The sequence below is a fragment of the Cervus elaphus genome, chromosome 18 (assembly GCF_910594005.1).
Source record: "Cervus elaphus chromosome 18, mCerEla1.1, whole genome shotgun sequence".
Lineage (NCBI taxonomy): Eukaryota > Metazoa > Chordata > Mammalia > Artiodactyla > Cervidae > Cervus > Cervus elaphus.
Window position 1 is genome coordinate 106239806 of NC_057832.1, and position 72089 is coordinate 106311894.

The window sequence follows — 72089 nt, forward strand, 5'->3', positions numbered from 1 at the left end:
AGGCTCCTCTGTCCATGGGATTCTCCAGGCAGGAATCCCGGAGTGGGTTGCCATTTCCTTCTCCAGGGGATCTTCCCGACTGGGATCGAAACTATGTCTCTTGCATCTGTCTCTTGCATTGGCAGGTGGATTCTTTACCACTGTACCACGTGGGAAGCCGTAGCAATGGGCTTTGCTGGTGATAAATTCATCATCAGTAGCGAATGTACTTTGATGATTTTTATAGAAGTGAGTACAAATTTAGGTTGATTTATACTTATTTTTTATTTATATCTACAGTTAAGTTGATGATCATGAATGAAAACAAGAGGTCTTACTTGGTTGATACAAGAATCAAGCTTTCCATGATGACCTTGCTGACATTCTTTTCAAGCTCCTTAGTCCAGCATTATCATCCTTGTCAGCACCTTCATGAAGGGTGATTGGTGACGGCTTTTCCATCTTTGCATGGGAGTAGCCTCTGGGCTCACATTTCTGATCTTTTACTCACTCTTTCATTAAGTTACTCATTATTTTCTGGTAAATAAGTCTGAACTTTTCACTCAGAATATAAAATGTCATCTTTTTTTTATACCTTTAGTTATTTTATTCACTTTTTTATATATATTTTAAAAATGAAGAAATCAAAAGGAAATAAGCAGATGAGACACTTAGGTAAATAGAAGAGGGTCAGTTTATTGTTAGAAGATTAGACAAAGAGAAGCAGTTACTTAAATGCATAATAAAACATTCTGCTCTTATCTGTCCCTGCTAAGAATGCTTGCCACTTATACTGGGTTCAGCTTAGGCATACTAGAATGAGTCTTGTGATGATAAAAATAAACACAACCAAAATATATTGCAAATAAGGGGAAATTTTGGCACTTTTTACCTTACCCACAGAGCTATAGAGAATATGCTTATTTATATGACCAAAACTTAGCAGTTTACAGTACATGATTTATTTGTTCAGCAAATACTTTCTGAGTCCCTACTATGTGTGAGGCAATGCCATTATGCTGGATACATAGCTGTGAATAAATTGTGCATACATCCCTTTTCTCATGGATCTAACACTGTGGTTGGGGGTGGACAGTCAATAAAGCATGAGTTAAATATACAGTATGCTAAATAGTGGTTGTTGGAGGAAGTCTTTGAGAGGACTTGACCCCTGGTTAACCCATGAGCTGGACTCAGGCAGTCGGAGGCTCCTGAATTCCTCTGCTGTCCTTGGAATTTATACTCTGTCCACCATTCCCACAGTCAGAGCCACTTTCAAGAACTCAGCCTTGAGAAAGTAGAGTGTGGTTGGGACCATCTGGACTGTATAAGTAACTGAATCCCCTTAAATCCTCCATAAAAACTTCTTTTAAGATTCTGGCAGTGGATGTGGAGTTTGTCGTCTTGTGATACCCAAGACAAACCTTGTAAGTAAGTTCCTTTGCTGACTAGAACTTCTACCAGTCTGGACTGCTCTGCCTTTTGCTTTGGTCTCTTTTTGCCCTCCCTGTATGGGGGCTTGTTTGAGAACCAGCAGTAATAAGAGCTCTAGAGAAAAATGAAGCAGGGAAGGGAAATAGGAAGTAGTAAGGAGAAGAAGTGTTGCAGTTTTATAAGGGGGTATCAGCAAAGGTCTCCTGGAGGAGGTGGTATTTGAATAAAGGCCAAAAGTAGGAGATGCCTATCGATACATGGTTATCTGGGGAAAGTGTAACATTGGGAATAGCTAATCCAAAAGCCTTGTTTGTCTGAAACATTGACAAAACAAAAAAAGCAAGGATATTAATATGGTTAAAGTAGAGTGAGTGAGAGATTTGGAGAGAAGGAGCTTGTGTAGGCCTGGGGATGGCAAATAAAGAGCCAATATTTTAGCTTTGTAGGATGCTTCAGTTCTCCAGAATATATTGTCCTCCTCCCATTCCTTCTGCTCTTCTTTCTCTTCCTCTTCTTACACATTTGCTCCTGCTTCCCCCGTAAAAATTTAAAAACGATTCTTGGTTTGTGTGCTATAGTGTTCTGGCTAGATTTGACCTGCTGGCAGTAGTTTGATGACCCCTGCTACAGCTTACTTTAAGGGTATGGAAATCAACCATGCTTCATGAGGGCCAGTTTCCCTATACTCATGAGAACAGAGTATAGACAAAGACAGAAGCAGAGAGACAGCAAGTCACATCAGTTACCCAGCCACAGATAATGATGGCATGGACTCGGGTGGCTGCAGTGGATGTGATGAGTTAGAGTCCAGATTTCTTTTGAAAGAATTGCTGATAAGATCTAATGATGGATTGGATGTAGAGTTTGAGGGCTGCAGAGAAGACTTGGATGACTATTTTTTTTTTGAGTAATTAGAGGAAGGAGTTACTCTGCATTGAAATGTGACATCCTGATGATAAGTGAGAGGGGCAACTGAAAAGTGAACACTGAACTTGGGAAGAAGAGGCCATTGCTATCTTTGAAAGTTTTAGTGATGTTTTGGGGAGTTAAACTTGCTTTAATCAGGCTTTTGGGGGAACAAAGAAGACATTAAACTTAAAAAAAATTTTCTACTTTTAAAAATACCATAGGAATTAGGTGATAAATGAAAGGGGAGGGGAGTTAAAAAGAAGCCTTTAAAATGGCTTTTTAGGATAGTAGAAATTATAGGAGGTTTGTGTACTTACAGGAGTGTTGCTCCAGTGAAGGGAAAGTTGATACTACAGGAGAGGAGAAATGCTGGAATGATGTCTTTGAGTAGGAGAGAGAGGATGGGACATAACCAACAGATGGAACGGGAGGACTTAGCTAAGACTTTAGACACTTCAACTGTCATAACAGGGAGGACAGGAGGAAGCAGATATGGGTGGGTGGGTAGATGTATGGTGAGAAATAGTGGAACTCATTCTTGATTTTTTCTGTTGTATTAGTGAAAGAGAAGGTAGCCCATCAGCTAAACATAAATATTGAGGAGGAGGGGCCATGGGTTTGAAGCAAATAACTTGTGAAATGGTTGTCCATGAGGAAGTGTTGAAGGGTTGCCAAGAAGGGTCCATTTGAGGTTAGTGAATATGCATTGAATGTAAAACTGGTCAGCATGCCTGTAATTTTCTCTGAACACTTTCATCTGCAAAATAGCAAAAGCACTGGATTTAACCAAGTTTGTTGAGAAAAGAAAAGGTCAAAATATTGGAGGTGAATATAAGGAGTGATTATAATTTGGACCATGATATATCATGTGATGAATGAGAGAAATAAAAGACTGAGGGAAAAGGGGCAGTGAAGGGGAGTCAGGATTGATGGATTATAGGTTTCAAGGGGGTTGAAGAATATTACAAGTTGAGACATTGGATAGAGGGAGCTAGAAAGATGGGAAATGGTGAACGGAGAGTGGGATGTTTAAAATTAGATTTGAGGGGGTTGTAGTTTTTGGTAAAGACAAAGTCTGGGATATGAAGTTATGGGTGTGGTAGGGTGGGGAATAAACTCAGTTTAGAGAACTGAAAATTTGAAATAAGCATTTACATGAAAATTTAAACCATGAAGCATTGTCTCAAGTATATTGTTACAGAAAGTGACAATCAGTCAAGAGCTAAAATCTTTGAGGAATAAGCATAAGTGATACTGGCAATGATTTATAACAAGGAGAGATGTGATAGTATAACTACAGAAGAATCAAAATTTGCTTTGCTTATTTTAATGTTTGTTTTAGGGAGAAAAGGAGCAGGACATTCTAGCAAAAGCAAGGGGACTATGATCCTGGTGTTAGGGAGGGAATGAAGACAAAATAGACATTAATTGTTAGGGCTGCTGGGTAAGTCAGGTTTCAGTAGAAGAAGTCAAAAAGGGAAATATAAAAAACAGATGGAGAATGTGGTGAACTTTGCTGACAGCTGACTATGAATTTCCAGAGTTAAGAGTGGATGAGTTTGAGGAGTTATGTAGAAATGAAAAGATAATGAATTTCTAGGGAATTAGAGTTGGAGGTTGAGAGGTTTAGGTTGGAAGTTGAGGTTGAGGAGTTAACCTGGGAGTTGTTAGCTTCCTTTGTGACAGAGGAAAACAGTTATAAAGAGCACTGTGATCTTAGTGTTGTTAATCTCAAGGCAATCAGGACTGGGCTGCTGGGAGGGGAGGAGTAGGCATCTTGTCAGGAGCATGCAGAGATTTGGGCTTTGTTTTGCTCCTGCCGGAGAGAAACGGAGGATGGAAGATGATGGGGGAGTGGTCTTGTACAGATTAATGTGTGTGGGTATTTTAAATGACAATATAATTAATAAGAATTATTGTCATAGAATTACCTTTTTTTTTTTTTAGAATTACCTTTTTTAAAAAGTTCATTATCATCATCTAGTCTGCAACAATGATATATCAAGTAGTTATCCTCTTTCAGGTATTATAATTAGAATTTACATAAACTTTATATTGCTGACTTCTCACAAAAGTGTTAGGAAGAAGATATTATGAACTCCTTTTTTTTTTGTGGTGGGTATGTTTTATTTATTTATTTATTTTTCCTTTATTTATTTATTTATTTTTTCAGTGGGTTTTGTCATACACTGACATGAATCAGCCATAGATTTACACGTATTCCCCATCCCGATCCCCCCTCCCACCTCCCTCTCCACCCGATTCCTCTGGGTCTTCCCAGTGCACCAGGCCCGAGCACTTGTCTCATGCATCCCACCTGGGCTGGTGATCTGTTTCACCATAGATAATATACATGCTGTTCTTTCGAAACATCCCACCCTCACCTTCTCCCACAGAGTTCAAAAGTCTGTTCTGTACTTCTGTGTCTCTTTTTCTGTTTTGCATATAGGGTTATCGTTACCATCTCTCTAAATTCCATATATATGTGTTAGTATGCTGTAATGTTCTTTATCTTTCTGGCTTACTTCACTCTGTATAATGGGCTCCAGTTTCATCCATCTCATTAGAACTGTATGAACTCCATTTTAAAGTTTTTAAATCTCAAACAACTGAGGTCCACAGAGATTGAGGAGCCTGTCTGGGTCTCACAGTGAGTGGTAAAGAAATTATACCTAGGCCATGTAATTCCCAAATAACTCTTTCTGATAATATCTGAATCTCCACTAAAGCACAGACCCATTGTCTCGCTTTCCAATTGTTTCACTTGGATCTTTTCTCTTTGTGACAACAGTTAGAAATCTATACATGGTACATATGTAGGCCTTTCTATTGATGGATGATTTTCTGAAGATGATATTATTTAGAGAAAACTAAATATTAGCTGAAAAACTCTTATTTTATTAGTGATGTCAAAAGTAATGATTTCCTCTAGGCTTGGTACAGCCCAACAGAAAAAATTCTGATTTGTAGACTAATTGATTTTTGCCATAATTCAAGCAGGTAGAGATTTCCATGATCTTTGCTTAAAAGAGAATGTAATTATCCTTGCTTTTATTTATATGTCCTGCTTGCTGTTATCTTCAAGCTACTCCCTTCACTTAAATGCCCTTTTCAGTCATTTATCTTTGGACTTTTTCTAGTGATTAATGTTGGGCTAATTTAATATGTTAGTTTGAATATGATTAACCATGGAACCAGTGGCCCATTACTGTAGATGTTACAGAGTGACACCATACAAAGGCATTTCTCATCACGGCTTAATAAATAATAAACCTCCACTAAACCTCTTGGGCAACACTATCTGTTTTTGAAACTGGCTTTATCATTTCTCTCTTTTCAAGCTTGAAGTGGCAGAGAACCTGCTCAAACCAAAATGCAAAAAGATTTGCTTTTGAAATTAGAAAAGATTCACATGTTTTACTCATTTCAAAATTCTCTGTATTCTATTTGGGTAGACTTACTTTGTTTATCTAGGTTTCTCCTTTCTCCCCTTTCCATATTCTTACATTTGTGAGAAGTCTTCCACCTAAAGCACTTCATATAAATTGAATGTATTTCAAAATTACAAAAGGAAAAAATTGTGTTTTGTTGATTATCTTCTCCACTTATCTTACCCAAAAATCTACATGATGGAAATAATATTCCAAAACTAATAAAATCATCACCATCAATCCAAACATGACAAACTATGAGCAAACTTTGATCAAAAGCAAAGCATTCAAATGACTCTTTTCTGTCAGAGGAATAACTATCTCATTCAAGACTATAGTATTATCTTCCAAAACTATATAATCCATGAGACTATAATACTATCTTTTTTCTTTGGAAGTGTGGCATTGAGATTTATAATAAGAAATATATATGTATATTATGACTGCATGCTTTCCCTTTCATATATATACATATATATATGTATATATATATATATATAATAGTTTTTGTCATTTCTGGCACAAAGTTCCTAAACCCTTTGGAGTGTTTTGTGTTAAGAGCTATGAAGGAGTCTTTGGCTATATTAACAAGGTGACTTTTGGAAAGCCCTTTGAGGCAATATTAGGACTAGATTGGTTGCCAGGGAACCAACCATATGATTAGAGTGTTGGTACTTTTAGAACCCCGCCTGCCATCACAGGCTCTGGGGAGGAGCGAGGGGTTGAAAGTTAAATTAATTGCTAGAGGTCAATGATTTAATCAACCATGACTATGTAACAAAGCCTTCCCCCTAAAAATACAATGAACAAAAAGACCCCAGAAGGACAGGATTCATAGAGCTTCCAGGCTGGTGAACAGGTGGAGATTTAGGGATAGTGGGGCACCTGAAGAGGACATTGAGGATCTAAGCTCTGCCCTTTTCCCTGTACCTTGCTCTATGCGTCCATGCGTCTCTTCTACCTGGCTATTCCTGAATTATACCCTTTCTTATTGGAGTGTAATTGCTTTACATGTTGTGTTAGTTCCTGCTATACAGCGAAGTGAGTCAGCTATATGTATACATATATCCCCTTCCTCTTGGACTTCCCTCCCACCCCACCCCTCTCCCCACCCTTCTAGGTCATCACAGAACACCAAGCTGAGCTCCATGTGCATATTGCAGGTTCCCACTAGCTCTTTATTTTACACATGGTAGTGAATATTTGCCAGACTTTCCTGGTAGCTCAGCTGGTAAAGAATCCTTCTGCAATGCAGGAGACTCCGGTTTGATTCTTGGGTTGGAACGATCCCCTGGAGAAGGGATAGGCTACCCACACCAGTATTCTTGGGCTTCTCTGGTGGCTCAGAAGGTAAAGAATTCCCCTGCCATGTGGGAGACCTGGGTTAGATCCCTAGGTTGGAAAGATCCCCTGGAGGAGGGCATGGCGACCCATTCCAGTATTCTTGCCTGGAGAATCCCCATGCACAGAGGTGCCTGGCAGGCTACAGTCCATGGGGTCGCAATGAGTCGGACACGACCAAGTGATTAAGCACAGCACAGTGTCAGTCCTACTGTCAATCCTAATCCTAGTTCATTCCACACTCCCCTTCCCCCCACGTCCACATCTCTGTTCTTTATGTCTGTGTTTCTATTCCTGTCCTGCAAATAGGTTCATCTGTAGTACTTTTTTTAGATTCCAGATATATTGGTGATCAAGTAAGTAAAATGTTTATCTGAGTTCTGTGAGTCACTCTAGCAAGTTAATTGAACTCAAGGAGGGGATTGTTGGAACTTCTGATCTGTAGCCTGTAGGTGAGAAGCACAGGTGACAACCTGGACTTGCCTCTGGCATCCTAAGTGAGAGGGGGGCGATCTTGTGTGATTGAACCTTTAACCTGTGGAATCTGATGCTACCTACCAAGTATATAGTGTCAGAATCAAGTTGAATTCTCAGATACTCTTCTGGTATCTAAGAATTCTTTGTTGGTGCTGTGGAAACCATCCTCCTCACCCACTCAGTTTTGAAATTGGTGACCAGAACATAAAAAGAGGAAACTTTTTCTTACTGGGTCCAATCATGGGAATGATTTGAGGGCTTCATATTAGAGAAAATATTAACATCCTATGGAGCAAGAGGGAATTGAAGACATAAAAATACTTAGGGTCTTTCTGAAAACTGTAAAGAATGCTGATAATCAAAGTTTAGCTGGTCAGCAATAGTATAATTTGCAGGACAGAACAGGACAGCTAAGATTAGTAATTATTTCTGAACATTAGGTTCATATTTACAATAGCATAATTTGTCTTTCTTACCCTTTTCCAGAGAGACAGGGAGCATATTTAGTTTAGAGACTATATTTTATTTATCTTTATAAAATGGTGGAGACCCCACCAGATCTCCCAACCATTCTTTTAATCAGTTGTTCATATATATATTCTGTCAAGAATAATTGCATGTCTACTGTATATTTCAGGCACTCTGCTATGTCTAGAAATAGAGAAATAGTTCATGGACCCTATTATCATTCTCTTATTCACTTGTTTACTCATTGATTTGGCAAGTATTGATCAAAAGCTCATTATTTGTCAGGTATTACTTTAGGCATTTAGAATACATCAGTGAATAAAATATAAATCGTTGCCCCTGTGAAGCTTATATTCTAGAAGGAGTAACAGAACATAAACAAATAATACAAGAGATATTATATGAAAAAGTGAAAATACTATGGAGAAAGTATATTAATGTGAAGAGGCCCAAGAGGGCTAGTGTTGGAGTGAGCTGCAGGCTGTAATTTTAATAATGGTAAAATCTTCTCTTCTGAGAAGATGACGCTTGGGCACAGACCACAGAATGAGTTATTCATGTGGCTCTCTGGGGAAAGGATATTTTAATAAGAGGGACACCCAGTGAAAAGGCTCTGAGATATTATGATCCAATAAAATAAGGCAGAAGTAAGCAGCAAAGCAGTAGTAGGAGCTGAGGTCAGAGAAAGTTTAGAGAACTTCGTGATGTACGCCCTTTCTGGATGTGGCTTTCTCTCCGCATGAAATGGGGAGCCATGACAGAGTTTGAGCAGAGAAATATAAGCTGACTGATACTTTAAGAGGATCACTCTGGTTGCTGTGTTGAGAGTGGAATACTTGGAATCAAGAGGGACCAGTTAGAAAGTTACCGCAGAAATCCAGACTCATGTTGGTAGCTTGGACTAGAAAAGTAGAGAAGGGGTAGTAGGAAATGACTAGATTTTGCATATATCTTGAAGGTAGAGCCAAGAGAGTTTCTCGATGAATTGTGTGTCAGTTCAGTTCAGTCGCTCAGTCATGTCCGACTCTTTGCGACCCCATGAACCACAGCACGCCAGGCCTTCCTGTCCATCACCAACTCCCAGAGTCCACCCAAACCCATGTTCATCGAGTTGGTGATGCCATCCAACCATCTCATCCTCTGTTGTCCCCTTCTCCTCCTGCCCTCAATCTTTCCCAGCATCAGGGTCTTTTCCAGTGAGTCAGCTCTTAGCATCAGGTGGCCAAAGTATTGGAGTTTCAGCTTCAACATCAGTCCTTCCAATGAACACCCAGGGCTGATCTCCTTTAGGATGGACTGGTTGGATCTCCTTGCAGTCGAAGGGACTCTCAAGGGTCTTCTCCAACACCACAGTTCAAAAGCATCAATTCTTCTGCACTCAGCTTTCTTTATAGTCCAACTCTCACGTCCATACATGACCACTGGAAAAGCCATAGCCTTGACTAGATGGACCTTTGTTGGCAAAGTAATGTCTCTGCTTTTTAATAGGTTATGATATAAAAAGAAATGTCAAGGATGACTCTGAGGTTTCACAGATTTCTTAGATTAATGAACAAGAAAATCAGTAGTTAACATGTAGTGCAAATAATACTACAGGTGTAAGTATGGCCTGGGCTTCCCTGGTAGCTCAGTGGTAAAGAATCTGTCTGCCAATGCAGGAGGCGGGGGTTTGATCCCTGCATCAGGAAGATTCCCTGAGAAGGAAATGGCAACCCACTCCAGTATTCTTGCCTGGGAAATCCCATGGACAGAGGAACCTGGCGGGCTACAGTCTATGGAGTCACAAGAGAGTCAGACATGACTTAACGACTAAACAACATGAGTGTGATCTACTAAGAGCCTTGAATTGGGGTATTGACATATTGAAATTAGACGTGGCACTAAGGAAGACTCTCTAGAAGAGTTACTATTTGTACTGACTTTTGGTAAGATAGGCAGGTGTTTATGAGCTGAAGAAAGGAAGGGCAGATAATAATGCAGATTGTAGAGAAAGAAGTGAGTAAAAAGGCAAGAAGAATCAAGGAATACAGGTGAATGGATGAGAGAGGAGAATAGAAAAATAGACAGCAGAAAATCATGCATAACTTATATCTTAAGTACAATATCTTAAGCTTTGTCAAGAATTTCGGGGATAGCCTCTGGAGTGTGTTAAGCAGAGGTATGAGATAATTGATAAGAAGTTTTGAAATACTGTGTCAGAGAAGATATGAGCGATGAGTTCAGTTACAATTCTAAGTGACAGTGTGGATAGCCAAGTTGAAATGATTAATAGGGCTGACTATATGCATCTAAGCTCTGGAGAAAGGTCCAGTTGGGGATTTAGGATGGAGAAGCATAAGCATATAAGTGATAGCTTAAGCCACATATTTGGATAATTTCACTTAAAAAAGAAAAAAGAAAAACATAGTGCTGAGAACAAAGACAAGCAAAGTACCAACATTTAGAGGCAAATAGAATGAAAGATGGCCTTCCCCAGTGGCTCAGTGGTAAAGAATCCGCCTGCAATGCTGGAGCCGCAGGAGATGCGGGTTCTATCCCTGGGTCAGGAAGATCCCCTGGAAGAGGACACAGCAACCCACTCCATTATTGCTGCTTGGAGAAGCCCATGGACAGAGGAGCCTGGAAGGCTACAGCCCATAGGGTCACAAAGAGTCTGAAGGTCACAAACACAACTGAAGCAACTTAGCAGAATGAAAGGTGTCTGTAAACAAAACATGAAATGGGAAGAGAGGAAGGTGTTTCTCAAGAGAGGAGTGTCATAGAAAGGTGAGAATTTTATGAAAGAGAAAGTGATCAACAGTGCCATGTGCTCTGGACCCTTGGGAGAGGAGGTAAACATATTCCATTGGGTTGCCATTATGACACCCCCAAAATGTTGTGCTTTATGATCCTAGAAGACAATTAGAAGCTTCTGAACAAAGAGTGTGAAAAGTCAGTAGTACTGAGAAAAGCTAAACATAGACTCCCAATTCATAAAATGGGTCAACATTTGTAACTCCAGGCAAGTTATAATAATTAGATACAGGAGTTCAATACATCTGGTTTCTTTAATCTTTTCTTCTAAGAATATCTTCTCTTTGTTTTTATATGTGTGCTGCTATTTTAACAAAAATATATGTTTTGGTAGTCAAAACCTGGGATTTATTTCTCTGTCTTCCTATGGAAGAGGTATTTTTTTTCCCTCCTGTGGCAGAAACACAATTTAAAGAGTAAAAAGCATTCATTCAGTATGAATGAATAAAAATAAAAACAGTCTTAGTTCAAAAGAGATGACTAGTCATTTTAAATCTTGTCAATTGGTGGCAGATACAGTGTATTAATAGTAGGACACAGATCCCCTTAATTTCTAACCAACCATGGCACCTATTTGTAAATAATGCCACTGTATATGAGGAACATGATAAATAAATGTGAAAAGGTAAGAACAACACATTTTTTTCATAGAAAACTAACTCAAAATAGAATCCCCTGCTAAGGGCTGGGTCAGAAGGGCCACACCGTATATAGTGTTCTAGAAATATCTTTGTTGCTGTGGCCTGCTAATCACTTTTTCCAACTAACATACCTGTTTTCTTACTTTTCAATTTACACTTCACATCTGTCTTTTAGAAATAATTGTTATAATTTTTTCTAAAGATATGAGTAGTTTTAAAAATAGACCAATTGGAATACAGAGAAAATAGCCCAACTTCTTGTCTAGCAGGAGTGGTACAAGTTAACATTCTACTTGACAAAAAAGATAACAAATGCCTGTGGTACAAAGAAGTAGAGCTTAAATTAAATCTGACTTAACTTTAAAAAGTGTGTGAGAGAAATGGCTTTGTTAGGAACATCAAAAATACAAAGTATCTCTAAGTAGATGTGACTAAGAATAGATTTTCATAAATACATGATTCAAATGATCCCTGACAGCTAGTACATGGAAATGATAAAAACAAACATCTACCATAAGCATTTATTAACAAAAAGTTTTTAAAGCTAAGAAAGTTCTTATTATAATGTGCAAAGCTACACCTTAAGCAAATAGTTGTTTTCCACCTCAGTATTTCACTGTTTGGGCTTCCCTGTTGGCTCAATGATAAAGAACCTGCCTACCAAGCAGGAGACAGGGGATGTGGGTTCAATCTCTGGGTCAGAAAGATCCCCTGGAGAAGGAAATGGCAATCCCGTCCAGTGTTCTTGCCTGGGAAATCCCACGGACAGAGGAGCCTGGAGGTCTACAGTCCATGGGGTCAAAAAGAGTCAGACGTGACTCAGGGACTAAACAGTGTTTCACTATGTTTACACTCTAAGACATGTATTTATTACTCTTCTGACTGTGAATATAAAGAACATAGACCAGAACCATTAAGATCTTACTGTTATGAACACCTTGTCCCTGTCCTCATTTTTTTCTTTCAAGTCTACAATGTGTTGTGTGCTTGAACTGTACTTTCCAGCAGCCTCTGTCACCTGTCACCTATCTCTGGTGCTCTCCCACCAGACTTTTCTGGATAGACACTGGAGGGTTCAGTTCAGTTCAGTTCAGCTCAGTTGCACAGTCGTGTCCAACTCTTTGCGACCCCATGGACTGAAGCACGCCAAGTTTCTCTCCATCACCAACACTCGGAGCTTGCTCAAACTCACATCCATTGCATTGGTGATGCCATCCAACCATCTTATCCTCTGTTGTCCCCTTCTTCTGCCTTCAATCTTTCCCAGCATCAGGGTCTTTTCAAATGGGTCAGTTCTTCCCATCAGGTGGCCAAAGGATTGGAGTTTCAGCTTCAGCATCAGTCCTTCCAATGAATATTCAGGACTGATTTCCTTTAGGATGGACTGGTATGATCTCTTTGCCATCCAACGGACTCTCAAGAGTCTTCTCCAATACCATAGTTCAAAAGCGTCAGTTCTTCTGCACTCAGCTTTCTTTGTAGTCCGACTCTCACATCCATACATGACTACTGGAAAAAGCATAGCTTTAACTAGACCGACCTTTGTTGGCAAAGTAATGTCTTTTTAATACTCTGTCTAGGTTGGTCATAGCTTTTCTTCCCAGGAGCAAGCATCTTTTAATTTCATGGCTGCAGTCACGATCTGCAGTGATTTTGGAGCCCAAAAAAATAAAGTCTGTCACTGTTTCCACTGTTTCCCCATCTATTTGCCATGAAGTGATGGGACCAGATGCCATGATCTTCGTTTTCTGAATATTGAGTTTTAAGCCAACTTTTCCACTCTCCTCTTTCACTTTCATCAAGAGGCTCCTTAGTTCTTCTTCACTTTCTGCCATAAGGGTGGTGTCATCTGCTTATCTAAGGTTATTGATATTTCTCCCGGCAATCTTGATTCCAGCTTGTGCTTCATCCTGCCCAATGTTTCTCATGATGTACTCTGCATATAAGTTAAAGAAGCAGGGTGACAACATACAGCCTTGACATACTCCTTTCCCGATTTGGAACCAGTCTGTTGTTCATATCCTGTTCTAACTGTTGCTTCCTGACCTGCATACAGATTTCTCAGGAGGCAGGTACGGTGGTGTGGTATTCCCATCTCTTGAAGAATTTTCCACAGTTTGTTGTGATCTACACAGTCAAAGGCTTTAGCACAGTGAATGAAGCAGATATTTTTCTGGGACTCTCTTGCTTTTTCAATGATCCAAGGATGTTGACAATTTAATCTCTGCTTCCTCTGCCTTTCTAAATCCAGCATAAACATCTGGAGGTTCACGGTTCACATAGTGTTGAAGCCTGGCTTGAAGAATTTTGAGCATTACTTTGTTAGCGGTGAGATGAGTGCAATTGTGCAGTAGTTTCAGCATTCTTTGGCATTGCCTTTTTTGGGGATTGGAATAAAAACTGACATTTTCCAGTCCTGTGGACACTGCTGAGTTTTCCAAATTTGCTGGCACATTGAGTACAGCACTTTAGCAACATCATCTTTTAAAGTTTTAATTAGCTCAATTGGAATTCCATCACCCACTAGCTGTTTGTGGTGATGCTTCCTAAGGCCTGCTTGACTTTGCATTCTAGGATGTCTGGGTCTAGGTGAATGATCACACCATTGTGGTTATCTGGGTCATGAAGATCTTTTTTGTATAGTTCTTCTGTGTATTTTTGCCACCTCTTCTTAATATCTTCTGCTTCTGTTAGGTCCATATCATTTCTGTCCTTTATTGTGCCCATCTTTGCATGAAATATTCCCTTGGTATCTCTAATTTTCTGGAAAATTAAGACTATGATATTGATATTGTGATATTTACGCAGCAGTCTAAAGACCAACTGTCCGTTTCTCGCTTTCTTGTCCATCCCAGTGCTGGATTTCCTTGAGGAGCACAAGCTTTCTCTGGAGATCAAATAGTACCAAATTTAAGGACTGGAGAAGAGCAAGTCTTAAATTTGGAGTAAACATAGATCCATAATTCCCTGCTCCACCTTTGTTTCCTGATTCCTGTAGCCTCTTTCACCTTTCACTTCATAGGCACAGTAACTTCATTCATCCGTCCAAAATGTATTGAATGCTAAGTCTGTACCCTGCTCTTTTTTTGTGTGCTAAGGGTGCAGTGGTGAGTAAGAGTCAACATAGTGAGAAGAACAGAGTCCTGAGTTTCAAGGAGGAGGCTTACAGTCAATGGTGTGGAAAACTGTGCAGGCAGTTTTTTTACTGAACCACCAGGGAAGCCGGATAAGGAAGAGCAGTGGGAAAATATGTGGAGAGCTGTGTGCTAACTTCTTTTGTGTCTGGGAGGTCAAGTTCTGTATTATTACTATTCTACCACTGGGTTGTTCCTAAGTCTAGAATCTGAGATATGTTTAATTTCAGCCTGATGTTATATAGTTTTCGTATTTATTTTCAAATGTCCGTAAATAATTACCTGTCAAACAAAGGGGCATCAGATTTTGAAAGCCTTTCCCTATTGTCATATCCGCATCTAAGAAAGCTTTCCCATTGTTCATAGTAATTCTTCTTTTTTGAAACTCACCTAGCATTTTGTTCCCTTTTTATGGCAAGTTTTCTTATTCTAAATGGTATACTGTTTGCATGCTATTCTTGATTTCATGAATTTGAGAGTCTGATAACAATATTTTTCAAATGAAACAGACTTATGAAGTTATTCCCTTTTGCTCTTTCATACCACATATACTCTTCCACTTGCAGAAAAAAAGGCTAAAACCAGCCCAGCCTCTGAAACTAGTCTTTGTAAATAATACAACAGAGTTCTTACATTCAACATAGTCATCAGGTATGAAGCTGGAACTTATTTTGAAGCTTAGTTGGCTATGCAAGGTAAGATATTCATCCTCACACTCCTTACATGTGGACTATTGACATTTTTCTGTCTTATATTATAAATTCAATGCAAAGTGAAAGATAAATCCTCCGGCTAAAGATTTGTGATCAACTTCATAAAGCAAGAACATGTAACTTTGTTTATATCAGCACTTAGAAAGTGATTACATCTGTGACAGAGATGTGGCAGGGGCAGGGGTGAGGTGAAGAAGGTGGTATTACATTTCAAAAAGCATTTGGAATTCTTTGTAACTTAAGGCTGTACAAATAGACCTAACCAAAAATGGAAAAGTTGTGGCTATTTGTGATGGATATTCCAGCAGTGATATATTATGTTCTTTTGCATTTTTGTTTATTCAGCTTGATGGAGGATATAAAAAGGTGCTTTTGATTAAGCACTTTAATATCTTATATTTAGAGAGTACCTTTTACTCCAGAAGTCTTAATAAACTATGTTTATAGAGCTTTGTAAATCTTAAAAAGTATTAGACTTTTCTTTACTGGGAATGGTAGGCAGTCATCTGTGTTAGACATCTGCCCCACTGAAGGAGGTGAGAAATTCAGGTCAAGCTCACCAAGGTAGATTCAGCTGGTACAGAAATCTACTAAAATTCTAGCTATTGGACAAATCCTGCCTTGGCTTGTGAGTTTGAGGAGGGGGGAGTTAGGTGAGAAGATGAATTAATCTGTTTAATTAATTGATTAATCTCCTATTTAGACAGTTGATATTGAGCTTCTTTGTTCTTGCTAGTGTGTGAGAAAGGTTTCAAAGTTTTAGTATTTCCTGTCTGAAACCATGAACTCATTTCCATCAGCTTTATTAAAAAGTAAGAAAACTGCTTCATGAATTATCTACTTAAACTTTTCTAAGATATTTTGTTTGGGACCCATTTATCCTATAGTTACAATGAAGAATAATGGTGCACATTTATGATTGTGTGTGTGTTAGGTGCTCAGTCGTATCTGACTCTTTGGACCCCGTGGTCATTGGGTTCATATTATCAATATGAGTCACTGTTCTTATAAAACTTTCAGGTGCTCATTCTTGACAACTAAAAAAGAAACAGCCAAAATATAGCTAATTAGCTATAAGAATGGAAGTAAAATTGTAATCTACAAGCAATATATTTATTATCATGTTCTTGAGACTTTAAGTGGCATTCAACGTTTAATATTCAGTGTGAATTCCTTCTCTCTCTCTCTCTTTCTCTCTGTGTCTGTCTGTCTGTTTCTCTCTCACACACACACATCCCACCCTTATCTCTAATTGAAGGAATCCTAAATCAGGATTCAAGAGACCTCTAGGTTAATCTTGATTTTTGTTGCTAATGAATTTTCTGGTCAATCTCTCTCCAACCTTAGTTTATATTACTGTCTATGGAATGCAGTAATGGAGAAAGTCAATATATTATGATGTGTGTGTATATGTGTGTGTGTGCTCAGTTGTGTCCAACTCTTTGCGACCTCATGGACTGTAGCCTGCCAGGCTCTTTTGTCCATGGAATTTTCCAGGCAAGAGTACTGGAGTGGGTTGTCATTTCCTACTCCAGAGGATCTTCCCAACCCAGGGATCAAACCTACATCTTTTGTGTTTCCTGCATTGACAGGTGATTCTTTATCACTGTTCCACCTGGGAAGCCCCATGATATGTTAAATATATTAATTATCTGAGGAATTTGTATGACTCATTCAGATCTCACTAGTCAAGTTAAAACTCTTCTCAGTCCTATAAAATCATTTCATAATCTAAACTTTACAACTGCATTAATCTTTTTAGACTACTATGTTATCTCTTACTGCATGAAGTTAGGCATGAATGGATTTATGGCATGAATGGAAATTAGGCTATAAAAGCTGCCCAATTTCCATTGGAAACTTTAAAATTCTGAATTATTTAGTACTTATCTACAATACATTCAGTTGAATTGAGGAAAACATCAAATTCTAATAATAATAAAATATTTTATAAGCATCAAAAAATACTTTATCTATATTATGGAAAGACATTAAGACCTACCTTGAAATAGATCTAGCATATAGCTGTACTCTTAGTCAATGCTTCAAGCTTCCATATATTCAAACTTATGTAAATAACATAACTGTCCTATTTGGGATATACTATAGCTGTTTAATTTATAATGGTGACTTTCCCCCCTCATTTCCAATACTTTGTTTTCCAGGAACTAGCAATTTAGCTAAGCTCTGAAATTTGAAAGTTCATATTTTGAGTCAAAAGATTAGGGCAGTATTTATAAAGAAGTAAAATATCATAGTTTGGAGGAAAACCCCATGTGTGCTATTTCATTATATTATGACAGGTATAATTTCAGATGACATGTATGTTTATCTTGTTGTTCTAGGAAGGCAAAACAATCTAATGCCTTGCACACTGTTTAAAGACAGCCAACTCCACTTTCTTCGTTCCCTATTATATTTCTCAGAAAATTGCTTGCATAAGAACTCCCCCAGATAGCATTGCTATACATTAGGAAATGGGTTTTGCCTGTACACTTGGAAACAACTGATCCTGTAGGCTGGATTTCATGAGAAAATAAAAAATGAAAAAAAAATGCATTTTGATAAAATTAACTGAGCTAATAAAATTTCTAATTTAACTGTCTGCGTAAAAAGCAGAGCTATCACTTTGCCAACAAAGTTCCACATAATTAAATGGTTTTTCTAGTAGTGGTTTTTCTAGTAGTCATGTACAGATAATGAGAGTTGGATCCTAAAGAAGGCTGAGTGCTGAAGAATTGTTGCTTTCAAATCGTGGTGCTGGAGAAGACTTTTAGTCCTTTGGACAGCAAGGAGATTAAATCAGTCAATCCTAAAGGAAAATCAACCCTAAATATTCATTGGAAGAACTGATGCTGAAGTTGAAGCTCTAATACTTTGGTCACCTGATGCGAAGAGCCAACTCGTTGGAAAAGTCTCTGATGCAGGGAAAGATTGAAGGCAAGAAGAGAAGAGGGCAGTGAAGGATGAGATGGTTAGATAACATCACCGCTTCGGTGAACATAATTTTAAGAAAACTCTGGGAGACAGTGAAGGACAAGGAAGCCTGGTGTGCTGCAGTCCATGGGGTTGCAAAGAGTTGAACACAACTTAGTGATTGAACAGTGACAACAATGCTGACTTTTATTTAGTGTAATGGATTGCAAACAGTTGGGTTACAAATAATGGAGGGATCTTACTGTAGTAATCCATTTTACTGGGAATGCCTGTACTTAGGAAAATAATTAAAGTTCAAATAGTCCAACTAAACAGTTTTTGAGCCTCTATTGAGAGACTCCTATGTTGCATATTCTGTAGAAAACAAAGTTAAAAAACAGAGACCCCGAGTGTACTCTTTTATCTAACTTATTTTATTCTGAATTTTAGTAAGCCTAGTTAATTTATATAAATAATTGTTCTCCCCAGAAGTCAATGACTATGTTTCAACATTTGTGTTTCTCTTTTAACCCAAGTATCATAAGTAGTGTTCAAAAAGGTCTTTTCACATGCAGCCCAGGTGTTTAGTTCACTCAAAGTTTCTGGGAGCTTCAGGTTTCTTAAAAGCTGTCTAAAACTAGAAGAATCATGGAGGCCTGGTTGATTTATATATTTTATATTGTAATTCTGTTGATTTCATTGGAACAGTTCAAACACTATGCTATGCTATAACACTATTTGAACAGTTCAAACAATAATTCTAGGAACACTGGTTTTAACTTGGTTGTTAATTCAGGGCTATAGTGGTCCCCGCTCAGACTGTTCTACAAGGATCCAAAAACATGGCAGAGTCATACTTGTTACTTTTTCAAAGAATACCCTATATTATTGCTGTGTGTTCAGTAGTCTGTGAATTCCTTTTTTTATTGTAGTAGTGTTTTCAGAGCAGTGCTAGTCTCTTCTGAGGGAACAAAGAATTTCAAACCAGAAAGCACTGAGGAAACAGAATATACAGTTGGAGAACTAGTAATTTTAATAAAACTTAGGCTAGTTTCTGTCCACTTACACAGATAAAATGCTGGCACCCAACAGGAACAAATCCAGTACATCTGCGTGGTCAAGTTCCTTTGATTTATATGAATGTGGATATGCACAAATTTACTGAACTGAGCTCCATAACATTGCCTTCATCCATGATTTTATGTCTGTTTACCTCCCACTCCCTGCCTTTGATTTTTAGCTTTCCAGTTGAATAGTAAACATTTATTTTCTCCTTTGGCTCAGGACCTGCAATTCCTGTCACAGTTAATATAAAGCACTTGCATCTGCTAAAACAGCAGTGCTGCTGTGAAAGCCTGTAGTTCAAACAGTTTCAAGTCTTCTTTTTCTCAGCCTTCATTTTTAGTCATGAGAATATAGGAGTGCAAAGTTCACAGTTCTTTAGGTGCTAGGGGAATCATTCATTCTGCCTTTGCCTGTAGAACTAGGAGAGCTGGAGGAGACCCTGGATGGTTTCATATGCGTCAAATGCACCTGGGGCTACCGGATGGGTCTGCATTGTGTCTCATAATATGAACGTGAAAAAGACTGTCAAAAATATTGTGAGATATATTGGCCTTATTGTAAAGTGAGAGAGAGCTTCAAGTGTAAAATCATTCAGGAAAAATCATTATTCTTATTAATTGTGACCCAAGGCATGTGTGATCACACACATGTGATGTGTATGTGTGATCATAGACTGTCCCCTATAAAAACTTCTCAGTGTATTCTTAATAAGAATAATTAAATCAAATTAGGTAAGGTATGGAAAATAATTTTGAAATTACTGACTTTTTCAAATCCATGATGTTTCTGTATCTGAAGATCTATGTGCTATTTTGTTTTCTGCTTCATAATAGAATAATAACAAAAATAGAAAATGTTCATAAAGAGGGAATATATATATATATATATATATATATATATATATACACACATACATATATACTATGAGTGACAGAAGAATCTTTAGTAAAAATCAAATGTTGGATGAGAAATAATATGCTTATTATTCATACAATTATGAAGTTTATATTTATCAAAACCCCAAATAACAAAACTAATTTGGTCTTGCTTTTACAAGTGCTGTTTGGGGGTGGAAAGTTTATTTCCAAAACTAAAGAGAGGGATAGGGAACAAATGAATGATGTTCAGCTGTCTAGAGTCTTATCAATAGTCAAAAGCTATTACTGTCCCTAAACTTAAAAGGACACAGAGAGAAAGTGATACCAGTTCAGAGATCTGAAGCTGTTGAGAGGAGAACTTCCAACAGGAGCTGGAAAACTGGACCACACTGCAAAATTAAGGAGAGGGATTTTTATTAGTTGGGGCCGCTACAAGAGGATACCATATAGCAGGTGGCTTGTAAATAACAGAAAATTTTTAACATAGTTCTGGAAACTTGACATCCAAGATTGAGGCACTTGAAAATGATATCTGGTGAGGACCTTGCTCTTGGTTCACAGGTAGCTGTCTTCTTGCTGTAAGCTTCACATGGTAGAAGTGAGGGAGCTTTTTCAGGCATCCTTAGTTGTTGTTGTGGTGGTTCAGTCACTAATCTGTGTCTGAATCTTTGCTACCCTATGGACTGCAGCATGCCAGGCTTCCCTGACCTTTAGACAGGGTTTGCTCAAACTCATGTCCATTGAGTCGGTGATGCCATCCAAGCATCTCATCCTCTGTCACCCCCTCATCCTGCCCTCAATCTTTCCCAGCATCAGGGTCTTTTCCAGTGAGTCAGCTCTTCACACTAGGTGAAGAGCCAAAATATTGGTGCTTCAGCTTCAGCAACAGTCCTTCCAATGAATATTCAGGACTGATTTCCTTTAGGATTGACTGGGTTAATCTCCTTGCAGTCCAAGGAACTTTCAGAATCTTGAAAGAATCAAATCTTCGGTGCTCAGCCTTCTTTATGGCCCAACTCTCACATCCACACAAGACTACTGGAAAAAATATAGCTTTGACTCTATGAATCTTTGTCAGCAAAGTGGTGTCTCTGTTTATTAATATGCTATCCAGGCTTGTCATAGCTTTCATTCCAAGGAGCAAGTGTCTTTTAACTTCACGGCTGCAGTCACCATCCACAGAGAGTTTGGAGCCCAAGAAAATAAAATCTCTCACCGTTTCCACTTTTCCTCTTTTATTTGCCATTAAGTAACAGGACTGAATGCCATGATCTTAGTTTTTTGAATGTTGAACTTTAAGCGAGCTTTTTCACTCTCCTCTTTTGCCCTCATCAAGAGGCTCTTTAGTTCCTCTTCGTATTCTGCCCTTATAGTGGTATCATCTGTTTATCTTTCATAAGGGCACTAATGCCATTCATGAAGGCTACACCTTTATGACCAGTCACTTCCCTCAAAACTTCACTTCCAAAAACTGTCACATTGGGCATTAGAATTTTAACATGTAAACTTTGGGAGGATACAAATATTTAGTCTATAGCAGAAGGGAAAGTATCTGCTCTATCTCTTTCCATTCTTAGATATCCTGCTATGTTTCTCCTTAACTAACTCTAGTTAAAGACAAAAGAAAAGGAATCCCATATAATTAAACCCTTGGGGAACAATTCTTTGGGGGTACAGAGCAGAACTGGGAGAATTGAAATGTTGTTCTTTGAGTGAAGGAAGGGGAAATGAGGTGGCCTATTCTCAGCATAAAGATACAGTAATATTATGACTTTGTTGTTGTTCAGTTTCTCAGTCATGTCCAACTCTCTGCAACCCCATAGACTGCAGCACGCTGGGCTTCCCTGTCCTTCCATCTCCCGGAGCTTGCTCAAACTCATGTCCATTAAATCAGTGATGTTATGACTTGGGTGTTATTATAATCCCCATTTCATAAATGCAGAACCTGAGTCTAGGATTGTTAAATAATTTTTCCGAGGTCACATAGCTAATTGAACTCAGACCACTGCCTTGAATTTATGTTTCTTACTCAATAGCCAAGATTAGACACTGTGTTACATTGCCATTGTGGTATTAATATTTTTCATTTGATTATCACTATAAAAATATTTAATGAAACTTTATATATGAAAATAAAAATTTATGGATAGATAAACTAAATCCAAAACCAAATATAAGAAAAAGCAAAGACTAGATAAAAAATGGAGGTAGCATAGGGAAAGTCAGTATGTACTGCTTTAATCTTTTTCATTCTCTGCTTCTATTGCATGTTTTATTTCTTACTTTCCCAGCAAAAGCTTAGAGTTCCTGTCACATCAATCCCAAATTAGCTTTTGCAGGCTAAGGGCCTTAGGCATGAATGTTTCTGTAAATTGGATAGAAAAAGCATTGCAGTGGTCCAAAGGCTCCCAAGTCAGCTTGAATTTCCAGCATACCTTGGACCAGAGCCTAAACTGACAGCCTGGGATGTGTGAGTGTAAGGGAAAGAAGTTGAAACTGCCTCTTATTTCATATTTTCAACATTAAACAGAAACCAAGAGGGAAATGGTTCCAATATTTTATCATGTGTATTACTTCTAATCCATTCTAAGCTGACAATGTCATACAAACGAACTATAGCAAATGAAATTTTCTCAAACAAAAGTGAAAAACAAACCTCATGATCTTGATATAAAGTGTAATGTAGTGTAACTATTATATGTATTATTTCAATGAGTAAATGTTTTTTCATAAAATGTAGTAGTCAGTTCTACCACCATTTAAAATTAAAAATTTGGATTTTTTTATCTCTTAGTATAGTGTGACATCATGATAAACCATAATCCAGAGTTCAGTTCGTTTAATTTAGATTTCCTTTTCAATATTAGAGCCCTAAAAGGATGACAGAGCCAATGGCCATCATTAAGCACTGAACAGAGAGTTCATTAGCACCTAAAGAGATGAAACAGAGGAAGGAGGGGCCATCCAAATAGATGGCTTTTCTGTAGTGTGTTATTTAAGGGCTCATAAAAGAAGAGAAGTAGAAAATGCAATATCAAACAAAGGAGCAAAGTAGAGAGTATAAACAAATAATTGATGCTTTATAACAGTAAAGTATCACGCTTGCTGGGAGAATAAAGCAGAATATTTTTTTAAAGATCAAGTATAAAAAATGTAGCAAAAAAAATGAAGTCGGTTGATATGGAAAAGACTGTGTGCTGGGCAGAAGGACTGGCAAGAGCAAATGCATTGGTTTGCGAAGTGGTGGGTAATACCGTTTGCTAATAGGGATCCTGTCAGGATATTAGGAAGAAGTAAGTACCACTGACATTTTGTTAAAGACAAACAAAAAATGGTGGGAGAGCATGAAGGTTTCCAAGCCAAATCAAGAAAATGGAAAAGGAAAGTATGTATTCTCTAGGCGTTTGGGATGTGGCAGGAGAGTGCAAGTCAATGTCATCTCCTCCTTGGTGTTACATTTCTTGGAAATTAATTCAGTCAAAAGATACATGAAATTTTGCAAATTAATTTTACAAAATTTATAAATAAGTTGCACTTAACCTCTAAGTCCTTACTATTTTTACTACTATATAGATATCTATGTGAAAAAAAATAGGTATCGAATGTTGCTTTATATGTACATTTATCTCAATGCATATTGCAAATGCTTCCTTCAGTATTTTTCTGTATCCTTTTCATCTGAAGACACATTTCTTAGGTCTTTTAATTTTATATGTGTATGAATTTATTTTATTCAGTTCATTGTTGTATAAACTTTATTACAGTTTATTTGTCCATAGATACTTATGTTTTGCCCAGTATTACCCAATTAAAAACCATGCTTCAGGAGTCAATACCCTGTAATGTGCTCAGTGTCTCCTCTTTCTGTCAAAGGAGACTCTATGGCGTACTGCTTCGAGTCCTATATAGGTATCTCATTTTTACTCAGAGAAGAAGAAAACTTGAAAGCAGTCTGCTCCTATCCTTACAACAAGAAAAAAAGCTGAACAAATAGCAATTCAAAGGATTTTCTTGACCCATCAGAGATATTAAGTCAACAGAGCAAAAAGCTAACACAAAATCTGTAAAGAGATAAGAGCCAACATGGAAAAACAGAACTTTCTGTTGTATCAGTATAACTGGTACTTTTATTGGTATCAATCTGGTCTGTGAAGGCAAATTAATTCTTAAGTCCAAGTTAATAAAGTTACGTGTAATAAATAACACCTCAAAAGAAACTGAATAAACTATCTTTATCATATACAGACAGCACTCACTTTGCATGATTTGACATACATGCATTTTTGTTACCATGGTTTAATTAAAACATACTAGCCCTCCAACAACACAGTTCAAATTTTAGTACCACAGTTTATTTTCTGTGAGTAATGTGTAAAATACAAACCTCACCACTAGCTTTTCAGTCCACATACCAACAAATCAAAACAAATGATCAGCTACCAACTATGTTATTTCTTTCACAATCAATAGGTAATTGGTCATTTCACATCTGTTTACACATAGGAAAGTTTTTACTTACATTTCCTTTTTCTCTCCCATTGATAAACCCATGTGACATTTTACAAAAATCAAAAGAGGAAATTGATCAACAAGATGAAAGAGTAGCCTAGAAATACAAAGTAATAATGGCAGGAGAAAATTGAGAAGTAGTTGTAATGAAAAAAAGGGTGTGACATTGGCAAGTGACATTGGCCCATCTTACACATTGAAGGGACTCTAAGATATTACATGACATTGAAAATGTGAAGAATAAAATTTTGGAAGTTAATCCAAACTAAAAAAGGAGAATGACTATTCACCCAAGTCCTGAAAAGATACTCACTCTGAATCAAATGTTACACAAGAAAGCAAACACTATTCAAGCACTATTCCTTGATAGGGAATTATCTGGTGATCAAAGCGCTGCACTCAATATGTCAGAAAATTCAAAAGACCTAGCAGTGGTCACAGGACTGGAAAAGGTCAATTCTTATCCCAATTTCCAAGAAGGGTAGTACTAAAGAATGTTCAAACCATGGAACAATTGCACTCATTTCCCACGCTAGTAAGGTCATGCTTAAAGTCTTGCATGCTAGGCTTCAGTATTATATGATCCAAGAACTTCCAGACATCCAAGCTGGGTTTAGAAAAGACAGAGGAACCAGAGATCAAATTGCCAACATTCGCTCAATCACAGAGAAAACAAGGGAATTCCAGAAAAACATCTACCTCTGTTTCATCGACTATGCTAACGCTTTTGACTAAGTGGACCATAACAAACTGTGGAAAGATCTTAAAGAGATGGGAATACTGGACCATCTTACCTGTCTCCTGAGAAACCTGTATGCGGGTCAAGAAGCAACAGATTCCTGTGTGGAACAACTTATGGGTTCAGGATTGAGAAAGGAGTATGACAGGGCTATATCTACTGTCATCCTGTTTGTTTAACCTATATGCTGAGCACATCATGAGAAATGCTGGGTTTGGTGAATTACAAGCTGGAATCAAGATAGGTGGGAGAAACATGAACAACCCCAGATACATGGATGATACCACTCTAATGTCAGAAAGAGCCTCTTGAGGGTGAAGGAGGAGAGTAAAAGTGCCAACTTAAAACTAAATATTAAAAAACCTAAGATCATGGCATCTGACCCCATTACTTCATGGCAAATAGAAGGGGGAAAGGTGGAAGCAATGACAGATTTCTTCTTCTTGGGCTCTAAAGTCTCTGCAGATGGTGACTACAGCCATCAAATCAGAAGATAATTACTTCTTGGCAGGAAAGCTGTGACAAACTTAGACAGTGTGTTGAAAACCAGAGATATTAATCTGCCTGAAAAGGTCTGACGGGTCAAGGATATGGTGTTCCCACTGGTCACGTACAGTTGTGAGAGCTGGACCATAAAGAAGGCAGAGTGCCAAAGAATGGATGCCTTTGAACTGTGGTGCTGGAGAAGACTCCTGAGAGTCCCTTGGATTGCAAGGAGATCACACCAGTCAATCTTAAGGGAAATCAACCCTGAATACTCACTGGAAGAACTGATGCTGCAGCTGAAGCTTCAGTACTTTGATCATGTGATGCAAATGACTCATTGGAAAAGTCCCAGATGCTGGGAAAGATTGAGCACAAAAGTACAAGAGGGTGTCAGAGAATGAGATGGCTGGATGGCATCACCGATGCAATGGAGATGAACTTGGAGAAACTTTGGGAGATGGTGAGGGACAGGGAGGCCTGGTGTGCTACAGTCCATGGGTTGCAAAGAGTCAGACATGACTGAGCAACTGAACAACAGCCAGTGTCTAGAACTCCACACTTCCATTTCAGAGGCCTGGCTTCCATCCCTGGTAAGGAATGAAGATCCCCCATGCTTCATGCTGCAGCCCCCCAAAAATCTATTCTTGATGATGTTTGTTATTTTTTTAATTTATTTTTTACTGAAAGATAATTGCCTTACAGAATTTTGCTGTTTCCTGTCAAACCTCAACATGAATTAGCCATAGGTATACATAGATAATGTTTATTATTAACAAAGGAATAAAGCATTTCAATATTCATTCATAATTCTTCTAATATTTTAAATCACAGTATAATAAGGAAATACTAATTTTGTTATTTTTTTCATTTTTTCTATACATTTATAACCAAGAATAAAGCAGTTTTTTTTTTTTTGATGGTTAAGAGCAAAATTTTTTTTTTAATTAATTTTTTTTTTTATTAGTTGGAGGCTAATTACTTCACAACATTTCAGTGGGTTTTGTCATACATTGATATGAATCAGCCATAGATTTACACGTATTCCCCATCCCGATCCCCCCTCCCACCTCCCTCTCCACCCGATTCCTCTGGGTCTTCCCAGTGCACCAGGCCCGAGCACTTGTCTCATGCATCCCACCTGGGCTGGTGATCTGTTTCACCATAGATAGTATACATGCTGTTCTTTTGAAATATCCCACCCTCACATTCTCCCACAGAGTTCAAAAGTCTGTTCTGTATTTCTGTGTCTCTTTTTCTGTTTTGCATATAGGGTTATCGTTACCATCTTTCTAAATTCCATATATATGTGTTAGTATGCTGTAATGTTCTTTATCTTTCTGGCTTACTTCACTCTGTATAAGGGGCTCCAGTTTCATCCATCTCATTAGGACTGGTTCAAATGAATTCTTTTTAATGGCTGAGTAATATTCCATGGTGTATATGTACCACAGCTTCCTTATCCATTCATCTGCTGATGGGCATCTAGGTTGCTTCCATGTCCTGGCTATTATAAACAGTGCTGCAATGAACATTGGGGTGCATGTGTCTCTTTCAGATCTGGTTTCCTCGGTGTGTATGCCCAGAAGTGGGATTGCTGGGTCATATGGCAGTTCTATTTCCAGTTTTTTAAGGAATCTCCACACTGTTTTCCATAGCGGTTGTACTAGTTTGCATTCCCACCAACAGTGTAAGAGGGTTCCCTATTCTCCACACCCTCTCCAGCATTTATTGCTTGTAGACTTTTGGATAGCAGCCATCCTGACTGGCGTGTAATGGTACCTCATTGTGGTTTTGATTTGCATTTCTCTGATAATGAGTGATACTGAGCATCTTTTCATGTGTTTGTTAGCCATCTGTATGTCTTCTTTGGAGAAATGTCTGTTTAGTTCTTTGGCCCATTTTTTGATTGGGTCATTTATTTTTCTGGAATTGAGCTTCAGGAGTTGCTTGTATATTTTTGAGATTAATCCTTTGTCTGTTTCTTCATTTGCTATTATTTTCTCCCAATCTGAGGGCTGTCTTTTCACCTTACTTATAGTTTCCTTTGTAGTGCAAAAGCTTTTAAGTTTCATTAGGTCCCATTTGTTTAGTTTTGCTTTTATTTCCAATATTCTGGGAGGTGGGTCATAGAGGATCTTGCTGTGATTTATGTCGGAGAGTGTTTTGCCTATGTTCTCCTCTAGGAGTTTTATAGTTTCTGGTCTTACATTTAGATCTTTAATCCATTTTGAGTTTATTTTTTTTTTTAATTTTTTTATTAGTTGGAGGCTAATTACTTCACAACATTTCAGTGGGTTTTGTCATACATTGATATGAATCAGCCATAGATTTACACTTATTCCCCATCCCGATCCCCCCTCCCACCTCCCTCTTCACCCGACTCCTCTGGGTCTTCCCAGTGCACCAGGCCCGAGCACTTGTCTCATGCATCCCACCTGGGCTGGTGATCTGTTTCACCATAGATAGTATACATGCTGTTCTTTTGAAACATCCCACCCTCACATTCTCCCACAGAGTTCAAAAGTCTGTTCTGTATTTCTGTGTCTCTTTTTCTGTTTTGCATATAGGGTTATCATTACCATCTTTCTAAATTCCATATATATGTGTTAGTATGCTGTAATGTTCTTTATCTTTCTGGCTTACTTCACTCTGTATAATGGGCTCCAGTTTCATCCATCTCATTAGGACTGATTCAAATGAATTCTTTTTGACAGCTGAGTAATATTCCATGGTGTATATGTACCACAGCTTCCTTATCCATTCATCTGCTGATGGGCATCTAGGTTGCTTCCATGTCCTGGCTATTATAAACAGTGCTGCGATGAACATTGGGGTGCACGTGTCTCTTTCAGATCTGGTTTCCTCAGTGTGTATGCCCAAAAGTGGGATTGCTGGGTCATATGGCAGTTCTATTTCCAGTTTTTTAAGGAATCTCCACACTGTTTTCCATAGTGGCTGTACTAGTTTGCATTCCCACCAACAGTGTAAGAGGGTTCCCTTTTCTCCACACCCTCTCCAGCATTTATTGCTTGTAGTCTTTTGGATAGCAGCCATCCTGACTGGCGTGTAATGGTACCTCATTGTGGTTTTGATTTGCATTTCTCTAATAATGAGTGATGTTGAGCACCTTTTCATGTGTTTGTTAGCCATCTGTATGTCTTCTTTGGAGAAATGTCTGTTTAGTTCTTTGGCCCATTTTTTGATTGGGTCATTTATTTTTCTGGAATTGAGCTTCAGGAGTTGCTTGTATATTTTTGAGATTAATCCTTTGTCTGTTTCTTCATTTGCTATTATTTTCTCCCAATCTGACGGCTGTCTTTTCACCTTACTTATAGTTTCCTTTGTAGTGCAAAAGCTTTTAAGTTTCATTAGATCCCATTTGTTTAGTTTTGCTTTTATTTCCAATATTCTGGGAGGTGGGTCATAGAGGATCTTGCTGTGATTTATGTCAGAGAGTGTTTTGCCTATGTTCTCCTCTAGGAGTTTTATAGTTTCTGGTCTTACATTTAGATCTTTAATCCATTTTGAGTTTATTTTTGTGTATGGTGTTAGAAAGTGTTCTAGTTTCATTCTTTTACAAGTGGTTGACCAGTTTTCCCAGCACCACTTGTTAAAGAGGTTGTCTTTTTTCCATTGTATATCCTTGCCTCCGTTGTCAAAGATAAGGTGTCCATAGGTCCGTGGATTTATCTCTGGGCTTTCTATTCTGTTCCATTGATCTATATTTCTGTCTTTGTGCCAGTACCATACTGTCTTGATGACTGTGGCTTTGTAGTAGAGTCTGAAGTCAGGCAGGTTGATTCCTCCAATTCCATTCTTCTTTCTCAAGATTACTTTGGCTATTCGAGGTTTTTTGTATTTCCATACAAATTGTGAAATTCTTTGTTCTAGTTCTGTGAAAAATACCGTTGGTAGCTTGATAGGGATTGCATTGAATCTATAGATTGCTTTGGGTAGAATAGCCATTTTGACAATATTGATTCTTCCAATCCATGAACACGGTATGTTTCTCCATCAGTTTGTGTCCTCTTTCATTTCTTTCATCAGTGTTTTATAGTTTTCTATGTATAGGTCTTTTGTTTCTTTAGGTAGATATACTCCTAAGTATTTTATTCTTTTTGTTGCAATGGTGAATGGTATTGTTTCCTTAATTTCTCTTTCTGTTTTTTCATTGTTAGTATATAGGAATGCAAGGGATTTCTGTGTGTTAATTTTATATCCTTCAACTTTACTATATTCGTTGATTAGCTCTAGTAATTTTCTGGTAGAGTCTTTAGGGTTTTCTATGTAGAGGATCATGTCATCTGCAAACAGTGAGAGTTTCACTTCTTCTTTTCCTATCTGGATTCCTTTTACTTCTTTTTCTGCTCTGATTGCTGTGGCCAAAACTTCCAACACTATGTTGGATAGTAGTGGTGAGAGTGGGCACCCTTGTCTTGTTCCTGATTTCAGGGGAAATGTAAAGCAGTTTTTAATATCAACAAAACTTTTAAAGAAAATTACATTTTACCCATATATTATTAACATTTTCCCGGTTTCAGCTTGCATGGTTATTTTTATGGTTCTATAATACCATGAAAAGTTAAGACTGTGTATATATATAATATATTGAATACTATATGTTATATATATATAATGTGATTTTTAATTCATAATTTTATAGACATTTAATGTGATATTAATACTTTGCCAGAAAAACATGAAGTTTTTTTCATTTTTTACTTTTGAGGAAACACTCTTAAATTAAGAGTAAGAGACATGCCAATTCATGTTATGGATCTGAGCTATAAACCTCAACTCTAGATCTCAAAGACTTTATTAATTTTACTATATCCAGCAACCTTTATGTCTTTTGAATAAAAAGTACCATGTGCTAAAATACTGTACTTTATAGTGGTTACATTCCATCAAAACCATGGATAGTTCTAACGCCGAGACCCCCCTGTTCCTCTGATTCAGCTAAACAGTTGAACATGAACTTTACTTTTACACAGTCAGATTCACATACCAGAGAGCTCCATGCCATTGGGGGAAAAAAAAATCCCTAAAAGGAATAGAAAGGCAGAGTGAAGATTGAGAGTCATCTTCCAATGTAAAGAATACAGATGAAAGAATGTGATGGAAGGAAGAGTCTAATAGATAGTTGATTGCTATACAAACCTGCATAAAAATCTCTATTTTGCCAACACGCTGACTGAGATGACATTACCAGGGCTCCATATGAATTTTGGATGAGAAGAGAGGAAAAATATCCATGACATATAAAAGCAATTCATACTGCAAGGGTATTCTTCCCCCAGGATCATGTTTTAATACCATCCCCTGATCTCTTATTTCATACAAATCCATTAATTTCAGATTTAACAAGAGTCAGTTTGGCCAAAAATAGGAGCTGCATATCTCCTAGGTAGGAAGATGGAAGCCTACAAAATTTATGACTAATGGTTTTTTCTCTTGCAATCCATTCTATACTGTTGGGATTAGAATTAAATAGCAATAGACTTCCCTTGTTTTAAATTTTTCAAAAGTTAAAAAAAAAATCTCATTTTATGATACTATTAACAAATCCTATTTCTTTAGCCTCTTCTTTCCTCAGGAAAGCTTGCCATTGCTCTTACTGTCAGTACCCTTTACTACTTTTCAAAGTTGATTTCATGCTTTCTTTTATAGAAATTAAACAATGTCACTGAGAAATGTGTGACAAATGATGCTGGACTTACCTTTAGTAGTGAATGTTAGAGCACAAACCATGAGAGAACAAAGAACAAAGCCTACCTATTTGTAACTTGTGAGTCAGTTTGAAAGATTTTAAATTAAGGCTTGGAAAGTGCTTCATCCATGTTCATTGGCCCAGTAAACTCTGACTGAGCTTCCAGGAAATACTTTTATTTATGTATTTTTAAGTCTGTCTATAGTCTAGAATCTGTTTTGCATGTTAAATTTCAGGCAAAATTTTCTTCTCTATTCACTCTTATGTTTGATCTTAACTAAACAACATGGGTAGTAGATTTTTCTCTGCAGTCTCAATTTTCTAGAGAGACACAGTTTTCCAATTAAGAAATCCACACCACCCATGAAATACTTTTGCTAAAGCTTAAAACCACAATGTGATCAGGGCTCTAGAATTAACTACAGGAAGTTCAAAAAGTGTTGGTGAAAGAGATCTGTTGAAATACATGACTGTGATGTCCTCTTCAAAATACAGATTGGAGGAGACGCTCCATGGTCAAAGGGAGTGAGTGGTTACTTGAACAAACAGATTGCAAAATAACAGTAAACTACATATTAAGGAGAAATCTATAGATTGAGACACATTAACTAGTTACAGTATATGAACCTTATTTGGATTTTAATTCAAACTGTCAAAAACTGATTTATCAGGGAATTGTGAACACTACTTATGCATTTTAGGATATTACAGGAGTATTGTTTGACTATTGTTAGTATTGTGATTACGTTAAAAGGAGGTCTGTCTTTGTGAGATGCATAATAAATATTTATGCAAAAATTATAAGATATCAATGAATTCTGAGATTTGCATCAAGATATTTAATATTTACAGCTTAAGAGGTTTGAGTAAATGTTATAAATGAAGCAAGTTTAGGTAGAAAGTTGATGGCTGTTAAAGATGAATGATGCATAAATGAGGATTCACTAGATTGTTTTTGCTACAAAAATAACAGCTATTTGATCTATCTTTCAGTTATTTGGAGTGTTTTCGGTTTTCTGTATTAATCTACCTTTTCTATTTTTAAATGTTAAAATAATCACAAGTATCTTAGTTGGTGCTGAGAAAATAATAACTTTGTCCCTCAGTTTCCTCAGTTGTAAAATGGAGATAATAGTAGAACTTCCTCAAAGTAATATTGTAAAATATTAAATGATGGGAGAACAAATAAGTTGCTTTGAGTAGCAAATGCTGTCTATTATTTTTAATACAATATTGCATTAAATGTTATCTATTTCATACTACACATTTAAGTACAGATTTTTACCAATTTTTGTTTGTTCTATTTTGTCTTTTTAACTGACAGATAAAATGAAGTCAGGGTTATAGTAAGCAGAGGTCTGAAAGATGACAGTAAACACACTTACATATATAAAAGAATATTAAAAGAAGATAGCTGTTCTTCACTGCTCTTGAAAATGGAATGTTGCTTTGAATCATTTAAAATTGTGAGCTATCAGAGCAAATAAAAGATATAACAAAGAATTTTTATCTGTGGAAATGAGATAGGAGGTAAAAACCAGGATAAACATAAAGAAGTGGTCAAGCTAATTTCTAGAGTGACTTTCAAGGATTGTGATTTTAAGATTATAATAGTAAAGTCCATGAATAGATAATGTTCAAATTGTGACAGTTGGATATGAGATATGGTGTGAGATTAAAAGGGAGACATTATCACTCTATTAAAAGCAAGAATAGATAGACTTCTAAAGAAAATTAGAGGCTGATTTAATAACAAAAACTTTTGATTATAGGATATTATTATTCTTATTGCTAGTGATGTGAGTATAAATAAGCAAATATATTCAGAACTTGCAAAAGGATCATGAATAAAAATCATGACAAATGAAAGCAAATTTAAATCAAAGGACATACTTAGTAAGCAAAAAAGAATATTTTCTGGATTTATTGGTAACATGAAAAAATAAGAACTATGATTATAGAACAATTAAAATAATAGTTTTTTAACTAGAGTAAATTAGTGTGTTAGGTTTTTTTCTATCCACTTTGAAATGCTTTGCTCGCCAGAATTTTTATACTTACATAGGAAAATTGTTATGTCTTTTCAGAGGAACTTTTCAAGATTTTTGACTTTGTACCAGAGATTATTTCTCTCCTGTCAAAAACCATCAATAGTTTTCTGCACACCAACTTGTTCACTTTTGCCTTTTCTCTTCCATTTTCTCTTTCTCTTCCTCTTCGGACCATTGATGCAGAACTGTGTCAATTTCTTTCTCATTTCTTTTAAATGGTTTAAATGAGCTACAATTTACTTGTCACCCAATTCACCATCAGTTCAGTTCAGTTCAGTTCAGTCTCTCAGTCGTGTCCGACTCTTTGCAACCCCATGAATCACAGCACGCCAGGCCTCCCTGTCTATCACCAACTCCCGGAGTTTACTCAAATTCATGCCCATCGAGTTGGTGGTGCCATCCAGCCATCTCACCCTCTGTCATCCCCTTCTCCTCCTGCCCCCAATCCCTCCAAGCATCAGGGTCTTTTCCAGTGAGTCAACTCTTTGCATGAGGTGGCCAAAGTACTGGAGTTTCAGCTTCAGCATCAGTCCTTCCAATGAACACCCAGGACTGATCTCCTTTAGGATGGACTGGTTGGATCTCCTTGGAGTCCAAGGGTCTCTCAAGAGTCTTCTCCAACACCACAGTTCAAAAGCATCAATTTTTCAGTGCTCAGCTTTCTTCACAGCCCAACTGTCACATCCATACATGACCACTGGAAATACCATAGCCTTGACCAGACGGACCTTTGTAGACAATTCACCATATGGGTCGACAGTTCAGTGGTTTGAAGCATAGTTATCGGGTTCTGCAACCATCACCATGATCAAATCTTAGTACATTTTTATCAGTACCAAAAAAATCCCCTGTAAACTTAATAAATCGTTTCCCGTCCCATGGTCCTCACTCTCCATCCACAGCCTTTAACAAACAGTAATCTATTTACCATGTCTATAGATGTGTCTCTTCTGGAAATTTCCTATGAATGGAAGGGAAAGTGAAAGTCGTTCCATCTTGTCTGACTCTTTGCGACCCCATGGACTATGTAGTCCATGGAATTCTCCAGGTCAGAAAACTGGAGTGGGTAGCCTTTCCCTTCTCCAGGGGATCTTCCCAACCCAGGGATCGAACCCAGGTCTCCTGCATTGCAGGCAGATTCTTTACCAGCTGAGCCACAAGGGAAGCCCAAGAATATGGAACAAATATGATATTTGATCTTTTTTTCTGGCTTCTTTCATTTAGCTTAATGTTTTCAAGAGTCACCGTTTTCACTTTTTCCGCATCTATTTTCCATGAAGTGATGGGACTGGATGCCATGATCTTAGTTTTTTAAATGTTGAGTTTTAAGCCAGCTTTTTCACTGTCCTCTTTCAAAGACACTGGTGCTGGGAAAGATTGAGGGCAAGAGGAGAAGGGGGCCGCAGAAGATGAGATGGTTAGATAGCATCTAATAGCAGTGGACATGAGTTTGAGCAAAGTCTGGGAGATAATGAAGGGCAGGGAAGCCTGATGTGCTGCAGTCCATGGAGTTGCAAAGAGTCGAACACAGCTTAGCGTCTGAGAAACAACCATGTTTTTCAAAGTCCATCCGTGGTGGTCACATGTATCAGTACTTTGTTCTTTTTATTATTGTGTGACATTTCATTGTGTGGATGTACCAAATTTGGTCTATCCATTTATCAGTCAGTGGTCACTTAGGTTGTTTCTACTTTTTTGCTGTTATGATCAATGCTGTTACAAACATTCACATATGAGTTTTTATATAGGTGGAAGTTATTTTTCATGGATATATACATAGGAATGGTGGTATGAGATGGTTAGATGGCATCACTGACTCAATGGACATGAGTTTCAGCAAACTCTGGGAGATAATGGACAGGGAACACCCTCATATGGTGAAGGTCCTTCATATGGCAGAACATCCTCTGCCAATATATGATGGACCATATGTTGACTTTATTTTTAACCTACTAAAAGAATTGTCAGATAAAAGAGGCTGTGGTGATTCACATTCTCACCACCAATGTATGAAGCTTCCAATTTTTCCACAATCTTGTCAACACTTGTAATCAGTTGTCATTTTGCTTAAAGTCATCCTAGTTGTGAAACAGTATCTCATTAGAGTTACAATTTGCATTTCCCTAATGGCTAATGATCTTGAGCTTTTTTCTCATGTACTTATTGCTCATATCACTGTCTTAATAGGTTAGCTCTCTTTTGATTATGATGAGTTCATGCATTCTGGATACAAGTGTCTTTATCAGACATAAAATTTGAAAATATTTTCTCCTATTCTCTGTTATTTTTTTCAATTTCTTAATGGTGTCCTTTGTAGAACTTAAAAATCTTTTTATGTCATTTGACCTATCATTTCTTTTGTTATATGCTTTTGATAGTATATCCAAGAATGCTTTGTCTAACTCATAAATATTTATTTTTATACTATCTTTTAAGAGTTTTATAATTTAAATCTTGCATTTAGTTCCATGATCCATTTTGAGTTAAGTTTTGTGGATGGAGTAAGAAAACAGTTCAGCTTCATTCTTTTTCATGTAGATATCCAGTAAATCCAGTTGTACCAGTAACAACTGCTAAAAAGACTTTTCTTCCTCTATTTATCTTTCTTCACACCCTTGTCAAAAGGTCAAATGACCATAAATATAACTGTTTTGGGGCCCGTTCTTACACTGACTCATATGTCTCCACTTTTGCAAAAGTCACACTCTCTTGAGTCTTTCTAGAGATTTGTCCATTTCTAAGATATCTTATTTGTTGAGATATAATTATTACCTTATAATTCTTTTTATTTGTGCAAGGCCAGTAGTGATGTCTCTCTTACATTCAAAAGTTTAGTAACTGAAGCCTTATTTATTTATTTTTTTTCTTAGTTTAGCTCAGTTTGTCAATTTTCTTTCCCTTTTCCAAAAAACCAACTTTTGGTTTTACTGATTTTTCTGTTGTTTTTGTATTCCCTGTTTCATTTATATCCACTTTAATTTTTATTATTTCACTTATTGTGCATATTTTAAGTTTAGTTTTCTCTTCTTTTAATAGTTTCTTAACATGGAATGTTGTGTTAATGAATTGAGATTTCTTCTTTTTTAAATGTAGGCATTTGCCACTATAAATTTCCCTCTAAGTAATGCTTAAGCTGCACCCCATAAGTTTTCAGGTGGCAAAGCCTTAGGCATTCAGACAGTCATCCTGGGCTGACAGTGGCTTTAACTGGTTTCTTTTTTGCTGTCTATCTCCCTGATATCCTTGTTATGCTGTCTGCCTCTTCGGTATCACACCCAGCTGTTAGCCTCCATTAATTCCCAGATGATTACTCTATCCTTTGAAATAATGCTTTTAAGTCTAATCCAACTAAATTAGCAATAATCTTTGATGACTGTCTATGAGATGTGTTCTAGGTCCCAATAGGGTTTTTAGATGGGACAGCAGGAGTGGGTCATGACTCACATGCCACAGATTCTTGCTTTACTTACCAAAATTTAGTAGATTTTTTCAAATAAATGTTTCTTCATTTACCATATGCTTTTAGAGTAATTTCTAGAAATTGTTAATTGTTGTTGTAAATAATATTCACCAGTTGTATTGTTTTATTGTGGAGAGGGTCTGTGAAGTTCTTCACTTTGCCATCCAGAAGTCATGCCTCTTTATTCTCACTTTTCCTCTTTGCATTGTATGTATCATCTGCACCTATATTGATATTCCCATGGTTAATTATTCTGGTATATATATTTTTTATTCTTAGTGATTATTCTGCCTTGACTATTCATTAATACAGAGATCTGATTAGCCATTAAGACTTATGGCCTTTTTTTTAATAGTAGTTACTTAATTATAATACATAAAAAATGGGCTTCCCTGATGGTTTAGTGGTAAAGAATCTTGTCTTCCAAGGCAGGAGATGCAGTTTTGATCCCTGTATTAGGAAGGTCCCCTGGAGAAGGAAATGCAACCCACTCCAGTATTCTTGCCTGGGAAATCTCATGGATGGAGGAGCCTGTAGGGCAACAGTCCATGGGGTCACAAAGAGTCAGACACAATTGAGAGACTAAACAACAACACAACAAAAATATATAAATAAAATAAGTGCTGAGATCCATACTAAACCTTTCTAATGTGACATTTCATTTAATCCTATAAAAATTATGAAGTAGAAACTGATCCCAATCTTATACAGAAGAAACTTAGGTGTAAGAGATGAAACAGCCGATCAGACTAAAACTAGATTTATCTATCTCCAGGGTAAAAAACCACTTTGTTCTGTTCCCTAAAAAAACATGATCTGATTATAACCAAAGCAGAATGTTTCCTCTGGAACTGTTTAGCTCAACAGTTTTAGCTAAACAAGGATATTCTCAGTCATACGAAGACACACCATAGAAGATACTGAAAAATGATGTTCACTCCCTCTCCTTGTCTCTCTGCATAATCGTGCCACTTCACTCTTTCTCTCTCTCTCCTTTGCTGATGCACTGCTCTTTTTTAACTGTAATCATGAATCTTTGAGTAGCTAATATATTTCAACAAATGGCTATGCAACGGTTAAAAAAATTGCATAACCTTAAACTCTTTATATAAGCCATTCAATTTCTTGGTACCAACAATTTAAAGAACATGATTCTGTTCAAATTTGAAGAAAATATCTTTGCTATATGTTAAGACAGAGAGTCTTCTTAAGGGTTACTTACTTAAAGGTTTAGATTATTATAGTCATTTGCTCAGTTCATAAACTATAGGCACATGTGAAACATCTTTTTAATATCTACACAAGACTGATGTGTATCAAAATAAGACACACAAAAATTACATCAGATGTCAAAACCATCTTAAACAATTTAAGTGTAATTGAAAGTGTAATTAAAGCTGAGTGCCGAAGAATTTATGCTTTTGAACTGTGGTGTTGGAGAAGACTCTTGAGAGTTCCTTGGACTGCAAAGAGTTCAAACCAGTCAATCTGAAAAGAAATCAACACTGAATCTTCATTGGAAGTTGCTGAAGCTGAAACTCCAATTCTTTGGCCACCTGATGAGAAGAACTGACTCATTGGAAAAGACCCTGATGCTGGGAAGGATTAAAGGCAGGAGGAGAAAGGGACAACAGAGGATGAGATGATTGGATGGCATCACCGACTCGATGGACATGAGTTTGAGCAAGCTCCGGGAGTTGGTGATGGACAGGGAAGCCTGGCGTGCTGCAGTTCATGGAGTCACAAAGAGTCGGACACAACTGCGCTACTGAACTGAACTGACATGTAGTAATTTTGACCAAAGATTTTTAGGTTTATTTATTTATTTTTAAGACCTGAAATAAAGACAGTTCTCTGATATAAAATAGCCCCTTTCTTGAATGTCCACAGCATTACACTGGCCCCTATATTTCCTCAGAGATTAGTGAATCTTTACAAATTTATGAAGTTTGTTTTTGTTTTTAGTCGCTAAAGTCGTGTCTGATTCTTTTGCGACCCCATGAACTGTAGCCCATCTGGCTGCTCTGTCCATGGAATTTCCCAGGCAAGAATACTGGAGTAGGTTGTCATTTCCTTCTCCAGAGGATCTTTCTAACCCAAGGACTGAACCCATGTCTCCTGCATTGGCAGGTGAATTCTTTACCACTGTGCCACCAGGGAAGCCCTTTTCAGAAGCTGGAAGGAAATGAAAAATAAGAAAAGAGTGGTGCATTCATAGGCACTGTTCAAGGGCAGTTTAAGCTAGTATTTTGTAGGTATGACAACACAGAACACTGAATCTGTTTACTGGGTTGCCTTTCCCAAAATCCATTTCCTGTTTTTTTCAACATGCTCAGTGTTTCTCCACAACAGTCAAAAATAGCATGGATTATTTTTAAGAAGTATTTTATGGTGCTCACTTCAGCAGCACATATACTAAAATTGGAACGATACAGAGAAGATTAGCATGGCCCATGCACAGGGATGACACGCAAATTCGTGAAGCATTCCATATTTTTATTACTTTTCATACTTGAAATAAACATTTATTTAAAAAAAAAAAGAAGTACTTTACAAAGGTATTAAAAATATTTGGGAAGAGTGTTCCACTGTAGACCTTGGTCTAGAAGTCATAGAATGGTAGTTGAATATTGATGAAGAGTAGAGTAGGCCCTGGTATTAATACCACATTGGTTGATAAGTTACCTTTTTTCCTATTGGCAAGGAATTGTCATAGAATTTAAGACAGACTTTATTTACATAGGTCAAAAAATAAATGGTGTATTTTTTTTTTAGAAAAATCAAGAAATTAAGGATATAAAGACTGAAAGAAAATATAAAATTAATTCCTCTTGCATAACGAAGCAGGCTAATTAAGTTATCATGAAAACCAGTAAGAAGCTCTGACACTAATGACTTTCCATTAAGTGAGAAGCTGAAATAAGTGTGATAGGACTTCTCAAACACAAAGTACAAGTGACTAACTGGTCAGGCATGCATTTTCCCAAAACCTGTAATGAGAGAAAGTCAAAGTTTCAATCAAAAGAGAAGGAAAACCAAAGTTAAGAGATGATTTTTGACTGATAATAAGCGGACTTAGTATCTAAGGTATCAGTTTACAGTTGCATTTTGTGCTTCTTTCAGTCTTTCTCTAAACAACTTCTTATTTTAAGCATCCTTAAAGGTCGTGAGAAATGTCTAATAAAAGTGTTTACATTTATGCTACTTACTGAGCAAGAAGTTAAGTTTTATAGGAAAAGAGCATCAGGAATGGAATTGTTGATTGTCACTGATGCTTTCAGAGCTTCATGCCTAAGGAAAATCTCTATTGTAGGGAGATTCAGATTTAAGTTGACATCTTCCAGAACTGCAGGCATAGTACTTAGGAGGAAAATGAGCAGTATCTGTGGGGTTAGTCCTACGTTTCCAAACATGTTAAATGACGGTAAACATCAAAATCTCCTTTCAGAAACACCATCTTTTCTCACTATTCATTGGAAGAAAAGAAATAGATAACAAGAGCCTGTTCTTTTAAATACAATCTCATTTCCAGAAAGGCAGTGTATCTGAAATCAGTGCTATAGCAAGTATTAAGCTCATCTGCCTAAAAAGAACAGGCACAGCTGCTTCCCCAGGGTGTATTGTCAGACGTTTTGATTTTCAAAGAGCCAACAGAGCTAAGATACATGTAACCCTTTTCATAACAGCTCATCTTAGTGCGCCAGCCCTCTGCACAGTCTTTCTCTCCTGCTAAGCAATTAGAATGGTCCTGAGCTTTTCAAAGCAATGATACAGATCGTTTTACCTTTATGTCCTGATTGCGTGAAGCTCTATGGGAAATGCTTCTAAAGAGGTTAAAATGCAGCCATCTCCTACAAAGTCATGGTGCAGCCCAAAACTCAATCTCCTGCAGTGAAGACAAAGGAACAAAAGCAGGATAGACAATTTGAGAAAATGATAAAGTCGATTCAACAAATACTTCTGCCGTCTCCTACTTATCATAGCTGGGTCTATTTTCAGCATTGTTATCTGTACTTTCCCTGCATCATGCCATTGAATATCTATAATGAACCAGTAAGGAAGAGATTTGCTGACTTCTAAGGAAAGGCATGCAAGATTCCTCTCTGCTCCTTTCTCAATCCTCTCTTCAGTCATTCCCTAAATCTCAGTCGCTGTTAAGGTTAAGTTATGCCATCTCCACAAAGAAGGGTCCAAATCTGGACCCAATTTCAGGTTTCCTGCTGGACCTCAGTCCTAATGCGTGAGAATCTGCACACAGCCCCCAAACTAGAACAGCTTCCTCCCTGCCCACTCTAACTCAGTACCAGGCCTTTGACAGGGGTCTGAGCTGGCTCCATTCTAAGCTTTGGGATCGAAGGTCTTAACTTTCTCATTCCTTTCCCATTGTCACTAGAAGGTATAGTTTTATTATTTATATGTTTTCACCATTGAATTGTTTAATTGAAATGAAATTTACATTTTCAAGTAGATATAAATGGAAGAGGCTTGACCTGCTTTGTTTGAGCTCAAAAAGGAAAAAAAAACCCATACTTTTCCAGGTTAAGTCCCCAGGTTCTCCTCTGGAGTCTGGACTCAGCATCCCAGCTGGCTTTGTGCTAGCTTCAAGGACTTTGTAGGCAAAGGTGACTTCATTAAGAGTGGATTTGGACTTGTAGTTCTGGTCAAATACAGTGATGCCATTTTAATTCCACCACAGCTCACACAACCTCGACACTATTACTATTACAATTTTACCCATGAAGGAATTCAACAGCAGGGAGTTTAAGTGATTTGCCTAAACTCGCAGATTGCTAATATGTGGCAGAGTCAGGCTTTGAACCCAGGGTCAAGTGATTGCAAAGCCTTTACTCTTTAAGCCTTATTTATCCAGGTATAATTTACATGTAGTAAAAGTCACACATTCAAGTTTTGCAATGCTATGAGGGTTTTTTCTTTTTTTCACAAAAATTGATTATTTTCCATGAGGTGAAATTCATATCACATAAAATTAACTATCTCAAAGTAAACCATTTAGTGCCTTCACAGTACTGTGCGGTCACCTCCTCTATCTAGTCCCAAATCATTTTCAGTATCATAAAGTTTGTTAGACTCATGCAAAAAGAAAGAAAGCAATTATACAATATGCAACAACATATGGACCTTGAGGGTATCATGCTAAGTGAAATAAGTCAGTCATAGAAAGACAAGTAGTCTTACACTTACATGAAGTATCTAAAGGAGTCATATTCACAGAATCGAAGCATGGAATAGTGATAACCAGGGGCTGTGGAGGGAAGGGTAAACAAGTTAAAAATGAACAGGCATAAAGCTTTAGTTAAGCACAATAACTGAATAACTGAATATTCAAACTACTGCACAATTGCACTCATCTCACACACTAGCAAAGAAATGCTCAAAATTCTCCAAGCCAGGCTTCAACAGTATGTGAACCAAGAACTTCCAGATGTTCAAGCTGGATTTAGAAAAGGCAGAGGAACCAGAGGTCAAATTGCCAACATCCGTTGGATCCTAGAAAAAGCAAGAGAGTTCCAGAAAAATCTACTTCTTCTTTATTGACTATACCAAAGCCTTTGACTGTGTGGATCACAACAAACTGTGGAAAATTCTTCAATATATGGGAATACCAGACCACTTTACCTGCCTCCTGAGAAATCTGTATGCAGGTCAAGAAGCAGCAGTTAGAACTGGACATGGAACAACAGACTGGTTCCAAATAGGGAAAGGAGTACGTCAAGGCTATATATTGTCACCCTGCTTATTTAACTTCTATGCAGAGTATATCATGAGAAATGCTGGGCTGGGTGAAGCACAAGCTGGAATCAAGATTGCGTGGAGAAATATCAATAACCTCAGATATGCAGATGACACCACCCTTATGGCAGAAAGTGAAGAAGAACTTAAGAGCCTCTTGATGAAAGTGAAAGAGGAGAGTGAAAATGTTGGCTAAAGCTCAACATTCAGAATACTAAGATCATGGCATCTGGTCCCATCACTTCATGGAAAATAGATCGGGAAAGAATGGTAACAATGGCTGACTTTATTTTGGGGGGCTCCAAAATCACTGCAGATGGTAACTGTAGCCATGAAATGAAAAGACTCTTGCTCCTTGGAAGAAAAGCTATGACCAACCTGGACAGCACATTAAGAAGCAGAGAAATTACTTTGCCCAACAAAGGTTTGTCTAGTCAAAACTATGGTTTTTCCAATAGTCATGTATGGATGTGAGAGTTGGACCATAAAGAAAGCTGAGCACTGAAGAATTGATGCTTTTGAACTGTGGTATTGGAAAAGACTCTTGAGAGTCCTTGGACTGCAAGGAGATTCAACCAATCAATCCTAAAGGAAATCAGTCCTGAATATTCTTTGGAAGGTTGATATTGAAGCTGAAACTCCAATACTTTGGTCACCTGATGCAAAGAACTGACTCACTGAAAAAGACCCTGATGCTGGGGAAGATTGAAGGCGGGAGGAGAAGGGGACGACAGAGGATGAGATGGTTGGATGGCATCACTGACTCAATGGTCATGAGTTTGAGTAAGCTCCAGGAGTTGGTGATGGACAGGGAGGTCTGGCATGTTGCAGTCCATGGGGTTGCAAAAAGTGAGACAAAAGTGAGCGACTGAACTGAACTGAACTGAAGCACAATAAATAAGCTCTAGAGATCTACTGTACAACACTGTACCTATAGTCAAGAATAATGTATTGTACGCAAAGCCTTGACTGTTAATGATTACCCTAAACTAAAATAGTTTTTAAAACATTAGCAATATAGACCAGGTACAAATACCAAATAAATGGGACAATGGACAGTACTAGAGGAATTAAGAATAAGCAGCTGTTACAGTGGACAATGAGTCTTCATTAAAGACCACATGGCCCATAATGAAGCCCAAATACTGGAATGTAAGAAAAATGAAGCAGGGCACAGAAACAAGAAAGGAAAAAGTCAGCCCAATTTAATATAGCACACACTCAGTGGGCCATTTCAGCTAGCCACATTGATGTTGGTACCCAGGGAGGGCTCCCAACAAAATAAACTAGCAGGTGGACAGAAGGTGACCAGGAGTTGGGAGTCATGCCCCATGTCCATTATGAGTGTCTCCTTTCCCTCTTATCTCACTACTGGCACCATCTAGGCCTTAAGTTGTTTAGAGAACTTAATGTTTATTTTCACTTTTTTTCAACCCCCCAAATGAAAACACAGTGCCTGTCATGTTCAAATATATGTAAGAAAACTTGGCAACAGAATTTTAAAATTTGGAAAATTCTTGCATTTTATTTGATACATCAAATAACCATTCTGTTTTTAATGAATCATTCCAAAATCAAGATACTTTCTCCTTAGTTTGGGTAACAATGCGTGCTCTCTCTGAATATGTGAATTTTGAATTCTGGTGTTGTTAATCTAAATGAAGAAAAACTTAAATGAAGTTATAAATCTATGTATGAGTTTGAAGATACACTAATAGAAGATAATGCATTTTTTAGATTTAGATTTAAAGTTTTCTAGAACTCTGTAAATAGTATTATCTTAAGAGAGACCATGAGAACATGGCTTGTTTACTTTTAGGTAAATATGTACTATCTGAAATGGTCTCTGTAAGGCATTTGTTTGAAATTTATAAAGCTCTTCTGCTTAACAGTTCTTTGTAAGGAACTCACATAGTGTGAGTTAAATTTGTATTCCAAGCTCTAAACATCATTAGGAAATAAATTCAAAGACAGAGATTTTTATCTGAGAATGGAGAATAAAATACTTAGACTGTATTTTCAGAGCTGGAGGATTTTTCCTGTGATGAATTTATTGGCCAGTGTTTTTCACTTAAAAAAGATGGTGTCTTTAAGAGCCAATTTGCTACTTCAAGGAACTTCTCTAGTGTTTTTTTTTTTTTTCCTCTTTTTTTTTTTATTATTATTTTTTTTTCCAGTGGGTTTTGTCATACATTGATATGAATTAGCCATGGATTTACATGTATTCCCAATCCCGATCCCCCCTCCCACCTCCCTTTCCACCCGATTCCTCTGGGTCTTCCCAGTGCACCAGGCCGGAGCACTTGTCTCATGCATCCCACCTGGGCTGGTGATCTGTTTCACCATAGATAGTATACATGCTGTTCTTTTGAAATATCCCACCCTCACATTCTCCCACAGAGTTCAAAAGTCTGTTCTGTATTTCTGTGTCTCTTTTTCTGTTTTGCATATAGGGTTATCGTTATCACCTTTCTAAATTCCATATATATGTGTTAGTATGCTGTAATGTTCTTTATCTTTCTGGCTTACTTCACTCTGTATAATGGGCTCCAGCTTCATCCATCTCATTAGGACTGGTTCAAATGAATTCTTTTTAATGGCTGAGTAATAGTCCATGGTGTATATGTACCACAGCTTCCTTATCCATTCATCTGCTGATGGGCATCTAGGTTGCTTCCATGTCCTGGCTATTATAAACAGTGCTGCGATGAACATTGGGGTGCATGTGTCTCTTTCAGATCTGGTTTCCTCAGTGTGTATGCCCAAAAGTGGGATTGCTGGGTCATATGGCAGTTCTATTTCCAGGTTTTTAAGAAATCTCCACACTGTTTTCCATAGCGGCTGTACTAGTTTGCATTCCCACCAACAGTGTAAGAGGGTTCCCTTTTCTCCACACCCTCTCCAGCATTTATTGCTTGTAGACTTTTGGATAGCAGCCATCCTGACTGGCGTGTAATGGTACCTCATTGTGGTTTTGATTTGCATTTCTCTAATAATGAGTGATGTTGAGCATCTTTTCATGTGTTTGTTAGCCATCTGTATGTCTTCTTTGGAGAAATGTCTGTTTAGTTCTTTGGCCCATTTTTTGATTGGGTCATTTATTTTTCTGGAATTGAGCTGCAGGAGTTGCTTGTATATTTTTGAGATTAATCCTTTGTCCGTTTCTTCATTTGCTATTATTTTCTCCCAATCTGAGGGCTGTCTTTTCACCTTACTTATAGTTTCCTTTGTAGTGCAAAAGCTTTTAAGTTTCATTAAGTCCCATTTGTTTAGTTTTGCTCTTATTTCCAATATTCTGGGAGGTGGGTCATAGAGGATCTTGCTGTGATTTATGTCGGAGAGTGTTTTGCCTATGTTCTCCTCTAGGAGTTTTATAGTTTCTGGTCTTACATTTAGATCTTTAATCCATTTTGAGTTTATTTTTGTGTATGGTGTTAGAAAGTGTTCTAGTTTCATTCTTTTACAAGTGGTTGACCAGTTTTCCCAGCACCACTTGTTAAAGAGGTTGTCTTTTTTCCATTGTATATGCTTGCCTCCTTTGTCAAAGATAAGGTGTCCATAAGTTCGTGGATTTATCTCTGGGCTTTCTATTCTGTTCCATTGATCTATATTTCTGTCTTTGTGCCAGTACCATACTGTCTTGATGACTGTGGCTTTGTAGTAGAGTCTGAAGTCAGGCAGGTTGATTCCTCCAGTTCCATTCTTCTTTCTCAAGATTATTTTGGCTATTCGAGTTTTTTTGTATTTCCATACAAATTGTGAAATTCTTTGTTCTAGTTCTGTGAAAAATACCGTTGGTAGCTTGATAGGGATTGCATTGAATCTATAGACTGCTTTGGGTAGAATAGCCATTTTGACAATATTGATTCTTCCAATCCATGAACACGGTATGTTTCTCCATCTGTTTGTGTCCTCTTTGATTTCTTTCATCAGTGTTTTATAGTTTTCTATGTATAGGTCCTTTGTTTCTTTAGGTAGATATACTCCTAAGTATTTTATTCTTTTTGTTGCAATGGTGAATGGTATTGTTTCCTTAATTTCTCTTTCTGTTTTTTCATTGTTAGTATATAGGAATGCAAGGGATTTCTGTGTGTTAATTTTATATCCTGCAACTCTACTATATTCATTGATTAGCTCTAGTAATTTTCTGGTAGAGTCTTTAGGGTTTTCTATATAGAGGATCATGTCATCTGCAAACAGTGAGAGTTTTACTTCTTCTTTTCCTATCTGGATTCCTTTTACTTCTTTTTCTGCTCTGATTGCTGTGGCCAAAACTTCCAACACTATGTTGAATAGTAGTGGTGAGAGTGGGCACCCTTGTCTTGTTCCTGATTTCAGGGGAAATGCCTTCAATTTTTCACCATTGAGGGTGATGCTTGCTGTGGGTTTGTCATATATAGCTTTTATTATGTTGAGGTATGTTCCTTCTATTCCTGCTTTTTGGAGAGATTTAATCATAAATGAGTGTTGAATTTTGTCAAAGGCTTTCTCTGCATCTATTGAGATAATCATATGGTTTTTATCTTTCAATTTGTTAATGTGGTGTATTACATTGATTGATTTGCGGATATTAAAGAATCCTTGCATTCCTGGGATAAAGCCCACTTGGTCATGGTGTATGATTTTTTTAATATGTTGTTGGATTCTGTTTGCTAGAATTTTGTTAAGGATTTTTGCATCTATGTTCATCAGTGATATTGGCCTGTAGTTTTCTTTTTTTGTGGCATCTTTGTCTGGTTTTGGAATTAGGGTGATGGTGGCCTCATAGAATGAGTTTGGAAGCTTACCTTCATCTGCAATTTTCTGGAAGAGTTTGAGTAAGATAGGTGTTAGCTCTTCTCTAAATTTTTGGTAGAATTCAACTGTGAAGCCATCTGGTCCTGGGCTTTTGTTTGCTGGAAGATTTTTGATGACAGTTTCGATTTCCTTGCTTGTGGTGGGTCTGTTAAGATCTTCTATTTCTTCCTGGTTCAGTTTTGGAAAGTTATACTTTTCTAAGAATTTGTCAATTTCATCCAAGTTGTCCATTTTATTGGCATAGAGCTGCTGGTAGTAGTCTCTTATGATCCTTTGTATTTCAGTGTTGTCTGTTGTGATCTCTCCATTTTCATTTCTAATTTTGTTAATTTGGTTTTTCTCTCTTTGTTTCTTAATGAGTCTTGCTAATGGTTTGTCAATTTTGTTTATTTTTTCAAAAAACCAGCTTTTAGCTTTGTTGATTTTTGCTATGGTCTCTTTAGTTTCTTTTGCATTTATTTCTGCCCTGATTTTTAAGATTTCTTTCCTTCTGCTAACTCTGGGGTTCTTCATTTCTTCCTTCTCTAATTGCTTTAGGTGTAGAGTTAGGTTATTTATTTAGTTTTTTTTCTTGTTTCTTGATGTAAGCCTGTAATGCTATGAACCTTCCCCTTAGCACTGCTTTTACAGTGTCCCATAGGTTTTGGGTTGTTGTGTTTTCATTTTCATTCATTTCTATACATATTTTGATTTCTTTTTTGATTTCTTCTATGATTTGTTGGTTATTCAGAAGCGTGTTATTTAGCCTCCATATGTTTGAAGTTTTAACAATTTTTTTCCTGTAATTGAGATCTAATCTTACTGCACTGTGGTCAGAAAAGATGACTGGAATGATTTCAATTTTTTTGAATTTTCCAAGACCAGATTTATGGCCCAGGATGTGATCTATTCTGGAGAATGTTCCATGTGCACTTGAGAAAAAGGTGAAGTTGATTGTTTTGGGGTGAAATGTCCTATAGATATCAATTAGGTCTAGCTGGTCCATTGTGTCATTTAAGGTTTGTGTTTCCTTGTTAATTTTCTGTTTGGTTGATCCATCCATAGTTGTGAGTGGGGTATTAAAGTCTCCCACTATTATTGTGTTACTATTAATTTCCTCTTTCATACTCGTTAGTGTTTGCCACACATATTGCGGTGCTCCTATGTTGGGTGCATATATATTTATAATTGTTATATCTTCTTCTTTGATTGATCCTTTGATCATTATGTAGTGTCCTTCTTTGTCTCTTTTCACATCCTTTATTTGAAAGTCTATTTTATCTGATATGAGTATTGCGACTCCTGCTTTCTTTTGGTCTCCGTTTGCATGAAATATTTTTTTCCAGCCCTTCACTTTTAGTCTGTATGTGTCTCTTGTTTTGAGGTGGGTCTCTTGTAGACAGCATATATAGGGGTCTTGTTTTTGTATCCATTCAGCCAGTCTTTGTCTTTTGGTTGGGGCATTCAACCCATTTACATTTAAGGTAATTATTGATAGGTGTGGTCCCGTTGCCATTTACTTTGTTGTTTTGGGTTCACGTTTATACAACCTTTCTGCATTTCCTGTCTAGAGAAGATCCTTTAGCATTTGTTGAAGAGCTGGTTTGGTGGTGCTGAATTCTCTCAGCTTTTGCTTGTCTGTAAAGCTTTTGAATTCTCCTTCATATCTGAATGAGATCCTTGCTGGATACAGTAATCTAGGTTGTAGGTTATTCTCTTTCATTACTTTCAGTACATCCTGCCATTCCCTTCTGGCCTGGAGGGTTTCTATTGATAGATCAGCTGTTATCCTTATGGGAATCCCTTTGTGTGTTATTTGTTGTTTTTCCCTTGCTGCTTTTAATATTTGTTCTTTGTGTTTGATCTTTGTGAATTTGATTAATATGTGTCTTGGGGTGTTTCGCCTTGGGTTTATCCTGTTTGGGACTCTCTGGGTTTCTTGGATTTGGGTGGCTATTTCCTTCCCCATTTTAGGGAAGTTTTCAGCTATTATCTCCTCGAGTATTTTCTCATGGCCTTTCTTTTTGTCTTCTTCTTCTGGAACTCCTATGATTCGAATGTTGGGGCGTTTCACAGTGTCCCAGAGGTCCCTGAGATTGTCCTCATTTCTTTTGATCCTTTTTTCTTTTTTCCTCTCTGCTTCATTTATTTCCACCATTTTATCTTCTACCTCACTTATCCTGTCTTCTGCCTCCGTTATTCTACTCTTGGTTCCCTCCAAAGTCTTTTTGATCTCATTCATTGCATTGTTCATTTTTAATTGACTCTTTTTTATTTCTTCTAGGTCTTTATTAAACAGTTCTTGAATCTTTTCAATCTTTGTTTCCAGGCTATTTATCTGTAACTCCATTTTGTTTTCAAGATTTTGGATCATTTTTATTATCATTATTCTAAATTCTTTTTCAGGTAGATTCCCTATCTCCTCCTCTTTTGTTTGACTTGGTGGGCATTTTTCATGTTCCTTTACCTGTTGGGTATTTCTTTGCCTTTTCATCTTGTTTAGATTGCTGTATCTGGAGTGGGCTTTCTGTATTCTGGAGGTCTGTGGTTCCTTTTTATTGTGGAGGATTAACCCAGTGGGTGGGGTTAGACAATTGGCTTGTCAAGATTTCCTGGTTAGGGGAGCTTGCGTCAGTGTTCTGGTGCGTGGAACTTGATTTCTTTTCTTTGGAGAGCAATGGAGTGCCCAGTAATGAGTTTTGAGATGGGTCTATGTGTTAGGTGTGTCCTTGGGCAGCCTGTATGTTGATGTTCAGGGCTATGTTCCTGCGTTGCTGAAGAATTTGCGTGGTATGTCTTGCTCTAAAACTTATTGGCTCTTGGGTGGTGGTTGGTTTCAGTGTAGGTATGGAGGCTTTTGGACGGTCACTTATTACTTAAAGTTCCATGTAGTCAGGAGTTTTCTGGTGTTCTCAGGTTTTGGGCTTAAGTCTCCTGCCTCTGGATTTCAGTTTTCTTCTTCCTGTAGTCTCAGGACTTCTCCAACTATACAGCCCTGATAAGAAAACTTCTAGGTTAATGGCTAAAAGATTGTCCCCCGTTAGGGACACCCAGAGAGGTTCACAGAGTTACATGAAGAAGAGGAGAGGGAGGAGGGAGATAGAGATGAACAGGAGGAGAAAAAGGGGGACTCTCCAGCTAGAGACAGATCTACGCAGCTGTCTGTTCCCAGAGTGTTCTCCGTAGCCCAGTCACCTACAAGGATTCACAGAATTGGATTGGGAAGAGAAGGGGAAAGGAGGAAATAGAGGTGTTCTGAGGTAGAAAACAGAGAGTCAAGATTGGGAGAGAATAATCTTTGGTTTAAAAATAGGGCTTCTCTTCTTTTATTTATTTTTTTTTTGTAAGGTTATAGTGTATTGAAAATGAAAATTAAGGAGTAGTAGAGGAGTACTAGAGGACTTTAAAAGAAATAAGAGAAAAAGAAAAATAGAAAATAGAAGAGAAAAAGGAAAGAAAAAAAAGAAAAAAAAAGAAAGAAAAAGAAAAAAAAGAAAAAAAAAAAAGTTTTTTTTTTCCCCCTAATTAAAAAAATCGTAAAAGTCTGTGGAAATGAAAGTTAAGGAGTAATGGGGGAGTAATAGGGGATTTTAAAGGAAAATAAAAGAGAAGAAAGAAAAAAGAAAAAAAAGATAGAAAAAAAAATTAAAAAATAAAAAAAAAAAAAAAGAGAAAAAAGTAAAATTATATCTAGGAGTTTCTCTGGAGCTGTTGCGGTCAGTGTGGGTTCGGCTCAGTTTCAGATAGCTCCTCGTTCCAGCTTACGCTTCTCGATATCTACAGGCCCCTCCGGTGTAGTCAGTGTTTCCTAGAGGGATTTTAATCTGTTGCACCAGTCCCTTCTGAAGCGGTTCCCTTTGTTTATTTGGCTTCTGTTTGCCGGTCTCTTCAGAGCCTCATTTCCGCCCTGACACAGGCGGGCGGAGGTGGACTCTTATTCAGGTAGCTAGTTCCGTCGCTCTGCAGGGCAGGGAGGGTCTTGTGCTGCCGGGAGTGGCTGGCGCTATGGGGACGGGCTTGCGCCGCGGGGATGGGCTGGGGCTGCCGGGAGGGGCTGACGCTGCTTTCTCCGTCTGTGCTGCTCAGGCTCCCGGCTGTTCTATATGGAGCGCGCCCCGCGCTGCGCGAGGTTCCAGCCCTCGGGTGTTCCACAAAAGCGCGGAAGGAAAAGCTGCGCCTGCTCTCTGTGCCTTCCCCGTCAGAGCGGTCCAGGCAGCCAGGGGCTTGTGGGCGCACTCTACCCCGGTATGGCGCGCCCACTCCCTTCCGCGGACCCAGTCTCAGTTTCCGCTGGCGCCAGTCGGGCGCGCGCGCCTTCCGCCCTCCGCGTCCCCAGCCCCAGTCCCCGCCCGCGCAGGTCGGCTGCCTGCGCCCTGTGTCTCGCCGCGACCTTCCCCTCCCCCCTGCCTCCTGCCTCCGGCAGGGCTGGGCCGGTCCGCAGCCTGCGAGCTCCTCTCTGGACCCTCTCGGTCTCTTTGTTCTGCGAACGGCCGGCAGTGTGTTCGGGCCGGTTAATTTACTCTCTCTCTTTTGGTCTCCCACAGTTCAAGTTGGCAACTCACAGAAGTTCCCTCCGATTGTCCTCAGGGCACTCGGGCCGGACCCTACCACAAGCAATGCCGCCTAAGAGCTCCCGGGATGGATCTCCGTCCTTAGCTCTTTTGTCTCACTTTTTATCTTTTATATTTTGTCCTACCTCCTTTCGAAGACAATGGGCTGCTTTTCTGGGCGCCTGATGACCTCAGCTAGCGATCCGAAGTTGTTTTGCGAAGTTTGCTCTGCGTTCAGTTATTCTTTTGATGAATTTGTAGGAGAGAAAGTGGTCTCCCCGTCCTACTCCTCTGCCATCTTGGCTCCTCCCTCTTCTCTAGTGTTTTACACAAACATACAAAATTTTTCTTGCTCAGGATATTTTATGTGTCTTGGTGGGAAAAGAACCTGGTTATGATAATAGTAAAGTTATACTTTATAAATGAATGGGATTTACCATTTGGTATTCCATTAGGTTTAAATATATATATATGTTTATTTGTGGTAGAGAGTTCTGACTTTGAAATACAGATGACTTGTGCTATTGTGTGACTACCCTAAAGATAGGTATGGAACACTCATTCTACTTCCTCTAAGGCTGTATTTGACATGTTTATGACACTTCATAGGGAGAGAATGAGGCTAATATATTCATTTTTAAACTCGTGAATTTGAGAATTTGAATTTCTTTTTAAGGAGAAAAATGCTTCTTTTTCAGATAAAGTCTCCAAAGAACCAAATTATTTATGAAATGTATCAAAAAGAATCTATTTTGAGTAAAACAGGCTGAGATCCAGATTCGTGCCCACTCAGAGTCCCGTGATGGGACTGGAACATGAGAAGCACATGAGGCTCTAAGGATTGCCTGAAAACACTTTGGAAATCCTTACTTGTGACTACCTATAAGGCTTATGTGAAGCTGTGGGATTTAAAAAATGTCTTCTTAAGGTGGAGGAAGTGAAAAGGAATAATATTTAAGGCAGGAAATGAGCACAATATGGGTTGTCTTTTGGAAAAGTGTATTTGGAAAATCTAATTGGAATTCATTGTGTTTGATGATGAACAGTTCCTAGCCTGGTCCTCCCAATACTCAAAATGCCTATAGAAAAAGTATTATGTGCAAAATGAATCTGTTAAGACACTTAAGGCCTGGTGACTCGTATGGCAAAGAATCTGCCTTCAATGCAGGAGCCCTGGGTTCTATCCCTGGGTTGAGAAGATCACCTGGAGGAGGGTATGACAACCCACTCCAGTATTCTTGCCTGGAGAATCCCCATGGACAGAGGCATCTAGTAGGATATAGTCCATGGGGTCGCAACGAGTTGTACACAACTGAGCGAGTAAGCGCAGCACAGCACAGGAGTCCTTTGGAGACATATTACTCAACCGTTAAAAAGAATTCATTTGAACCAGTCCTAATGAGATGGATGAAACTGGAGCCCCTTATACAGAGTGAAGTAAGCCAGAAAGATAAAGAACATTACAGCATACTAACACATATATATGGAATTTAGAAAGATGGTAACGATAACCCTATATGCAAAACAGAAAAAGAGACACAGAAATACAGAACAGACTTTTGAACTCTGTGGGAGAATGTGAGGGTGGGATATTTCAAAAGAACAGCATGTATACTATCTATGGTGAAACAGATCACCAGCCCAGGTGGGATGCATGAGACAAGTGCTCGGGCCTGGTGCACTGGGAAGACCCAGAGGAATCGGGTGGAGAGGGAGGTGGGAGGGGGGATCGGGATTGGGAATACGTGTAAATCCATGGCTGATTCATATCAATGTATGACAAAACCCACTGAAATGTTGTGAAGTAATTAGCCTCCAACTAATAAAAAAAAAAAAAAAACTAAAAAAAAAAAAAAAAAGACTAAACTACTGATTCTACTTAGAGAAGTGAAAAGCAAAGGAGAAAAGGAAAGATATAAGCATCTGAATGCAGAGTTCCAAAGAATAGCAAGGAGAGATAAGAAAACCTTCCTCATTAATCAATGCAAAGAAATAAGAGGAAAACAACAGAATGGGAAAGAGATCTCTTCAAGAAAATTAGAGATATCAAGGGAACATTTCATGCAAAGATGGGCACAATAAAGCACAGAAATGGTATGGACCTAACAGAAGCAGAAGATATTAAGAAGAGGTGGCAAGAATACACAGAATGCTACGAAAAAGATCTTCACGACCCAGATAATCACAATGGTGTGATCACTCACCTAGAGCCAGACATCCTGGAATGTGAAGTCAAGTGGGCCTTAAGAAGCATCACTACAAACAAAGCTAGTGGAGGTGATGGAATTCCAGTGGAGCTATTTCAAATCCTAAAAGATGATGCCGTGAAAGTGCTGCAGTCAATATGTCAGCAAATTTGGAAAACTAAGCAGTGGCCACAGGACTGGAAAAGGTCAGTTTTCATTCCAATCCCTAGGAAAGGCAATGCCAAAGAATGCTCAAACTACCGCACAATTGCACTCATCTCACACACTAGTAAAGTAATGCTCGAAATTCTCCAAGCCAGGCTTCACCAATACATGAACCATGAACTTCCAGATGTTCAAGCTGGTTTTAGAAAAGGCAGAGGAACCAGAGATCAAATTGCCAACATCCACTAGATCATCAAAAAAGCAAGAGAGTTCCAGAAAAAAAAATCTATTTCGGCTTTATTGACTATGCCAAAGCCTTTGACTGTGTGGATCACAATAAACTGTGGAAAACTCTTCAAGAGATGGAAATACCAGACCACCTGACCTGCCTCTTGAGAAACCTGTATGCAGGTCAGGAAGCAACAGTTAGAACTAGACATGGAACAACAGACTGGTTCCAAATAGGAAAAGGAATACGTCAAGGCTTTATATTGTCACCCTGCTTATTTAACTTATATGCAGAGTACAAAATGAGAAACGCTGGACTGGAAGAAATACAGGCTGGAATCAAGATTGTGTGGAGAAATATCAATAACCTCAGATATGCAGATGACACCACCCTTATGGCAGAAAGTGAAGAAGAACTTAAGAGCCTCTTGATGAAGGTGAAAGAGGAGAGTGAAAAAGTTGGCTTAAAGCTTAACATTCAGAAAACTAAGATCATGGCGTCTGGTCCCATCACTTCATGGCAAATAGATGAGAAAACAGTGGAAACAGTGACTGACTTTATTTCTGGGGACTCCAAAATTACTGCAGATGGTGATGGCAGCCATGAAATTAAAAGACACTTACTTTTAGCGTTTATGCAGCATATTAAAAAGTAGAGACACTACTTTGTCAACAAACGTACATCTAGTCAAGATTATGGTTTTTCCAGTAGTCATTTATGGACATGAGAGTTGGACTATAAAGAAAGCTGAGCGCAGAAGAATTGATGCTTTTGAACTGTGGTGTTGAAGAAATCTCTTGGGAGTCCTGTGGACTGCAAGGAGATCCAACCAGTCCATCTAAAGGAGATCAGTCCTGGGTGTTCATTGGAAGGACTGATGTTGAAGCTGCAACTCCAATACTTTGGCCACCTGATGCGAAGAGCTGACTCATTTGAAAAGACCCTGATGCTGGGAAAGGTTGAGGGCAGGAGGAGAAGGGGACGAGGATGAGATAGTTGGATGGCATCACCATCTCAATGGACATGAGTTTGGGTAAACTCCGGGAGTTGGTGATGGACAGGGAAGCCTGGCGTGCTGTGGTTCAAGGGGTCACAAAGAGTCGGACATGACTGAGCGACTGAACTGACTAATTCTACTTTAGTTTTATATTCCTTTTGTTTCATTATGATCCTCAATCTTTCTGTCCTTGAGACAAAAAAAAACCTCTGACGTCATCTGCTAAAAGCTAATTTGGTAGATAACATATAGAGAGTTATGGTTTAGCAATGCCATATTCCTGATTTGGAGAGGCAGTGCCGATTTAAACTAGGTGGTCCTGTGGTCAGACCCCTTGTCGCAGTTTTTGGTTCAGAAAATATTTATCCATAAATAGTTAGAATTTTCACGTGAATAAGATATGTAGATAGAAAGTTATATAAATATAGATAGATGGATCTATAGTAAAAATCGATAGATATGCTAATCTTTGGGGTAACCAAAGGTTGCTGGTTGTTGTTTCAACTTACTAATAGTTTACAAGTTTGGTGTGGTATAAGGCTCTCTAAGACCATATAAATTTTAATAATAAAAAAGGGTAAAATAAGTGAACCTAAATGTATAAGAAATTATTAGCATAAACATGTTAATTATGTAAAAGTATTTTAAAATGACTATATTAACCATATATCCCTAAAAGTATGTGGTGATGGTGGTGGTGGTAGTGGTTTAGTCGCTAAGTCATGTCCGACTCTTGCGACCCCATGGTATCTCAATAAAAAAAAATATAGATATATATAGATACATGTGTTTGTGTATGGGCTCAGTCATGTCCAACTCTCTGTGACCCTTTGGACTGTAGCCCACCAGTCTCCTCTGTCCATTCACAAGAATACTGTAGTAGGTTGTCATTTCCTTCTCCAGGGGATCTTCTAGACCCAGGATCAAACCCACATCTCCTGTGTCTCCTGCTCTGCAGGCAGCTTCTTTACCCACTGAGCCATCAGGGAAGCCTATATATATAATCACAAATAAATCTTTGGCTGACCTCAATTTTTTTTTGTTAATAATACTTATCTTTGGATAGATCAAATAAAGAAGTAATTATGTAATATCTGGGAAACCATTTTTTGTTAATAAAGACATAAAGTCAAAGAGATTAAGTATTAATCCTGTTTTTTTATCTTTGAATATGAAATAACATGTTTTTACTTTTTTACTCTTTCCCAAATATATGCTTGTTTTGTACACTAAAAAGCTTAACACTAACATCAGTCCAGTAGAAATGAACATTCTTAGGGCTCAGATTATGGCCTGTAAATGTTTCTTACTAAAATGAATCAGTACTCTTTGAAGAAAAAGCTTATTCCAGTTCAGGGTGATAAATATATGAGACAAGTGAAAGTAGCAGTTGCTCAGTCATGTCCGACTCTTTGCAAACCCATGGATTCTCCTGGCCAGAATATTGGAGTGGGTGGGTAGCCTTTCCCTTCTCCAGGAGATCTTCCTAATCCAGGGGCTGAACCCAGGTCTGCATTGCAGGAGGATTCTTTACCAACTGAGCCACAAGGGAAGCCCAAATATACAAGATAAACCTGAAATATTTTGTCATATCAGAAGGCAAGAAATCTATTTTAAAAACAGTCATAGTTGTCTCAAATGGACAAAAGAATCTATCTGAAGGGAACACCAACAGATCAAAGATGGAATAGTTTGAACCTGACAAAGAATATAATTGCATTAGCTGACACAGCTCAAATATATAAAATATCTACTGTAACAGAATAAAAACATAAACTAATGTTTTCATTTTTGAAGTTTTCTATAGTATCAACTCATTTTTTTTCAAATGAGGAAATGAAGGTAAAAAGAAACATTTTTATAAACAGATTGTACTTCAAGATAACTAAATAGTTGATGAGGAAAAGTTCTTTACAGAAGAATTTCAAGGTTAAATAAAGAGAATACCATACAGTGTAGTAAATACCATTTCAGACTGTAATAAAATAATGGATCTAGGCAGCTATTGGTTCTGAAACCAACTGGTGAAATACTGATGAGAACTTTATAATGAATAAATGAAGTTGGCACCACTCACATTAACTGGTTAGTCTTAATATTAGTAAATATGGAACAATCAGACATTTCCTTCTTCCTGATGTGATACAATAAGAAATACAGAACACCATTTATGTGGTATTCTTACCATTGCATCAAAATTTAACCAATTCTCTAGTTTTAAAGATGAATGTTATATATAGGAACATGTTAAAAACACAGCATGGATACAGTCTGCCAAATCCATAAAGTGGGACACTCTGCAGAACAGATGATTTGGTTAATTTGACACATAGATAACATAAAAAAATGGGGAAAAATAGCGTGTATCTTAAAAAAATGCTTAAGAGATATATAAATCTAGTACAATGCAGGATAGTCTGTTTTTGCTCCCTCAAAAATGCTGTTCGTAAAATAATATTTTTGAGATAAATAGGAAATTTGCTCATTGAATCAACATTTAATGATATAAAGGAAATAATAGGCTGTTAGTATGCTGAAGCTCTTGTGGTTATATATTTTTAAACTCCTTATGTGATAGACATACATGCTGAAATATTTACAAAGTGTTTGGTATTCCCTTTGGTTTAATTTATGAAACAAACATAAAACAAGTAAGCAGATAGTAAACATTGATTAAGTAGCATATATCAGGTATCTTACTTTACATAGGCATCTATTCTTTTTAGTAGTTCACAGTGGCCTTTAAAAATTATTCCCACTGACAACCTTAATTCCTTAAAAATTAGATTCTAAAAATTTATTTTTTGCATATGAGCACAATGAAAAAGAAATCAATAGTAATGGCAATAATAATAGAAAACTCTCCTAAATAATGCCAGAGTCAAGGAAAAATGAAACGTAAAGGAGCACATTAAATTATATTATGCGATATGTTGAATTAACACCTTTAATAGAAGAAGACAATTTTAACTCTTTAGAAAAACAATATTAATGTCACAATACTTGCAATGAATAACTCATCCTATTTACATATTACTGATTTTAAAATTTTAATCAAAATTTGGAATGGAGGAGAAATTACAAAATTTATAGTGGAAGGCCATTTTCAATTAAAGAGGATTCAGACGAAAAAGGTGACCTTGAAATGTGTATTTAGAAAAATACTTTACTTTTGTCCCCTGGAATTTTATTCAGCTAGGGAAAATTTTCCTCTGCCACTGAATTAAGATTTGGCAATCCTGTCACTTTGCTCCTGACTCTCAGGTAATGTAAAAACTCACAGTGTTTTTATATGGGAGAGTCAGTAGCATTGAAAGAGAATGTGGTTACCTTTTCTGATTATCTCTTTCCCCACTTGTCATGGCAATGGTGGAAACAGGAAGTTTGCATTGGACTGATACTGTTGTAAAATATCTTCATGCTGTCTAGGACTGGCAGATAAATTAAGCCTGTTTTGCTTTCATGCAGATCCCTTTGGGGCACTCTTCTGATCTCAACTCCTATGAAATAATGTCTTCTATGCCTCAAGGAGTCATGTCTCCTTAGTCCATGACTTTTCTGCTGTCCACTCCAAAGAGGTTCTCTGTTGGTCTCCTGTTATCTCCTAATTATCAAGGGCTGAGTGGCTCCAGTCCAGCAATATGTACTAACACTAGTATATATTGGTTCTTGCATTAGTCCCCAAGATTCTTACTATTTTTTGGCTGACATTGGGTCATACAACTCACACTCTTGTAGTGGGTTCCAATTATAGTACAATTGTTTTCAAAGCAAATCCTTATCACAAAATCCACTTTCTGTCAAATCATCCTTGTCACAGGTTAATTTTGAAACCAGTTTTGACCTATTTTATGAAAAATTTTTATATTTGTCAAATGCTGGAGTTTATATTCAAAATCTAGGAATTCTAGCTTTAAAGCCAAGGTTTCTAGTAACTAATTTATACTGTTTAAATCACTATGCAATGCTAATAACATTTTTTCCTTTCATAATCTATGAATATGTGTCTGACATACCTAATTAGACTTCAAACATCTAGAAAGTAGATATTATATTTTTGGTCAGCATTCTTTTTTATCTCCATGGGAAAAAATATCTTATACAGAAATGGTGTTCAGGTGTTTCCAGTTAATACAACAGCCTGTCATAACATGACAGAGCCATTCTACTCAGTTCAGTCACTAAGTCGTGTTTGACTCTTTGTGACCCCATGGACTGCAGCACACCAGACTTCCCTGTCCATCACCAACTCCCAGAGCTTATTCAGACTCATGTCCATCGATTCAGTGATCCCATCCAATCATATCATCCTCTGTCGTCCCCTTCTCCTCCTGCCTTCAATCTTTCCTAGCATCAGGGTGTTTTCCAGTGAGTCAGTTCTTTGCATCAGTGGCCAATACTTTGGCCGCTTTGGCTATTCTACTCCCTCTTCTATAAACACTTCGAAATTCTGTATAAAATAAGATACAATTTATTTTAAATGAATACACATCCTCAGAACTTTGAATGGCAAAGTATTAGTTCCTTGAAACAAAGAAGGAAAAGAAATTTATGGAGTTGAGTGAGCTTAGATTCAAACACTCAATAAAGCATCAAAATCACATAAGCCTTAGTGTCTTGAAACACCTTCTATCAGGAGGAACACATGTGACCCAGAAGTATAAGATAACCTGATCAATTAGCATAAAGTCAGAATTCATGAAGAGCTGCCTTGTACTAGAAATAGAAAACGGGTAAGTTCTGTCTATCAGCTAAGAGAAAGTTTGAAGAGGCTAGAGTCATAGTTGGAAAGAGAGCCACCCATAAAATGTTGATTCTCAGTGAATCAAAAAAGGACACTGACTTCTAAGCAGCATAACTAAAATTAAATCATATTTTAGATACATTTAGTGAAATCATACAACTTGAAATAATATTTTAAAGTAAACAAAGAGAAAAAGTAGTTAACCTTCAAGGGAATTACTATTTGATGATAGCATTCTATCCCTGTTGTTGTTTAGTCACTCAGTTGTGTCTGACTCTTTATGGCCCCATGGGTGGTAGTCCATCAGGCTCCTATCTATGGGATTTCCCAGGCAAGAATACTGGAGTGGGTTACCATTCCCTGATCCAGGTGATCTTTCGACCTAAGGATTGAAACTGCATCTCCTGCATTGGCAGGCAGATTCTTTACCACTGACCCACCTGGGAAAGCCCCATTTTATACCTGTCTAGCCTTATCTTTGAATTATGGGAGGAAATAGCTGTCATCCTAGCATTCTATACCCAGCTAAAATATCATTCAATACTTAGGGTAAAATAAAGATAATTTTGGAGGAGCCATAGATGGAGAGTTCAGTGTTATCAAACTCTTGTCAAAGGAATATTACTACTAATATACTTAAATAAGAATTAAACTCAAAGAAGTTTAAGAAGCAAAGTAAAAAAAAATATTAAACATTTTTGGTTCAATGATCTTGATACTATATATGTAGATATTCATACAATATTTATTTTTCTTTTTAAAATTTATGTACATGTAGTCAAGCTGTATTTGCCAAAATGAAATTTATTTCTTTTCATTGAACATTCATTTTAAATCAGCTTGTCTCTACAAAGCAAAAAAAGAAAATGAAATAATGTAGTAACATATAAATAATATCAACTCCATATGTTAATATTTTTTGTTATTAAAAATGCATGGATAGCATAATGGACTCAATGGACATGAGTTTGAGCATGCTCCAGGAAATGGTTAAGGACAGGGAAGTCTGGCATGCTGCAGTCCATGGAGATGCAAAGAGTCAGCCATGACTGAGTGATTGAACCACAATGACAAAATCAACCTCAAAGGTTTTTTTCTTTTTAACAATTAAAAGAGCTAATAAAGGTAAAGTATTCCCCCCAAAAATGGAGCAAAATGTCTAAATTTTAAAACTTATTTAAATCTGAGTGGTAGCTATACAATTGTTGTTATGTTTTCTGTGACTCATTCATTTTAAAATGGAAACATAAACGAACTACACTTCCAAAGAATAGAGTACAGAAAGGGACAAATGATAACTCTACAGTGGAGACGCCTTACACAACATCTTGTCAAAGTGATGAAATTTAACATTATCAGTGATGCCTTGTGGATACCAACCTCCCCATGATGATTTGATGTGACAGGATCACATGTATAGAATTCTTTCCCCAGACCCATGTAGCCTCAATCTAATCTTAAGATACAGCATTAGAAAGACCCAAATTAAGGACATCCTATAGGGTACTCTGGCCAGCTCTCAAGACTGCCAAGATCATGACATACAAATAAAGATCAAGAAACTATCAGACACCAGAGATTGGAACAGAAAGGGGCATTCATAGTAAAACTAATTTAATTCAAATAATCTGAAGTTTATTTAATAATAATGTACCATCATCAGTTTCTTAGTTTTTAGAAATGTAACAAAGTAATTTAAAATGTCAACTGTAGAATGGATAAAGGGTATACAGGAACTCTTCAACTGAGTTTGTAATTATTATGTAAAAGTTTGTTCAGGAAAAGATTTTAAAATCATTTAGGTAAATGACATCTCATTCTTTTAAATTGAATGGGCAGTATTTTATATCTGAAGCAAATGTGATACATTAGTGGCAGGGGTGGGAAAAAGAATGATGTCCCATTTTGCTGAAGAATATGTTAGCAAGTAGCCTGCAATGTTTAAATAATTAATCCTCAGAAAACTGTAGTCACTTGGATGTTTAATAGAATAACAAATTCCATGATTTTGCTCCACATGGAATATTTTAAGCTTGGATTCAGTTAGGAAATTACTTTTTATTCCAACATGTTAGAAGTTTTTAAACTATTCCCATTGCCACAATGTTGAGCAGATTTCAGAGAATATTCAGAAAAGTAAAAGGTCTTTGAATGCTGATCATAGAGTAGAACACCACCCATTACAACAGCAAATGCCTTTCTAGATTAAAGCAGGCAGCTGGCATTTCACAGAGTACGTTGGGGAGGAGCAATCTTTTTAGCAGTATTGTAGAAAACTGTATTTAAAATCTACAAATGTGAATAAACATTTATACAGAGAGTAAGAATTCTGATAAAGGGAAATAATAACTCATCACAAACTTCCCAGGTTTATGGCTGTGTGAGGCAAAAAAAAATAAAGAAAGAAAATTTGCAAAGCTTGGGTGACAGTGCAGAAGATAAGAAACAGTTATATTAGTAATCCCTGTCTAAGGTTTTGCCAATTTCTGAGAAAAACAAATTAGATTCAGAGTGAGGATCTAGGGATTTCCTTGGTAGTGCAGTGGCTAGGACTTCAGCTCTCCCAATACTGGGGGCCTGAGTTCCATCCCTGGTCAGGTAACTGGATTCCACAGGCTGCAACTAAAAGATGCCACATGCTAAGACTAAGAACCGGCATAGCCATATAAATAAATGAAAATAAGGATCTAAATTTTAATCTGTTTATAAATATCTGTGTTTAAATACAGTATGATAATCTTTAAATTATTCTTTTTCAGTTGTCTTTTAAAAATTCTTAATTGAATAATGATGTCAGGTATGTATCTGTAGATGTTTTGGTATCAGTTTTTTCCACTGACATATCCCGGCACTTAGAAAAGAGCACAGCATAAAATAGCTATTAAGTAAATATTTGCTGAATGACTAATTGAATGATACCCTCTGGGTGCCCTTCACCACTTAAGTCTCAGCAGTAGCAGGGAGTATCTGGATTAGCAGGGAAGGACTGGCCAGTTATTGTTAGTTGAGCTCCTGATCAGTTCCTTGCTGGTGGTGCCTCATCTCTCCTGGCATCAGTGGAAGTCCTGTTCTTTCAGGGGATGGTCTACCCGGGCCACTGTCTTAGTTAGCTGGAGCTGCTTTAGCAAAATACCAAAGACTGAGTGGCTGAAACAACTGACCTTTGTTTTCTGTCAGTTCTGGAGGCTGGAAGATTTAGTATCAGGGTGCTAGCACGGGTGGGTTTGCTGAGCCCTCTGATACACGGACGCCCTCTCACTGTGTGCTCTGACACCCTTTCCTTCCTGCATGCCTGTGGGGCAAAGTACATATCTTACTTTCCTGCTCATCTTATAAGGGCATGAATCACATCATGAGGATCCCACCCCTTTGATCTGATCTAAACCTAATTTTCTTCCAAATGTCACATTTGCAAATATCATCACATTGGATGTTATGTCTTCAACATATGAATTTTGGTAGAATAGAAACATTCAGTCCATAACAGTCACCTTCTGTTGCCAACTTGGAGATGGAGGGTCTGGGCCACCTTTTTTGGTTAGGTGGGAAGTTGTAAGAAGCACTCAATACTATATTGTTCCTCAATCATGGACCCTTAATTATTTTGCCTTCCAATTTCTGTTTTTCTGTGTTCTCCTGTGATTTCCTCTTGCATCTCCCTACCCCCAAGGTTTTTATTGTACTTAGTAAAAAGAAACAGGGAGAAATGAGTCTGTGCTATCTTATTCCCAGCAGAGGTTGCATTTAATTTTGAAGTCCACAGAAAGTTCAGCTAAATCCCACCTCTTTACCACCTCCTTATTGTCAGGAGCTTCCCTCAAATATTTGAGAACTACAAGTCCAGTGATTTTCCTGTTGTGATCCAGATTGTACCAAAACCAAATACCCTCATCTAGAAAGGCTCTGAGCTGAATATTTTATGTTATAAAACCTACTTACAAGCTCCACTTTTAAGCTATTTGATTGCTATCATAGTGGACTTGCTATATCAGAGAACAAAAAGTGGAAAATTGCTTTCAAAGGTCAATTTTGATCATTTCTCTTTCACTCATAGGCATAGAAATGGAATTGCCTTACTATGGAATTTTCCTTGTCTCTTGTTGGCATGATTGAGTCTCTTAATTTTCATTCCTTTTAATTTTATTCAGTGAATTAAGTCATCATTTGTGTATGTATGGAAATGTTCTAACTGAGCTTATTATGCTTGAAGAGGAGTGACGATAACTATTTTGACTTATTACTTTCTGTTTGGTTAGGATAATCAAACATTCAGCAAGGGAGAATAAAAGCACTGTAGGTGGTATAAATGAGCATGAAAAAGAGTTTCTAAAAATCTCTTCCAAATAGAGAACGTTTCCCTATCCCTCCTCTCTTCTTCCCACTCCACCCACATCCTTTTCCTACTTTTAGACTGTTCTTAAACCAGGAAGTAAAAGTTGTGAGTGGGAAGGGGAGGAGAGAGAGTGTGTGTGTAACCAACAAGGGAATTTATTCTCTTGGTGAATCATAATGATTGTACTATAATCACACATTTTCATATACAGTCCTGAATTCCTGTGCCAGCATCTACTCCCTTTGCAACTGGGAAAGCTGGCTTTTTCTATTTCCTTCTCCAGCTTTTCAAAACAAACTAATATAGTCAGAAAACTAGGGGTATAAGACTTCAGACCATCAAATTCCAGTGTTTTGCTTAAAGGTGAGAAATCAAGAGTCTAGAACTTAAGAATCATTCAAGTTTACATACTGTTAGAAATATAACACCATTTCTAACCCTAACATGGGTTAGAATTCATGGCTTTCAGGCCAGCACTCTTTTTATAATATCATGTTGTCTCATTTTAGTTCTAGTCATTTTGAGCTGTCATGCTTTAATACATACTATTAAGCAAGGCCTGGAATAAATGAGAGGCTATCTCACTGCTGTTTGGAACTATAAAAATGTCAGAAAAACAAACAACAAATTGTAGTGACAATTTATAACTTGAAATGTAACTCAGTGCCTATGATTCAAGCAACTAGTACTGCCAGTATTCCTTCAAACATTTTGTCTTCATCTTATCTTTCCTTGGATTGTAAAAGAATTGAGATATTATAGGAGTTGTATATATATATTTTAAATTTATATTGCAATTCCTTCTGCTGCAATAGGACAGAGTATAAGCCCAGGTACTTAAGGGAAGAGAAGGGTCCAACAGTCAGACCACAGAATTAGTCCCCACTCCCTCTGTGTACCCAGGTCCAGCTGAGACCGTTGCACATTGGAGATAATAGCTATTTTAAATTAATCCTTGAAACGGATATTTGTGGCTCAAATGATGAAGAATCTGCCTGCAATGCAGGAGATCTGCGTTCTATCCTTGGGTCAGGAAGATCCCCTGGAGAAGGGATAGGCTGCCCACTCCAGTATTCTTGCCTGGAGAATTCCATTAACAGAGGAGCCTGGTGGGCTATGATCCATGGGGTTGCAAAGAATTGGACATGACTGAGCGACTAACACTTTCATTTTCAGTTTTATAACAAGACATGTTTTGTTCCAGGATTTGTATATTAGAACAAAGCAATTGATGACAATATTACTGAAAAAATGAAAGTGTTAGTTGCTCAGCCGTGTCTGACTCTTTGTGACCCCATGGACTGTAGCCCTCCAGGCTCCTCTGACCATGGAATTTCCCAGGCAAGAATACTGGACTGGGTTGCCTCTTCCTTCTCTTGGGTATCTTTTGACCCAGGGATCGAACCTAAGTCTCCTACGTTGCAGGCTGATTCTTTACTGTCTGAACCAGTATTATTCAGTTCCGTTCAGTCACTCAGTTGTGTCTGACTCTTTGTGATCCCATGGACTGTAGCACACCAGACTTCCCTGTCTAGAGTCAGACCAACTCCCAGAGCTTGCTCAAACTCATGTCCATTGAGTCGGTGATGCCATCCAACCATCTCATCCTCTGTTGTCCCCTTCTCCTCCTGCCTTCAGTCTTTCCCAGCATCAGTGTCTTTTCCAATGAGTCAGTTCTTCGCATCAGGTGGCCAAAGTATTGGAGTGTCAGCTTCAACATCAGTCCTTCCAGTGAGTATTCAGGACTGATTTCCTTTAGGATGGACTGGTTTCATCTCCTTGTAGTCCAAGGGACTCTCAAGAGTCTTCTCCAACATCACAGTTCAAAAGCATCAATTCTTGTGCGCTCAGCCTTTCTTTATGGTCCAACTCTCACATCCATACATGACTACTAGAAAAACCATAATTTTGACTATATGGACCTTTGTCAGCAAAGCAATGTCTCTGCTTTTTAAGATGCTGTATTGGTTTGTTATAGCTTTTCTTCCAATGAGCAAACATCTTTTAATTTCATGGCTACAGTCACCATCTGCAGTGATTTTGGAGCCCAGGGAAATAAAGTCTGTCACTGTTTCCATTGTTTCCTCATCTATTTTCCATTAAGTGATGGGACCAGATGCCATGATCTTAGTTTTTTGAATGAGTTTTAAGCCAGCTTTTTCACTCTTGTCTTTCACTTTCATCAAGAGGCTCTTTAGTTCTTCACTTTCTACCATAAGGGTTGGGTCATCTGTGTATCTGAGGTTATTGATATTTTTCCCAGAAATCTTGATTCCAGCTTGTGCTTCATCCAGCCGGGCATTTTGCATTATATGCATATACTCTGCATATAAGTTTAATAAGCAGGGTGACAATATACAGCCTTGATATACTCCTTTCCCAATTTTGAACCAGTCCGTTGTTCCATGTCTGGTTCTAACTGTTGCTTCTTGACCTTCACACAGATTTCTCAGGAGCCAATATTATTAGTGGTTACCAAAAATTTGGAAAGTGGTTCCAAAGACTCTCAGAGTCTTTAGAATTAGAAAAGTTAGAATTCTAATTAAAATTAGAATTATTTTGAATCTGGTATGTGATGAAATGGGAAATCCCACCTCCCAAATCCTGACTGGTACCTGAGAGTGGCACGATATTGTTTATGGATCAATTATTGGGGGGAAATGCATCCCAATTTATAAAGCCAGGGTGAGATTAAGAAGTATAAGACCAAGCCCTTCTCCCCCATTTTCACATGGACCTGGGTATAATCCTGTTTGGATGTATAAGTTGTGATCATAGCCAAGTGTAGCTAAATTCATGTGAAACTAGGGAAAATTTTATTTCCAGTCATCTGTATGTCTGCAGATTGATGGCTTTAATGTGGAGGTGATTGAGGCGCTTGTGCAAAAATACAGGAAGTTTTTGAAAAGCCTGTCAGAGCAGATGGTGGAGTGATGCAATTTAGGAAAATGCAGAGGTAAGTCTGTACAAAAGTGTTGCAAACAAACAAATTGTAATTAATGGGATCTTCTCAGGAAGACAAAGACAATCTGGGGAAATAGAAATAAATTAATTTCAAGTGCTGTCTGATCATAAAACTAGGGAAGAGTTTGTCAAACTGTTGAAAAAGGTGGAAAAGAGGAAATTCAGTAGGATCTTAATAACTATATTCAAGTATCTTAAAGATGATCATGTGATATGAAATATGAAATGAGGTAGACTAAGAATGACACTGAAGAGTAGAACTGGGACTAGTAGGGGAGTTAGAAGGAGAAATATTTCCATAAACAGGAGGGGAAAATGATGTCTAAAATGGATCAAAACTGTAAAGGCCTGCTTTAGGAGCTAGTTTGTTCTTATCACTGGTGGTGCTCAAATGACAGTTTAACAAAAGCAACATAAGGGGAATTCAGGAATATGAGATTCATAACCATTCTGTTCTTAATGAACACCCCTATACCAAAATCCAGTGGCTATGATTTTATAATTCTCCTAAAATCATTGTAGCTATTAAGCACTGAGACTAGAAAAGTAACTGGCTGGCCTACTTGACATCCACTCCAGAAACAGAAGCTCAGTGCCTCTTGGAACTATGTATGTATTTCTATACTAATATTCCATATTAACTGGACTTTCTTGATAGCTGAATGAATCAGCCTGTATTTCCTTAGGTAAGCTAAGGCAGTGTTGATGTTTTAACACACACATGCATGCATGCATACTCAGTTGCTCAGTCATGTCCAACTCTTTGTGATCCATGGACTGTAGCCCACCAGGCTTCTCTGTCCATGGAATTTTCCAGGCAAGAATACTGGAATGGGTTGCCATTTCCTTCTCCAGGGGATCTTCCTGACCCAGGGATTGAGCCTGTGTCTCCTTCGTCTCCTGTATTACCTGGAGGATTGTTTACATTAAGCCACCTAGGACACATATGGTAAAGAATCTGCCTGCAGTGTGGGAGACCTGGATTCAATCCCTGGATTGGGAAGTTCCCCCGGAGGAGGGCATGGCAGCACACTCCAGTATTCTTGCCTGGAGAATCCCTATGGACTGAGGAGCCTGTTGAGCTATAGTCCATGGGGTCGCAAAGAGTTGGGCATGAGTGAGTGACTAAGCACTTAGGAAACCCATGTACACACATGCACAACTATATTTGTGTATTTATTGTTGACAATGGAAAACATTAATGGCATCCTTCCTAACGGATTCCTTAGTGGCTGAGATGGTAGAGTCTACCTGCAGTGCAGGAGACCCAGTTTGGATCTCTGTGTTGGGAAGATCCCCTGGTGAAGGAAATGGCAACCCACTTGAGTATTCTTGCCTGGAAAATCCCATGGACAGAGGAGCCTGGCAGGCTACAGTCCATGGGGTTGTAAAGAGTTGGAGACAACTGAGTGACTAACACTTTGACTTTTCTTATGGATTTAACAAATACCTGTGGTATCAGTAATATTCCTGGTGGGAAACAAAACTCATTGAATGTGATTCAAAATAGCAGAGTAATGAAGGGACTTCTTACAGAGCTGTAGGTAAACAATAAAATTCTGAGACTTGCAATAGCCGGGAGGTTATTGCTACTGAGGTTGATAGGACTGGTGAGGAATCAACACTCCAGGAACCACGGGGAGCTGGACTGTGGTAGAGGAGCTGTCCAACGGGACCTGTAGTCATGGAAGGTCACAACTACTGCCCAGCTGACTCAGGGAAGGAGGAGACTTACAGTCCTCTTCTCCCACACTGTCTCCCTCCAGTGCCACTTTTTCAGCCTGTTCCATTTGAAAGTGGGAATGAAAAGGTAGCCCAGCTAGACTGTGGCAGAGAACGAATCTAGACAGTCAGCAGGAGAGCATCCAGCTAACCTACAATACACATTGATTGAAGTGTTGCCCTCAGTCATAAATATTGCTAGATAGTGATTATGTATGTGCTTTATTCTGGTTATTTTTATGTATTATTTTGTTGTCCAGTCACTAAGTCATGTCCGACTCTTCTGACCCCATGAACTGCAGCATGCCAGGCTTCCCTGTCCTTCACCATCTCTGGGAGTTTGCTCAAAAATTTTTGTACACTTCTGTTTTTTTTTTTATTTATGTTTGTTGTTGTTTTTGTAAAACCTTCAAAGGCAGGTTTTTGATTGTGACTTTTATACTGAACAGACTGCTCATTTCATAGAGGTTTCAAGCTTATTTTACTTCTCATTTTCTTCCCTTTTGTTTTTTCTAAGATTTTATTTCCCAGTGTTTCTCCTTACACTTGTCACACAATGCTTCAAAATCTGGTGACATTCCCTTTATCAAAAGCTTGTGTTGTTTGTGTCACTAATTTAATGATTGACAAAGATGACTGCTAGACAAATGATATAAAGTAACTGTAGATGGTATTTAAAATCTTCAATGCCAGCTGTTTAAATCAATGGAACCATTGTTAGAACATTAGTGAACATAAGAAAACCACAGTAATTTCAAGAAGTAAACGTTTTTTTAGAAAACCTATTAAATGTTACATCTTAAGCCTTTTGCTTTTGCCAAACGGCATATTTGAAAGAAGTATAAACACATATTAAAATCTTCTGAAGTTTCTCTGACACCAGTTTTCACAGATGCTTTATGTTTTGACCTACAAATGTCTTTGGTTTTCTTTCTATTTTACTTTTTTCATTGCCTTCCCATTTTTTTCTCTCCTGTCTTTGGTCATATATTCATCACAAACTATATCTCCTGTTATTTAGATTTAGAGAGTTATCTGAAATTTTGTGGCCATTACAGAAGAGGGTTGTGTGAAATACAGAGAAGGAAGTCTCTTTTAGTGTGTGTTACTACTGGCTTCTATTAAGTCCAACCCTTCTATTAACCTTGTCTGTTATATCTAAAATAAAACAACCTCCCCCCCCCCCGCCAAAAAAAAAAAATCAGGTCCTCATTCCAAGGTAGAAGGAAGCTTTTCCTCAGAGAGCATCTAATTGAGACACTAAATCTTTGCTCATTTGGACTATGCCCTGGAAATTGAACACTCTTATATGAAGTTGCTCTGTGATGAGCAAGCCAGTGTTTTATCAGTTTGAAGATTGCTATTTCACATTTTCACCTTTAAGAAATGAGTATTCAACTTATAATTGAGGGTATTTTAAAACATCTGTAGGTCAGACATCGATAGAGTTGTCATTTCCTCACACGTTCAAACTTGTTTTTTTTTCTTTCTTTTTTTTTTGATGGCATCTATGGCATCTAGTCAACATCCCAGTCTATAAATAAAATGGCCCACTCAAGGATAGAATAAATTTCTTGTTTGTTGTCTGAAAATCATTTACTGATAACTTCTGGGAAGATCAAAAAAGAGCCAGTACAAAAATGTACATGTGGGGCCCAAAGCTTGGTGGAAAATTTCATAAATGATGTGTGCTCTCTTTTAAGAAGTATTATATTGTTAAAGTTCTGGGTAGTGCATAGGTTGATATTATATGAAATAAATAAATATATAGATGATACTGATGCCATGATGAAGAAAGCAGTACTGTTCTTGTCTTTCTATCATGAACAATGAACTGTACTATTTTTTATATTTGATAACTGGCAACACATGTCTGTGATTCTCAAGAGAGGAGAGACAAAGAGGTAGTCTATGCTTAAACCAGATTTTCTGCATAGTTACTTTTGTTTCTGTGGTCCAGAGAGGGAGAACCCAAGCAGAGCCCTAGATCCTTGCTGAGTTGAAAAAACAAAGATCTGATTTCAAGCAAGTAAGTCAGTGAGAATTTTCAAAGCTGGTTATTGGAAAACAGATAGCTATGCAAAAGAGATCCAAAAATCTGCACAAGGTCCCCTAGAGTCTGTTGCTAAAGAGTAAGCATGCCTTGGGTGAAATCCAGGAAACTAGGCAAAGAATGTCAGAGAAGCTAAAAGCTTTACAATTCCCAAAGTCCACATAGGGCTGGGATACATTCAAGTTTATTCAGAGTAGAAAATCCTACTGGAACACTAGGGTATTTTTAATAGAAATTGAAAAAGAGTAAAGCTTTAGAAATATGGCTTAAAACTCTGAATTAAAAACTGCTAGAGATCTCTCCAAACAAACGTGGAAAATATCAAGCTAATTTGCAAGTAATATAATCACAGCAAAAACAAAATTCCACGTACTGTAAGGAAAACAATAAAATCCAGACACTCAACAACATAACAAGTCAGGAATCAAAAAAAAAAAAAATCGTTAAGCATAAATAAAGATGAAAATGTGATCCATAGTTAAGTG

At 37.7% G+C, this 72089-nt stretch overlaps 1 long non-coding RNA gene and 1 other non-coding gene across 2 annotated transcripts; one reads left to right on the forward strand and one right to left on the reverse strand.

The window, feature by feature from the left end:
* Positions 1-39525: 39525 nt before the first annotated feature.
* LOC122674947 lies at positions 39526-39632 on the forward strand. The gene has a single exon (XR_006335110.1). It is a non-coding gene; the product is annotated as a U6 spliceosomal RNA (small nuclear RNA).
* Positions 39633-39963: 331 nt separating this feature from the next.
* On the reverse strand, positions 39964-42399 carry LOC122674306. Its single transcript, XR_006334950.1, has 3 exons — positions 42337-42399; positions 40919-41020; positions 39964-40124 (listed from the first exon to the last, which is right to left on the reverse strand). It is a non-coding gene; the product is annotated as an uncharacterized LOC122674306 (long non-coding RNA).
* Between the last annotated feature and the right edge of the window lie 29690 nt (positions 42400-72089).